Source organism: Chelonia mydas, chromosome 6 (genome assembly GCF_015237465.2).
Source record: "Chelonia mydas isolate rCheMyd1 chromosome 6, rCheMyd1.pri.v2, whole genome shotgun sequence".
Classification (NCBI taxonomy): Eukaryota; Metazoa; Chordata; order Testudines; family Cheloniidae; genus Chelonia; species Chelonia mydas.
In genome coordinates, this window is record NC_051246.2 from 50,483,173 (window position 1) to 50,555,261 (window position 72,089).

Consider the following 72,089-nt stretch of genomic DNA (forward strand, 5'->3'; position numbering starts at 1 on the left):
CTCACTACAGCTCACGAAAGCTTATGCTCAAATAAATTGGTTAGTCTCTAGGGTGCCACAAGTACTCCTTTTCTTTTTGCGAATACAGACTAACACGGCTGCTCCTCTGAAACCTGTCCCAATAGTGCAGTAGTGTTGCTCTGGCATGTTGAAGAGTTGCCACCTTCCATTCCAGTGTTTAGTGTAGTCTAGTGTAAAAGTCCCAAGCAATAGTCTTTTACCATAACCTTTGGGAGACTATTTCATAGCTTTGTAGGAAGTTTCAGGAAGTTTTCCATTATATTCTACTAAATTTTCTCTTTCTCAGTTTTGAACCATTACTCTAAGTTATTATTTCTGTTGTATACATCCGTCACATATTTGTAGGTTATCCTGTCACGTTAGTCATCAATCCATCATATACATACATGTAAGCCAGTGGTCTGAATGAGCTCTCCCCTGCCCATTGATGAACTGGGTGAAAAAACTTCAGGAGCAGACCATATTTACATAGACACATCTACTTTGTCTAGGTGACCAGCAGACAGACCTGCTATGCAAACATGATCAATTTTATTGTGTGTTAAAATTCACTTACGTCTTAGATCCAGGGGCAATGAAATGTTGTTATCCTTATTGTATGACTAAAAAGCAGACAAACTGTACTTAGTATGTACTAATAACACAGTCAGAGTAATCACACTCACTAAGCATAGGGCAGTGATGCGAAATCCAAGTGACAGAGAGAGAGGTGTTCTGAATTGGTGGTGTGGGTTTTGCTGAAAGGGTTTGAGATGCTATTTGATCCTTCTTCCTCAGAGTTTATAGACAGAGCTGAGTAGGTTCAACTGAGAGTCCTTGTATCTGCTCATTGATCGCTACAGTTGAAATAATTGATAAGCAAGGTTAGTGGGCTAACTTTTAGACCTGGAGTGGGGACAGTGTTTTGGTGAAAGACAACACAGAGGAGGCAACAGCAATGGGGTTCTCCACCACCCAATGAAATCACTTAGAATTGGGCTAGGTAGTGGGACCTTAGAACAGCTGACGGCGATGGTGAGCAGAGGTGGCAGCAATAGTGGCAAGTAGAAGCATCTGAGGTGACAGCAGGGTGCACAAGTGGCAGTGACACTGCCGAATAGTGTCAGCAGCAGAGGCATCATTCACCTGCCCCCTCCAGCGTGGGAGGTGAACCCACTTGAAATCTGGGGCGTCTCTGACTTCAGGCAACAAAACATGGGTAGGGTGCAATGGAGGGGAAAAGAGGAGTGGTTTGTTGAAGAGACATTTGTCTGTTGGGCTTTCACACGGAAAGATGGGAAACTGAGGCAAAGGACTTACTGCCCAAGATACTGTGGGCTGGATGTCGACTTATAATTTGCATACAAGCTTTCTTTTGTAGTTCACAGAGTCAGTGATTGTGAGTAGGGAAGTATTGTCTCTGAGAGGTGCTCAGGGGTGGTGGTTAGTTTTCCCAGATTTCTGAGTGGAGGGCTCAAACTGATTATGTTTATAATGCTAAGGGGAACCCCTAAGTATTGAATCTGGCCCTTGCTGCTGCTGGCTACATATATTTATATATTTATCTCCTTTTACTCTTTCCTCATAAATCAGTCCCCACACCCAGCTCTCTGATCATTTTTGCTCTTCATCTCTGAACTCCCTCCAATCTGTCAGTATCTTTCTGGTGATATGCCCAGAAATGAATGCAATATTCCAGGTGTTGTTGTACTAGAGCCATATAAAGAGGGTCTGTGGTATGACATGATGCCTGTGGAAATACATCCCAAAACAGCTGTGCCTTTTTTTGTATCCATATCACATTACAACATGAGAACATAAGAACTGCCATATTGGTTCAGAACCAATGGTCCATCTAACCCAGTATCTTGTCTGACAGTGGCCAGAGCTTTAGTGGGAGTGTACAGAACAGGGAAGATGGAGTGATCCATCCTTCCCCTCCTGGCAGTCAGAGGTTTAGGGTTGCATCCCTGACCATCTTGGCTAACAGGCATTGATGGACCTATCTTCCATGAACTCATCTAATTCTTTATTTAATCCAGTTATACTTTTGGACATCACAACATTCCGGGGCAATGAGTTCCATGGGTTAATTGTGCAGCGTGTGAAAAAATACTTCCTCTTGTTTGTATTAAACCTGCTGCCTATTAATTTCATTGGGTTTTTGTATTCTGTGGAAAGGTAAATAACACTTCTCTATTCACTTTTGCAACACCAGTTATGATTTTATAGACTTTTTGCCCCATCAGTTGTCCCTTTTTTAAAGCTGAACAGCCCCAATCTTTTTAGTCTCTCCTCATACAGAAGCCTTTGCATACCCTTGATCACCTTTGTTACCCTTCTCTGAACCTTTTCCAGTTCAGCTATATCCTTTTGAGATGGGGTGACCAGAACTGGACAAGATATGGGTGCACCATGAATTTATATAATGGTATTATGATTTTTTTGTCAAATGTCAATGTGTCTTCTTCTGTTCACGTCTAGCATATTTCAGAGGTTACCACAATATAAATAATACAAATAATATCTAATTTACTCTGTATACTATGATTTCTAGGTCTCTTTTAGCATTACTGTTTCCCATTGAATATATATGTTTCAGATATTTTTCTCCCGGATGCATTAGCTTGAATGTTTCCAGTTTGAATCTATTTTTTTTTAATTCTTAACATAAATATCATCAACATATATTTTTTTACAGACATTTCAGATAGGCCAAAGAACACTACCATTTGAATTTCTTAGGAAAACTTTGATCCATTTTATGTATTGCACAGGAATAATGTAATTCATACACTTTACTCTTTATCGGGATACAAACTACACAGACTCCGTTATTTCTTTATCGAAGCATCTGGTAGAAACTGCTATCGTTAATGTTGCCAAACAGTTTCTGACATCATGAAAGAACCAGATTTTGGGTTGAAATTTTCCAGGCTTGTTTTTTGTCCCAAGGTTACTTAATTCTGGATAAAACACTTTTAAAAAGCTGAAATGGGTTGAAAGTTGCAATTTGCAATGAAATTGCCCTTAATAGAGCAGTGCACAGCTTTTTGGAGGAAATTGTTTTGGTAACCAATTTGAATTTGCATCTGTGGCATTATGAATTCTGTTTGATATAAGGGACTCTGTATCTGTGTCAGACTGCAAGCTCCATTCTGAATGTGGGGCCTATCTGCCTTCTCTGTTATCTTTTTACCTGCATGTTTGACTAAATTCTTAGGGATGTTGTGCTAACATTGGAAGGTCATTAACCTTGATGGCCATCTATTCACACAGAAGCCCCCCTGTAGACGAAGAGTTGGCTACTGCTGAGGGCAACCCAGTTTTTCATGTCTGAACTCCAGGAGAGAAGGAAACTAACCAAAGGGTCACATGGTGGAGGGCTTTGATCACCTGATTAGGCTGATTAGGGGGTCACCTGACAAAGATGCTATGAAAGAAAGTGTCTCTGATTAGCTATTTTAAAGAGCAACCTAAAGCAGAAAGCAGGCTGCAGACGTGAGAAGAGACTCCACATTCCAGAGGAAAAGCCATGTGCAGAAGGGAAGGGACAGCAGAAGGCTCATATGCTGCTTAAAAGACTGACCCTAAGCCCAAAGAATACCTGAGACGTGAGGAAACTGGAGCAGGGAAATACATAGAGGTTTTTTTACTGTTTTGTCTAAATATGTATATTGCTTGGGCTATCTTTTTGCAAATGCTATGTGTTATGTGCTTCCAGCGTCCTGTGTTCCTGGAGAGGTAAATGGTAAACACCTGAAGAGTCTCAGGGGTTGCATGGAGGTCAGCACTGGTCCTGGAGGCCTAAGACAGCTGGACTGCGAGATCAGACAGTCTATACCAAAGAAGTATGCCACGGAGGCCAAAGAAAGAACCAGAGGCCAGAGTTTACTGTGACCCAGGGAAGCTTAAAAACATATAAACCCAGTGTGTGGGACCCAAACACAGGAACCTGGTAACTCCCAGCAGGGGGAACGTTACCAAGGCTCTGGCAAGCAGTGCTGAAGGAAATTGTTTTGACTACCGTTTTGCATTTTCTCCTAGGCCCACTTTTGTTCCCTGATAGCAGCCATCTTGTTTAGTTGTTGGACAATCAGAGGACCAGTGGTGCCAAATACAGATGCAACTGATTTTGAAATCCCAGCTGTCACTTTTCCGTACCTGAAGGTCCCCAAGAAAGAGGAGAGAGACAGAGGCTACCATATACTGCCCTCAAGCAGAACCACCACTGACAACTCCTTTGACATGAGTGGCTCTTGCCACTGCTGCTGCTGCCACCAGCTCTGCCACCATTGCCAAAGTCTCAGCACTGACAAGATTTTGTGGCTTTTTGTCTGATAGGGTAGCAAGCAGAGAACAAAAAAAGAAGACACATCACCCATCAGGTGCATGGGAGTAGCAGCTGCTTGGGCAGCAATTCAGAGACCCACCAAGACCAATAGTGCCCAATAGGACATCTGAGCATCACTGAGGAAGAGCTGAACCCAGAGAGGCATCCAAATCCCCCTGAGGATGAGTCAATCCTATGGGAGCCCAGTGGCCATCTGATTCCCACCAAAGGTGAGTAGATCAAGAGGAGGTTTAACAGCCAATCTGAACCCAATTTAGGAGGAGCACATTCCATGTGGGCATCTGAGTACAACTGAGAAGCTGAGCTCCACTAGTGAGGAGCCAAACATCGTGAAGCATGCAAGCCCCACGAAGGAGGTGCCAAGGTTAAGGATGTGTGGTGTTTAAGGGGGTGTGGTGGAAATTTGAGCTTCACTGAGAGCAAGTGGAAACCAGCAGACCTTGGATTCTGAGTGGAATTTAGGAAAATATCAGAATTCTCTTTCCCCTCGCCCCTCCCACTGCCCTGTATTCATTGCAATAATACCTGCCCTGAACCTTCATCTAAAACTTGAAGTGCTGTTTAGATTGGTTAACTTTTCCCCTCCTAATTTTGACTTTCATGCTTCTCTGTATTTCTTGATTTCAGCCAGGTATGGAAGTGAAAGTTGCCAAATGCTGCAACAGAGGTTATTTTTGTGGTATTTATAATTCTGAGGGAACCAGGAAGTACTGGAAATCTCACATGAAAGCCTGTTTCCAGCCAGATTTCCTAAGCAAAGCTGAGTCAGATAAATTCAGGTCAGCATACAAACTGAGCCAAGCCTCTCACACCTTTTGAGATATACTTGTCATTAAAGAAGAGTTTAACCATTTGTGACACTGAGATCTGGGGATCATACCGGCGGACATTTCGGTGACAATTGTCACAACTGGCTGTATTATAACAATGATGTTCAGCAATACATCATCTTTGTCTATGTTTTTGCACAACACGGTGCAGTTTTTACCTGGCAGGACTCCTCCAATGGAGAGGGATGGCATGGCATGCTTTTCCTGAATGTTTTTTTTGAACCACCCCTTACTGTATTCACACCTCCAACATAGCAATTGATTTCAGTGAGGGAAATGTAGATTTTTTTTTTCTTTTGAAGTTGGCAAGAAATATTTTTTGTTTATTGCTGAAAAGGTGAAATTGCTTCCAAGAGGTGAGAAGGGGTGTGTGTGTGTGTGGGTGTGTGTGTGTGGGTGTGTGGGTGTGGGTGTGGTGGTTTGGTTTGCACAGCTTTCACTGCTGAACTTTTTTTTTTCGAGTGGTCCCTTACTACACACCTTTCCACTCCATACAGAAAATTATTTCATTTGTTATAAAATGTGTTCAGAAGTCAGAGTCTTTTCTTCAACATTACAAATGAAAGTGCAATCCAACTGCTGATGGATCATAACCTCATTGTTTTGGCAGTGCTGCTTCATTTACTTTTTTTTCTTTTATACTAACTTGTTTGCTCAGGCACTAGAATTTAGAGTTTTTCCTTCTTTTTAGAAATTCACACCCTTCCTGGCAAGGTTTGAACTGTTTTTATTACTAATAATTATACCTACAGGTAAAAGAAATACTTTCCCACGGATGCGTTGGAATCTGGTATGGTTATACATTGATGTAGCTCTAGAGGCTGAGTTGTACAACTAGTATTTCTGCTGTTCTGTCTTTTCATTCTGGCAGATCTTAAACACACAGGGCATGAATCTTCACTCACTTTCCGTGGTGTAATCTGGAGCAATTCTAGTGAAAGCAATAGAGTTACATCAGTGTGAAACTGGTGTAGGAGAGAAGAGGATCAATTCCACAAAGTAAAGTAAAGAGCTCACAGGCCAATCTATTCTGAAGGAAGAAGAAAAGTGCTTTTTACCCACTTGGAACAAAAATCATGCAATGTATTTTGCACTTACCTGTTACAGGGTATAGCTATATTACACACATAAAAGAATATGATTAAGGTTTCAAACACTTAAAAATTAGGAAATGCCAGAATTGGGTTGCCGTGCTACACATTATGCACTGTGATACAGTCTTTAATTATATGATCACATACTAGTTTTTCCATAGGACATAGTAGTATGTGATCATATAATTAAGAACTGTATCGTAAGATAAATGCAAAATGGGCCCAAATTAAGGTTGCCTAGGCATCCTTAATTCTAACTTGCTAACTTTTGAGTGCTTTACTTTTCAACCTTAACATTCTTTTAATGCATTAGTTCATGTGTCATTTCCTAGCTTTTTAGCAAACTAAAATATCAAGAAATTCCATTACATTGTCGTTACATGACACCTACAGGGTTCTTCTACAGGGTTGAAACCTTACCCCCATAAACTTATGCCATTTGTGTTAGCAACAAAACTAACAGCAGTAATAGGTTGTCATCTTCTAAATACAAGGGGGAGGGGCGTGACACTTTGCCAGTGGGTTTCACAGATATTTGCTGCAGAAGAGAAATGGTGAGACTCAGGAATTTTGGGTTCCATTCCAGGCACTGAAGAAGAGTGTTCTTCTGTCTGTTTTCTCCAAGCATGACCTCTTCTACCTCAGTCCTTCAAACTGTACCTGTCCAAATGGTGTCTTTTTCCTACCCTTGCTTCTCCTCCAGTTCCATTGGCCTCATCTAGCCAGTCCCAGTATCCACTTCCCAGAGTTTTCAATCCAGAACAAGTCTCCCTGCCCAGCAAGTCCTAGTCTCACTCTTCTGGATTCCCTGTCCCATTTTCTCTTCCCTTGCTTTCAGTTGCATTCTTCTTACTCAGCCAGTCTCACTTACTTCCTCCAAGCTCATTATCCAGTCTGTGTCTCCCTACTCCCCGCCCCCACCAACTTCGGTGGTCCCTTCCCTACCTGCCCTTGTTTTCCATTCCCAATGGTTTCCAGTCCCAATTTCCCACACTGAGCTTCTCATCCAGTCTCAGTGTGTTCTCCTTCTCCCTGGTCCCTTGTCCCAGTCTCTCTGCCCAGCTTGTCCCAGTTCTTCCCCCACACTCTGGCTCCTCATGAGCTCTGTCTGTCATCCCCTCTCAGCTCCTTCCCCATTGGCTTCCAATCCCAGTCTCCCTTTCCAGCTAGACTCAGTTTTTCTTTCTGGCTCATCTGATCTCAGTCTCCTCAACCTTAACCACTGGCACCTGTCCCCCTCCTCTATTTCCTTCCTTGACTCCTAGCTTCAGTCTCTTTGCTCAGTCAGTCCCAGCCCCCCAGCTCCAGGCCCAATTTTATTGTCCTGCTAGTCCCAGTATCCTCCACACCCTTACTCCCAGTGCCAATTTCCTCCTTACCATGCCAGCCTGCAATTCCAGCCCCGCCCCTATCCCTCAGGTTCAACGCTTGCATTTGAATCCTGCAGCTTCCTTCTCCACATTGTCTAGGTGTGAGCGGCAGAGAGGGGTCATTGAGAGTACAGCACTTGGATCTTGCAGCACTTGGATCTTGCATGGTCCACTGCAGTTGCAGGGGAAAACCTGTTCAGATGCATGCGGGAGCATACCCACTGTGGATAAAGACATCGCCACAGCGCATTGGCTAACTATGATTTTTTTTTCCCAAAGGCCTATAGCTTGGCCAGTTTTAGGTGATTTTCACAGAGGTGACCGAAGGAGCATGCCTGACACATAGCCACCCTCCCCCCTCAACAAATTTCAAGTCCCTGCTCTGCAGCATGGGCATGCTAAAACTCAAAGAAAAGGTTGCTAGATTTTTTTAACATGGGCAAAACAACTTATTTTTTCCTTACTATGGTTCTCAGAAGTGGCTGAACCATTTTGCCTGAAAATTTCAAAATAATAATATTCAGCTGAAGGCAGACCCCTGGAATGGAAAATTTCAGCCCAAATGGCTAAGATTTGGAAGAATTATAAGCAACTAAAAACAGGGTCTTGTAATGGAAAGTGTCAGGCAATCTTAATAATAGATGATGCTACCAGGCCTGCCTATTATTTGAGCCTGTCACTGATTTCATTGGGGCAGAACTGAGCCCTTTTTTTGCATCTGTCTACTAAATCTGGGCCTCCAGGGAAATGCCAGCTCCACCCAAACACTGCTTGTACTTTGGAATGATTGAAATCTAAATCTGGAAGAAATTGGCTGATTCAGTGTCTTGCGGGGTGGATGAAATAATTCAGATAAACTGAGAACCTACCACCACCACGAGCCTTTTCTCCAAACTTGAACTGATATCAGGGATAGCCTAATTTTACATTCAGAGAAGTCTAATGAACCTTTTCCCCATTTATTTCCAGTTTCAGGTGATTACTCTCCTGGTTTCTAGCTGATACTGGATGCACATAGTACCAAAATGTTGCAAATAAAGGCTGGTCTTGCAGTATTTCTGGCCTAGCTAGAAGCTTATGTACAGAATATCTTATGAGACAGCCTGTCTTTTGGAGATTTCCAGCCAATATTTGCAGACAAAAGTGGTTTAGTAACTCTTTTTATCAGCATCCCTCCCCTTTCTTGAAGGAGAGAAGTTTAATATTTAGAGCAGGGGAATGTGATTCAAATCTATTCCCATATCTGACACTAATTTGCTGAGAGGTCTTGGGCAAATCATCATACCAGTCTGAGACTCAGTTTCCTTATCTGTAAATTGGTGATAATAATATATACTGATTACCTCACAGGTGTATTCTCAGGCTCCATCAATTAATGTCTAAAAAGTCGTTAGAGATCCCTGGATACAAGATGCTTTAGACGCACAATGTGCTACTAAACTGAATTTCTGAATCCTGTGATCATCTTGTGTCACTAGTGTCCCACTGACGGACCAGATTTGCAAGAGACAACTTGACAATTCATTTTGTATGCCAAAGTGGGCTTCTTATACAATGCAGAAACTGAGAGCCTGTAGAAGTTCAGCCATTGGCATCTTCCTACAATGAAGTATAAGTGACAGTCCCATACAATATTGTATTCCCATCTCAAACAATGTAAATCTAATCATGGGGTTAAGCTTCTTAATAGCTACAGTTATGCCTCAATGAACGAGGGTGAGACTTGGTGGCTGTTGTGCTGTTTCATTGTTTATCTCAGAAATAGCTTAGACTGATCGCTGTACTGTATACTTTAGATATGTTCCCCTTATTTCCCTGCAAGCCTAACCTATTTCCATGTTCAACACACCTTCAACTCGGCTATGTATTAGTTGCCATTAATGTGTATATAAACTTGAATTCAGAAGTAATCTGAATGGCACTTTAAGCTAGAGAGGTGTTGTGATGGTTTGGACTAGGCCCAGAGGCCCCCTGCTGGAGGCCTCAGGGTCATGCCACACTCATCCCAGGTAAGGAGCAGTGAGAGGTCCTCCAAGCAGGCTATAGTGGCTGTAGGGGAAGCAGCCAATCAGGGCCCAGGAGGGCCCAATAAAAAGGAGCTACAGAGCCAGAGACAGTGTAGTCCCTCACTAGAGTTGGAGGAGCATGGATGATGTGGCTGGCTGAGGGAGCTACAGCACAATGGACAGCCCAGTGCTAGTAGGGACTGGGGGAGCAAGGAAGAGCTCCTGGATGGCTACTGGGCCTGAGCTTAAAAGAGCCTTGAGCTAAAGGTAAGGCTTCGGTGAAGGCTGGGTCCTGGAGAAGTGGGTGGGCCCGGGTCTCCCCCGCTCCTCACATATGCCACTGTGGAAGGGCCTATAACTGGACATCAGTAAACCCCAGAAGGGGACTGAACTGGCAGGAGGCCCAGCTGAAGACTGCGGCCAAAACAGACTAAGAGGGCAAAACCGTTGTCTCTGATGGCAGGGCTGGGACTGGTTAAAGACTGTGGACACACCCAAACAGAGTGGGTGCTCATGAGAGGTGGGTTCCGACCCTGTTATAGGTGTTTTCTCAGTTATTAAATTATTGGGAATCTTCATTGTCCTGTTCCATAAGACACACACACATGGCCAAACAGACTTCAATTCACACCAGCAGTTACAGTAAGTCTTTTGAAAAGCAAACTTGATAGTCAGTTAATGGAACTTATTTCTGGAAGCAAAAATTGTTACCACAATAAAGGCCTGATGCTCCATAAAGATGCTGAGTCCCCTCAGTTCCAGCATCAGCTTAATCCACAATGGTATATTGTATGGGAAGGAAGCTTCGTAACTTTCACAGATGTGAACATTACATTGATGCATTTTAAAAATCTTTCATATACTGGTCTCCAGAAGGGTTGAACAGAGTAGGATCAAGGAAAATAATAAATAACCTACTGGAACTGCAAACAGAAAATAGGAAACTACAAACATATTATGGAGATGTCCAAGAATCCAAAACTTGTTGGGTAAAGTCCTATAAACAATTCATAGGATCGTTAAAGAAAAAGATTGCAGGTTTTTCAACTCTATGTATTCCAGCAGACCATTCAGTATTGTCAGGCATCCAAAGGCCAAATGGCTTTTTCTGACTTCAGTGGCATCAGAAATAAAAACTATCATCAGACTCATAGAGCAACAGAGAAGATCTTGGATTTTAGACCTAACATTTATAACAAATATATGGTATGGAGAATAAAATGATGAATTTCAGTGGGAATCATTTCTAAAGTATATTTAGAGAAACAGATAAATATAGAAGCAGCCTCTTAAGTATTTGGTGGTTTACTGACCATACTTGGGACATATGGAATGTTTTTTTGTAATGTAACTCATTGCCAAGGGTTGCATTGAGACATTGCTCTTAGCCTATAGCAAGGGGCTGCATGCTGCTATGTCATCCCAGGAGCATTCCAAGGATGGATCTATGATCCAGAGAGCTATAGTCCCCCCACGTGGTATCCCCTTCCACTAGCAGGGAAGTATTTTGCTCTTGGCCTATGGGAGTAGCAGAATACTTCCTCCTTTGCACCAGCTCAGCTCCACTGGTTAGTGCATTGTGGTGGCTCTCTGCTCATTTCCTCTTCTCACTCATCTCTCGACCTCCTAAATGGGGTGGAAATAGTGCTCCCACAGAGCCTGCTTCCCCCTGCCTACACTTAGACTGGTGATGCAGGTAGCATGTGGAGGGAAGCAAGGGGGCATCTGATACCCTCTTATTCCCCTGTACAGGTTCATATTATTTTATTATTTGTATTATTGTACTGCCTGGGAGCCCCAGTCATGGACCAGGACCCCATTGTGCTAGGAGCTGTACAAACAGAACAAAAAGACAGTTCCTGCCCCAAAGAGCTTACAAGCTAAATATAAGACAAAAGGCAACAGATAGCCACAGCTAGACCGACGGGGACTGCAAGGAAACAATGAAAAAATATTGGTCAGCATGATAGGCTCAGCACACCAGCAGCCTGACCATAGCCAAATTTTTTGTAGGCATCACGGTAGAGGAGAATTTTAAGGAGGGATTTGAAAGTGGATATGAAAAGTGACAGTCTTGTTCCAAATGATCTGATTCTGCACTATTTAACTCAATATAAGTTTCACCCTAATCTATCTGAGCTCAATTTTTGTCATCTTAGTCTGAAACCCATAGTACTCTGGGAATAAGTAAAATTTAGGCTCCAGTATCATCAGCATTGATCACATACTATGATGTTCTGTACAGAGTTGGATGAACCTTGAAAAATTCAGAGGCTTCTGTTCTGCCCAGAAGTTCAGCTGCTTTTCTGTCTATTAGTCAAACCAGCTGGACCTCTTCAGTCCGCATAACTGGGTTGGAATTACTAGGCCTGACTGGGCTCTCATTGAAGTCAATGGTAATATTTATGTTAGCTTTAATAGGATCAGAATGAGCCCTGCTGCCAGACCAGACTTTCTTGCTAGATTTCCATACTTCCTGCTTCTAGCTGGGCTGGAAATAGAACAAGAGTAGCCTTTCTCACAATATCTTGGCACTGCTCTTTCCAGGGGGAACCCAGAACAGATAGGAAACAAGGGGAAGTACCAAACTTTTATGAACTTCAAAAACCTCTGGTTTGCCTATGATTTGAGCTGTGGTGCAAAATTTTGGGTACTCCTCACTTTATCCAAACCACTTCACTCATCCCTAACTTTGGACTCTCACCCATTAATGAACATGTTCCTGGAACTCAAAAGTACTTGATACAATTTTGAATACATGATGTTCTGTCACTTAAAGGCTCCATGTCTTAGTATCTACTTTACTGGTACTACTAGTATTTTATTTGTCCTGGTACTTTACTTATATTCCTGCCCTTCTTTAGCATCTTTCAGCCAATGAAAATAAAAATGCTATAACAATTATTCCCGCAACGCTCTTGTGGGTTAGGTCAATATCACTAGCCCAATTTTACTAATGGGTAAACTGAAGCAAAGAGCGGTTTAATAACTTATGTAAATAGACATAAATAATAGGTGATAGAGCTAGGAATAGGTAACCAAGGAATTCTAAATGCTAATGTTCAAAGGGCCTGATCCAAAGCCGATTGTAATTAATGGGACTCTTTTTATTAACCTGACTAGGCTTTGCATAAGGCCCTACCTACCAGACATGGCTTTCCTCCCTGCAGAACATAACGGTACACTTTTGAAATACAAGCAGACAAAGAGAACTAATGTTCAACGACCTTCCCCTTTTTAAAACATGAGCTGAAAATCAATGACAAAAACCATAGGCAGCATTTGACTACAAAATAGAAAGCAAAGTGAATTAAAAATATTATTAGTTTAATTATCCAGAACTATTTCTTTATTGAAATTGTGTGTTCCGTTGTCACATGCATGTAATTAATGAAAAATAATAGTAACATGGGTTGATCAATATCAGCTAAGGCTAAACAATTCAAACCTATAATCAACTTCAAGTAAAAAGGTGCCCCACAATTCCCCTTTGGGCAGAAGCCTAGGTAAACAGCTAGGCTTTGCCCAGGAATAAATACAGATGTTCAAAAACTAATGTTTACATTCACACCCAAGAGCTCTGTGTTTCAACCTACAAATTGCCATTTTTGCCCTGACACTTGCTCTAAATCCCTTTGCTAATGTGACTTTGGCTGTTCCCCAGGTCATTTAAATGTAATCTAAGCGATAACACTCTTCTCCTTGCCAAGATTCTTCTAGCCTTAGGTCCATATCAGATGGACCAAAGCCCTTCTTCCCTTGCATCAGCTACTTATCCTGCCTATGACAGACAGCCGTACATGTATGTGTATTTTTCCTTACCACAGAGATTAAGTGATAACGATGACCTAAAGTTAGTAATAGACTCTTTTGGTTTTGGTTGACAAGAGTTCTTTCCTCTTCAGCTTTCTCAGCAGCAGCTATGCCTTTGCATGCATGCATACACTAATGACTAAAGAAGTAAGGGGACAACCATGCTTGTGATGCAGAAGTCAGCTGTGAAGAACAGAAGTGTAGGGCAGGAAGATTGCTGTGGCTTTAGGACTCAGTTGTATAGCTCTTGTGATTTGCATTATTAGGACCCTGACCATGGGTGGCAGGGGAACCACTGGCTTGGGGAGGCTAGTCCCTGGCTGACCGCACCTGAAGCCTAGCCCCTCCCATCCCTCTTCCCCAGCCAGAGCCCAGAGCTGACACCCCCAGTCCCGGAGCGCCAGGCGTGCAGTGTGCAACTCCCCCCCGCCACAACCCCGGAGCACCGGGCAGGCAGCCCCCCAACAACTCCCACTCACTGGGCTGCACAGTCCCAGTGTTGGGCAGCTCCAGCCACTGCAAGTCCTGGCCACAGGCCGCTGGCGGCTTCACCAGAAGAAGAGCAGACTGATTGGGCTGTGACCAATGGGGAAGGGCAAGTAGGAAGGGGCCTTGAGGCAGAGCATGGGCAAGGCCATGCTGGCCTGTTTGGGGAGGCACAGCCTTCCTCAGCCTATGATACATGCCGCCCATGACTTCAGGCGGGACTGTTCACATGAATAAGATCTGCATGCTCAGGTCCTTAGGCTGAAACATTCCCATCTGTCTCCAATATAAAACCTCCAGCATTATTTACCTGGCGGTTTTTTTTAGTGTTAAACCCTTCTAAATGCAAATCTATTAGTTGTCAGACCCTACTTCATTTTTTTTTAGTCTGGACCCCCCTGATATTCTTATGTAAGAGTATTTTGACTCTCTTCTGAAGGTCTTGCAGGTGGAGCTCCAAAGAAAACCTCTTTAAATAGTTTACTGGAACTGTTTTTTTCCAACTTAAATGAAATATTCAACAAAAATAAATGCAGTTCTAGATTTCTTTTCAAAATATACTTTTGCAAACAAATATTTGTCAAAAGAGCCTCTCTAGGCAATGCACTGTTACTCCATAATTAATTGCAGTAGTTGGTTGGCTGAAGGCACTTTGCCTTTGCCTCATGTCTCAGAGTGCACCCAAGGCATGTGAGTATGGCACAACAATGCATACTCTGTTGTGCCTTATTGCTTACTTGACATTGTTTTCTGTGTGAATCAACTGTTTCCTGTAGCTCTCCTTGTGAAAACATGTATACTGATTAGAGCATAACTAAGAACATGTCAGAAGCATTAATTATATGTATTTAGTAATAATAACTGGCTCTCCAATAGCACCTTCCATCCAAGGATCTCAAAGTACATTGTCACTGTTAATGGATTTTTCCTACAACATGATAGGTAAGTATTATTAATTCCCATTTTACAGATGTGGAAACTGAGACCCAGAGAGACCAAGACCTAGTTCTTTTCTCATTTACACAGGTGTTAAACATTAAAGGTGCACATCTAGTATGTGTGAGATCAGAACTAGTTATGCAAAGGACTTTTTTATGCCATTTTGGCAGTATAAAGGAGCTCTAAAGTGGACAGAAATGACCCCTGTGCAAAGGGTTTCTCTGGCAGGTGTATATCTGGTATAGAGACTCTCCACCAGCTTTGTTCCCAGCTCCTGGCAAAAAGGGTAGATCACAGATGTGGTTAGAGAACAATGCCCTTGTTATTCCCTGTTTCCCAAGCCCACGGATTACAGAGCATGGGTGAGAGCAGTCCTGAGTTTGCTCTAATTTCTACCAAGGACCTGGCTGGCACCTGCACTGCCCCAGAATACAGGAAGTACAAAAGTGGCTTAAAGCTACTTCTTGCCCATACCCCATGTGCTCTGGTCTCAAGTGCAGGAACAAAGTAACTGAAAATCAGGCTCAATAAACATATGGCAGCATTGGAATTATAATCCATCTCTCTTGATGCTTACCTCTGTGCTAGTGCTTGAATCACCACCACATCTTTATATACCAGCTGACCAATCAGTGTCTCCTGAGAGTTAGCCCTCAAGCTAATAGTAATTATTATTGTATATTCCTGCTCCCCAGCTCAATACACCATTCTGAAACTTTTGGGCTTCTTTCTGATGTCCATACATGCACTCGGTAAATGCATACAATTATTCATTTCTTTAGATAAGGAAATTTGTGTTTTTAATTGCTGTAGGAACCTGTCAGAACAAAACGGTTTGCTCTTTAGACATGAGAATCTAGGAACAAGGAACCAAAATGTTGTGAAATATGTACAGTGCCATTGTTATACTGATGCCATTGTGATTATGTAATATGTGTTAACTAAACGCATGAACATACAGAATCAACTTCTCTTTAAATACCGTTCTTTGGCAGCAGAATACACTTCATTTTTAAGGGAACCATCTACAACCAACTATTTCAATAGGGGTATTTGGATATAAAATTATTAGATTTTCTGAGCGAGAGTTCCACAGCCTCTTAGCCACTCTTCCCTCTTTTTTTCTGTCCATGACATTGCATTAATTTTCTGGTATTTATTTGCCAATAACAGGTTATTTTAGCAGAACTATTCCTGCAATAAGTGAACGTGTCAATGTAGTTTTATCTTTGGTATCTGAGAAAATAATTTGAAGGATACTAATAGAAATAATAATGATACTTTTCACCTCTAAAGCATCTTTCAATGTTGATATAACTAATTAATGTACAGTGATCATCTAATTCTGAAATGAATCTATCTTCGGGTAGGAATGCAGCAGTTGTGTAATAGATCAAAGTCTTACTAGTACAGGAGTTTATGATCTGAAATGCAGGTCACCATACCCAGTTGAAGTGCAGAATATATTAAAGTTAATTGAAGTTTGAGTCAGGATGCTGCTGCTAGCACCCTTCCTCTTCCAGAAAGTGTAACAGGATCTTTAATGATCTCAAGTGCTCAGGACCATTGTTCTACATCTTATAGGAAACATGGCAGCTCTAGGATACAGCGCCCCCTTATGTTATGCCATGCAGAAGCATTGTCTAATACTGATTTAAGGGAAAGAGTGACACCATTTACCAAGAGTGCCTAGGCTTTCCTTGTTTGGCATGGCAGTCTCCCATCTCAGTGCCCAGCCAAGGCTGTGGGGATCTTGCAGATTGTCATAGTGGTGGGCTTCACTGTCTCGGAAATAATCAGCATCTAACTCAGGAAAAAAAGCTGAGTTAATTTATATTTTGGTCAGCCAAGTCTTGCCACCACTCCCATCTCCCAATTTATGGACCTGATCCCAAACCATTTCTATTCTATTGTCATCTCTTCCATATAGGTTCTTATACCTCTCTCATCACCGAAATGTCCAAGTGCCTGCCAGTAGTCCATTAAGGAACATGACTAAACTGATCTGTGGTTTGTCCTCTCTCTCATCCTTTCTTGAGGGAGTCTTTGAGTCTGTCCATTGACTTCAATGGGCTTTAGATCAGGCCCCAAATTAGCATGACTTTGCGATGACTGGTATTTTTTAAAGTGTCTGCAAACTTTGCCAGCAACCAGCAAGTGGTAAAGAGAACTGGAAATAAAAAGGAGGAAATTGTTACTGGGATTAAGGTTATTAGATGGGAAGATTTTTTTTAATAACATCTTGCAGCTGCAATAGTTATTTCAGTTGCTGCAGTGTTGGCTTTTCCCCCCCCTTCTGCGCCATTCTGAGATGGTGGTGAAAGCAGCTTGTCTTTCTGCCTGATGAAACATCATCCCCACACCAATAATAGTAGCCATATATTTTTCATGGTGGGAAAGAATTTGTAGTTGTTAATCTCTATTTGTCCGCCTGTTTCTTTCCATTAGAGCACTGGATGGTATCTTCCTCCCAAGATAATTATTTTGTATGTAGAATTTCTGTCTCTTGAGTCTATTTAAGCCTCCCTTCTGGATATAACATCTAAAATCATTCTCTCACATGCACTCATCTGAGCAGTTTATAGGTGTTGTCTTGCAAAATTAATTCAGATGAGCACAAAGACTGCCATGGTGCTTCACTCTTCCTTTAGAATATTAGAGGGAGTAGAAGCTTCTTGGACCCTTCCACCCTTGCATAGCCATCATAAGATAACTAAAAACCAGTCCCAAACCCACTGATATCAATGGGGATCTTTCCCAGGTTCTAACTTACTACCATTCTGTAATTATCTTGCTAGTATGCATATGTGTGATTGATGGACTAAGAACTGTTTAAATGTGTTCCATAGGCCTTGTGTTGATAACTGCTAATGTCCTTTAAATGGAGGCTGGTGCATTGTGGGAAGGAGGGGCTGAGTTCTGATCTAGCCATCACTATGAACTTCCAGGGAGTGATGGTGTGCAGGGGAGTGCCCATGAGAACGGGTTGTAAATTTTCCAAAATTATCAAAGTTGGTTGAAAAACAAAAAACTTTTTTGTGAAAAACTTACCAGTTTTCCCCCACCAGCTCTAGTGACAGCTATAAACTCTCAGCTATAAACAGACAGCCACGCAATTCTTAAAATTGGATACCTGTGCATATTTATTTTTTCATGCTCTAGTAAAATGTGTAAGAATCATGAAACCGTATTTTTGCTGTTGACTCCTACAGCACAACACACTAAAATTATATTTATCATAATTTTATGTAATGAAATGTTTTATTCCAGAAAGATTCCGACAGCAGATTAGAACTCAAATACATTTTAATAAACAGATTATATATTGAATCTGTTTATTAAACAGAACACAAATACATATTAATAAACAGATTATACTCCAAACCCTGCATGGGTTGGCTTCTGAAACACAGTTTAATAAAACTAGCTTCAACATAGTATGTGGTTTGTGGCCCAAGTGAAAGATTGCTAAATTGTTGTCATCAATAGTGGTTATCCATGTAAATGCTCAAGGATGCATTATTTGCTCACCATAAATCAGTAAATCTATCCAAGAAAGACCTTCATTTCATCCTTTTCCAGGAAGGAAAATATATTTTTGAAAGTTTGGCTCGCTGTAGAAGTAAGATTAAAATATTTCAAAGGAACAAACAAAGCATAAGAAATATATGCCTTCTCTCATCGTTGAAAGACATAGAGTTCTGAAACATTCCTACTAGTTTTTTTCTCCTGCTGATAATAGCTCATCTTAATTAATTAGCCTCTTACTGTTTGTATGGCAACTTCCACCTTCTGTGTGTGTGTGTATGTGTATATATATCTTCTTACTATATGTTCCATTCTATGCATCTGATGAAGTGGACTGTAGCCCATGAAAGCTTATGCTCTAATAAATTTTTTTAGTCTCTAAGGTACCACAAGTACTCCTGTTCTTTTTGCGGATACAGACTAACACGGCTGCTACTCTGAAACCTGTCATTATGCAAGACACTGAATTTAGCCGTATGGAATGGAAATCCATCAACTTCATGAAAAAACTCATACAGTTACAGACAGACATCATCTTCCTTTCCAAATGCAAACAGATGGACGTCATACCAAAAGGACTAAAGGTAAAAAATCCATTACAATCTACGTATCACACAGACTATGCTGAGAGATTGTGCCACACACTCTCAAAAAAACTGCGAAACCACCTGATCAACATCCTATACAGCAAACAGGGAAAGATTAAGAATGAGCTCTCAAAACTGGATACTCTCATAAAAAACAACCTTCCACACAAACTTCCTCATGGATAGATTTTACAAAAACTAGACAAGCCATTTACAACACAAACTTTGCTTCTCTACAAAGGAAAAAGGACACTAAACTATCTAAACTGCTACATGCCACAAGGGGCCACAACAGTAGTTCCCTTAACCCACCCAACAATATTGTTAATCTTTCCAGCTATACTTTTAGCCCAGCAGAAGAGTCTCTCCTATCTCGGGGCCTCTCCTTTTGTCCCTCCAGACCCACGAACACGATACAGTTCTGTGGTGACCTAGAATCCTACTTTCGACGTCTCCGACTCAAGGAATATTTCCAACATGCCTCTGAACAACATACTAACTCACAGAATCCTTCCTACCAACACTACAAAAAGAAGGATTCTGTGTGGACTCCTCCTGAAGGTCGAAACAACAGACTGGACTTCTACATAGATTGCTTCCGTCGACGTGCACGGGCTGAAATTGTGGAAAAGCAGCATCACTTGCACCATAACCTCAGCTGTGCTGAACACAATGCCATCAACAGCCTCAGGAACAACTCTGATATCATAATCAAAAAGGCTGACAAAGGAGGTGCTGACGTCATCATGAATAGGTCGGAATATGAAGAAGAGGCTGCTAGACAGCTCTCTAACTCCACATTCTACAAGCCATTACCCTCTGATCCCACTGAGAGTTACCAAAAGAAACTACACCATCTGCTCAAGAAACTCCCTGAAAAAGCACAAGAGAAAATCCACACAGACACACCCCTAGAACCTCAAGCAAGGGTATTCTATCTGCTACCCAAGATCCATAAACCTGGAAATCCTGGATGCCCCATCATCTCAGGCATTGGCACCCTAACAGCAGGATTGTCTGGCTATGTGGACTCTCTCCTCAGGCCCTATGCTACCAGCACTCCCAGCTATCTTCGAGACACCACTGACTTCCTGAGGAAACTACAATCCATCGGTGATCTTCCTGAAAACACCATCCTAGCCACTATGGATGTAGAAGCCCTCTACACCAACATTCCACACAAAGATGGACTACAAGCTATTAGGAACAGTATCCTTGATAATGTCACAGCAAACCTGGTGGCTGACCTTTGTGACTTTGTCCTCACCCATAACTATTTCACATTTGGGGACAATATATACCTTCAAGTCAGTCGCACTGCTATGGATACCCGCATGGCCCCACAGTATGCCAATATTTTTATGGCTGACTTAGAACAACTCTTCCTTAGCTCTCGTCCCCTAACACCCCTACTCTACTTGCGCTACATTGATGACATCTTCATCATCTGGACAAATGGAAAAGAAGCCCTTGAGGAATTCCACTATGATTTCAACAATTTCCATCCCACCATCAACCTCAATCTAGATCAATCCACACAAGCAGTCCATTTCCTGGACACTACGGTGCTAATAAGCGATGGTCACATAAACATCACCCTGTACCAGAAACCTACTGACCACTATACTTATCTACATGCCTGCAGCTTCCATCCAGGACACACCACACAATCCATTGTCTACAGCCAAACTCTAAGATACAACCGCATTTGCTCCAACGCCTCAGACAGAGACAAACACCTACAAGATCTCTATCAAGCATTCTTACAACTACAATACTCACCTGCTGAAGTGAAGAAACAGATTGACAGAGCCAGAAGAGTACCCAGAAGTTACCTACTACAGGACAGGCCCAACAAAGAAGATAACAGAACACCACTAGCCATCACCTTCAGCCCCCAACTAAAACCTCTCCAACACATCATCAAAGATTTACAACCTATCCTGAAGGACAACCCATCACTCTCACAGATCTTGGGAGACAGGCCAGTCCTTGCTTACAGACAGCCCCCCAACCTGAAGAAATTACTCTCCAGGAACCACACAACAAAAACACTAACCCAGGAACCTATTCTTGCAACAAAGCCCGATGCCAACTCTGTCCACGTATTTATTCAAGTGACACCATCATAGGACCTAATCACATTAGCCACACAATCAGGGGCTAGTTCACCTGCACATCTACCAATGTGATATATGCCATCGTGTGCCAGCAATGCCCCTCGGCCAATGTACATTGGCCAAACTGACAGTCTCTACGCAAAAGAATAAATGGACACAAATCTGACATCGGGAATCATAACATTCAAAAGCTGGTAGGAGAACACTTCAACCTCTCTGGCCACTCAGTAAAAGACTTAAGGGTGGCAATTTTGCAACAGAAAAGCTTCAAAAACAAACTCCAATGAGAAACTACTCAGCTTGAATTAATATGCAAACTAGATACCATTAACCTGAGTTTGAATAGAGACTGGGAGTGGCTGGGTCATTACACATATTGAATCTATTTCCCCATGTTAAGTATCCTCACAACTTCTTGTCAACTGTCTGAATGGGCCATCTTGAGTATCACTAAAGTTTTTTTTTCTCCTGCTGATAATAGCTCATCTTAATTAATTAGCCTCTAACAGTTTGTATGGCAACTTCTATCTAATCTATCTATATCTATCTATCTATTCCATTCTATGCATCCAATGAAGTGGGCTGTAGCCCACGAAAGCTTATGCTCTAATAAATGTGTTAGTCTCTAAGGTGCCACAAGTACTCCTGTTCTTTATTCCTATTATAGTCACTTGCTAATCTCAGGTTATGGGTAATGCTTGCAAATTTTAGGGCCTACTTCTCCACTCACAACGGCATGAATTGGAAGTAACTCCACTGAAGTCTATGAAGCTGCACTTTGTAAGACCAGTGTGAATGTAGAAGCTAGACTTTAGAGAGAAGGTCACTGGATCCTACCACTCACTTATCAGACAGATTAGTAATGGAATGGATGAAAGGGTTCCCAGCTGTGGTTCAATTTGGAAAGGTTTGGATGCTTCTGTTTAATTGAATCTAACCTATTTATGGATTTACTTTGCCATCACCAGTGTGGTATTGGAGTTCCTCCGAAGATTTACTGATCCATCTGTGTGTGCAGTGCAGAGCTGAGATGGGAAACTCATAAGAAAGGGCTTTTGCTTGCAGTCCTAGCTAGAAAAGGCCTTCTCTGGCTCTAACCTGGAATTACAATAATAAATCAAAATGGAAAAGAAAAACCAAAGGTTATGTTCATATTTTGTACTATAAATAGACTAAAATTGTGGATAATTCTTCTTTGTTCTGAACTGGTTTTCATATCCAACCCTAAACAAAATGTGAATCAGTTTCAATCACAACTGGTATATCTTTTCACACAGTATTGATTTATGTGAAAATCCCAGTAGGCCAAATTTATCCCTGTTGTAGCTCTTGGGGAATCTTACCTGAAGGTATAGCAGGGATTAATTTAGCACAACTAGTTGTTTTAATGTTAAGTTTTTAGAGAGGCAGCCAAGTTTAGTGTTCTGAACATGAAGGGAAGGAGCCGGAATTTCTGAGTTTTAATCCTGTCTCTGCCAGTGAGTTGCTGTGCAACATGATAGAGTCATTCCACCTCTCTCTTGGTCTCAGTTTAGCTATCTTTAAAGAGGGATTGAAAACATTTCTAGAACCTATCCCATCGGGTTTGTGTGAGGACTAAATAGTTAATTTTTGTAAAATGTTTTGGAGATATGAAGTCCTTTAAATGCATGAATGTTATGGTTTTACTATTTATTGGAGATGGACTCAGATTGAGACACAAGATCTGAAAACATCTAAATTTTGTGAAAGATCAAGTCTGGAGAGACTGGCTCAAGTCGTGAGGCTCAGATCTGAATCTGAGCCTCATGACTTGAGCCAGTCTCTTCAAACACCAGAGTAGATCACCAAGTCAGAGTACAAACACACCTCTGAATGCAGAGAAAGTTTGCATCGAGAACTAAACCTAGATCCTAATTTCCTAATCCTGTTCCATTAACCTCCAGTAAGCCATGTTTTTGTATATTTGTAGCACTCCAGAAATGGTGGGTTTTTCATCTGCACAGAATATTCTCATCAATTCATTTTCACAAATAATTGGCAGATTTGGATCTTTGTTTTGTGTAAATCTGGAATAATTCCAGTACCTCTTGTCCCTGAGGTTAAAATCTGGTCCCCTGTATCTCTCTCATGCTGTCTTTTTGAATCTTCTGTTTTTAGTAAACAAGAAGAGAGGGAGGAGAAAAGGAAGGAACTCTTTAGAGACTTCATATGGTGCAAACAGTTTAATTAGGAAATAATGCTAGAAACTGTTTCCCTTCCTTTGCTGTTTTCCAGGCAGGATGCATCCTTCAGAAACGATAATAGAAACTGAGGGTTACAAAGGCTTTGTATACATCACTGTAAAGTGGCCGCACAGGAAAGTGAAATATGGGTGTGCTTTTATGTAACCTGGGTGGAAGTTATTCAACATTCTGTGAGGAAGCAGAAGAGAAACTCTTGTCATTGAGGCAAATATTCATGTCAGGATGAAAAAAGAGAATTACCATTTTATCTCATCTTTCTTTGCTAACTTTGCTGATTTTATTTTCCTCAACCCTGGCTTCACAATAATTACATGGACTAAAAATAACTACGTTTCGTTCTTAAATATGATTCCTGTCAGTCTCTGTGACACAAGGTCAAACAATAATGGGCATTTCCTACTCTTTTAACCTTTGTAGCGAGCAGAAGGAAAAGTGTTCAAAAGGGCCACTGTTATTAAGGGCAGCCTGAAACATTTGACCCTGAACTGTTTTGTTTCTTAAACTCTAAATGCAAGTAGAGGTATGTGGAAGCCCATGAGACAACAGTTTTTAACTTCTGGATCTCACATTTCTTTATTCACCATTTATAACTGTCACGATCTCTTGCTATATATTAGCAGTGCTTGCGAATGCTAGCACAATTCAACCTTTATTAACTGAACTCTGTGGGCCGGATCTCAAACCCACTGGAGCCAATGGAAAGACTCCCATTGACTTCACTGGCTTTTGGATCACTCCCTATAACAGGGAAGCAGTGTTACCTGGTGGTTAGAACTGGGCACTGGAAATCAGGACTCCTGTGTTCTATTCTAGCTCTTCCACTGATTTGCCTTTTAGATACCCACTTACAGAATATTTCTGAACCTCAGTTTATGTATTTGTAAAATAGTTATAATATTATTTACCTACTTGACAGTCTTGCTGTGATAGTTAATGATGGTAAAGTTGCTTTAAGGTGCTCAGAAGAAAGGACTAGAAATGTGCAAAGTGTTATTCCTCTTAACTCAACAAAACACTATTGCAAGTATTGCTTTTGCTTCCAGACTGCCAGAAAGTGTCCTCAGTAGAACAATATGAGGTTCAATTCCCTAAATATCATGACAGGGAAGCACTCTGCCTTTGCATTGTAACTAATCTAAGTCAATCTGGGAAGAGCAGTGGAACTGTACAGACAGAGATGATGCGTAACGGTTGACAGTGGGGGATGGGGGGGACTCAATTTAAAGGTTCGGGTGATATGCAGCAGGGTTCAGGGTTGGGTATATAAACCTTGGCAGAAATTGGCATGGGATGTGACCCTGCAATTGCAGTTGAGAAGTTTTGACTGTGTTTCAGATATTCTCCATAAAACATTCTCCATTTCTGGCAGCCATCAAGTATGATTTTCCCATTCTCCCCTAATAAAATATTGGCTGTTTTCTTGTTCCAGGAGCTGCAAAAAAGGAATATTCTTATACAACATCTCTAAAAGTTGTCCTTTCCCTTTCTGTTCACACAGCCCAAACTCTTATCCAAACCTAATTTTTCATATCTTGACTACTGCACACCTCCTACTTTCTTGATTTGACTACTGCAATTTTATTCTCCTCAAGTCTGTTCACAATGCTGCTGCTAAAATCATATTCTTAGCTCATCACTCTGACCACATCAACCACGCTGTGGGAACATCTACACTGCAGCTGCCTCCCCAAGACTTGTGCTAGCTCATCTCAAGCTAGTGTGCTAAAAATAGCCATGTGGATGTCATGGCTCAGGCAGCAGCTCAGATTCTCAAGCCCACCTGGCCCCCTGGGACTAAGCTCCAGTGGCTAGTCTGCAATTCATATAGTAATAATGTCCATGGCAATGTGTGAACTGCTGCTGCATGTCTGCTGGCTTACCTATGCAGGCACTCCACTAACCAGTATATAAATCATTGCACGGTAAAGCACTTTAGGGTACTTTAAGTGTAAAAGGATATATGTAAAACCAAACTTTTTCTGTTCCATGTAATGTGAATTGAAAAATGCTTTCACAAGAGACTCAAGTGACTTATTCAATACCAACCCTGATACCAGGTTCAGCAACGGGTATATAAGTAACAGATTCTCTCAGTCACAGGAGCAGTAAGAGAAAATGCATTTCTGAAGCTGTCAGCAGCTATGAATGAAAAAAGGATGAACTATTCTTCAGCTAAGTAAAGCTTCACCAGTCTTGAGGTAGGGAGGGGGGGAATGTCATTGAAACTAGAAGCCCCATGGAGCAATGAAGTGAGGAAGGGGTTCCTGCAGATGCAGGTACATGTGTCTCTGATTCATGGCACTAAGATTTATTTTTGCTTGGAGGCTCCAAAGATTCTAATGGCAGCTCTGCACAGGACTTCTAGTGATGATGCAGAGTGAAAGCGGCATTCCCTTCATCCTACAGAGTGAGACCATTTTTCATGGCATCTTGTACCCAATGCCAGTTTATGATGAAACATTTGACTCCTGTATTATTTATGGCATCCTTAAGCTCTAAGGAGACAATGGATGATTTGGTTTGAAATACTTCAGACTATTTCTGTTAGGGCTGAAACACCTTCAGTTGTAGAAACAGCTTTGTGATCTGTACAAAGAATTAGCCTAGGAGGAAATAATTATATACAAACTGGTGCACCTGCACAGGCATCCTGCCATTGGGAAAACATTGCAGTTTGTGTCCTTGTGATGTCACCTCTAAAAGTAGGAGAACTCAACATTCTGAATCTTCTGGGGAAGTTTTGATTCAAATGTGGTTCTAAACATCACAGCCTTGGCCGTCTCTATACATCCCCCTTCATTAAAGCACTGCCAGGTTAGCTGGAGGGAATTAGTCCATGGAACACTAGTTGCTTCCAAATGTCCTTATCTGGGTATGGTGGGGAAGAGATTTCTGAGGCTTCCTAATAAGGTAGTGGATATTTTCCAACCTCTTAATAGGTGGGCTTGGAAGACTGAGCATTCAGGGACCAACCTTCCAGCTCCAGCACCTTCCTTCAGCTGTAACATCTAGCAGTTTATCTGTAAAATGAGGTGGAGGGGTGGAGGAGAAACTCATTTGATCAGTCAAAAATGTGCAGAATTATTATTTAAAAGGTCAAATTATCTTTGGGAATGAGGGCAGGTGTCATGTTTAGTCAGATTTTCCAGCTGAGTCTTTCTGTTGAGTTCATCATCATATTGCCTGTTCTCTCTATTGGCCAAATCCTGTGAAGTACTGGTGTGCTCCAGAGTGCCCTGAATATCCATTTCAGTTCTTTGCAGGATCGAGCCCTCTGTTAGGGCTGTGGACTTCATTTCTCTAAAGAGACCATAAAACCTTTTCATGGCAATTTTGCATCCATTTGTTAAATTGTGTGTCCTATGTCTCAGTGGAAGCTTATCTTCTCATTCCGCTGTGAAATGCCAACCAGAAAAAATGATTGATGTTAATCTCACACATGGTGAAAATTGTCTAGCAAATACGTAGGTATATAAAATATATAAACACAAAACAAACAAACAAAAGCACAGAAAACCTCTAGCAAAATAAACCACTGCACTGCGCACACTTCTCCTTCTGAGGAGAAGATGAAATGACAAACAACATGTCACAGATGTTAGTTATGTTGCTTAATGCATTATTGGAAGGTGCTCAGATACTACTGTATAAGAACCTATTGTAACAGGGTCAGGCCAGATGGCTATAGGAGAGTAATAGAAGGCAGATATATTAGCCCCAGCCTAAGTAGGTCCCTTTTCCCTGGGTAAGGTAACAGGGAAGGTTCAGAACAATCAGGAACGTTCTGGAGACAATTAAGACAGGCTGATTAGAACACCTGCAGCCAATCAAGAAGCTGCTAGAATCAATTAAGGCAGGCTAATCAGGGCACCTGGGTTTTAAAAAGGAGCTCACTTCAGTTTGTGGTTTGCATGTGAGGAGCTGGGAGCAAGCGGCACTAGGAGCTGAGAGTGAGAACGCGGACTGTTGGAGGACTGAGGTGTACAAGCATTATCAGACACCAGGAGGAAGGTCCTATGGTTAGGATAAAGAAGGTGTTGGGAGGAGGCCATGGGGAAGTAGCCCAGAGAGTGTAGCTGTTGCACAGCTGTTCCAGGAGGCACTCTAGATAGCTGCATTCCACAGGGCCCTGGGCTGGAACCCGGAGTAGAGGGCGGGCCCGGGTTCCCCCCAAATCCTCCCAACTCCTGGTCAGACACAGGAGGAGATGACCTGGACCATGGGTTCAGAAAAACAGCCAAGGCTGAGGGCTGCCATGAAGCTCCAAGGTGAGCAAAATGCGCCAATAAGCGCAAGACCCACCAAGGTAGAGCAGGAACTTTGTCACAACTGGTGTCAGCAGTGGGATCTGTGTCCACAGCGCGGTGGAAGAAGGAGGGTGTTTGGAAGGAAGAGGAAAAAAAAAAAAAAAGGGAAGAGGGTCTATTTTTTTTCTTTTCACCACAATGGAGGAGGTAGTGCAGGCACTGATACAAGCCACGGCTGCCCAGCAGGAGGCTACTCATATCCAGGCAGCCGCCCAACAGTAGGCAGTGCAGCTGCAGCAAGAGACTAATCGCCTCCTGATGGACCAGGCTGCTCAAGACCGGGCGATGTTGCGGGAACTGGTAAACAAGGTAAAGGCCCTTACAGAGCTGAACCACAGCCATGATGGGACGCAGATCATGCGGGCCAGCAATTGGCTGCAGAAAATGACACGGGAGGATGATGTAGAGGCATACCTCCTGGCCTTTGAGAGGACAACCCTGTGGGAGGCTTGGCCCCGAGAACAGTGGTCTGGCATCCTTGCTCCATTCCTGTGTGGGGAGGCCCAGAAGGCGTACTATGATTTGCCTAAAGAGGCTGCGGCAGACTACCCCCAGCTGAAAGCAGAGATCCTGGCCAGATCTGGGGTAACGACCGCAGTGCGGGCCCAGCGATATCATGAGTGGAGGTACCAGGAAAGCAAAACCCCGCGGTCCCAATTATATGACCTCATCCATCTCGCACGAAAGTGGTTACAACCTGAGTCCCGGAGTCCGGAGTAGATACTAGAGGTTCCGGTCATCGACTGGTACATGAGAGGACTACCGCCAGACCTTCACGCCTGGGTAAGCCAGAACGAACCCTCCACCTACAACAAGGTTGTCGTGCTGGTAGAAAGGTGAAGGACAGTGAGGGAGATGACCTGACCAGTTAAGGAAGAAGCACCGGGGGTTAAACTAGCTGCACCAAGCCCTAGAGCTCGGGTGACAGGGCCACCAGGAGAACCCAGATGGAAAAAGAGAGGGGCTGAAGGCCCACCAGAAGCCACAAAGAGTCGGAGCACTGAGGGGGAAGAGGATCATGATGTTAGACTACCCAAACCAAGAGACCGGGGAATGCCTAGGGCTCCATACAGATATTACGCCTGCGGGGAGTGGGGACACATAGCTGCACAGTGTCCCAATGCCGAGGAGCCTATGCAGTGTAACCTGAGGAACTGGGCAGACCCATGCTCCCTAATCCCCTTGTGGGGGGGTCTCACTAACCCCACATATGTACACTAGACCAGTGAAGCTAAATGGGATAGAGACCACAGCAATGGTTGATTCGGGGAGTGCTATCACGCTTGTCTCGGGGAAGCGGGGATAACATGCGTCCATGGGACAGTTAGCTATTACCCCACCATCCCAGTAAAAATCGAGATTCAGGAGAACACTATGGAGGTAGCAGCAAGGGTAGTCCCTAAACTCCCATACCCAGTGCTCATAGGGAGGGACTTCCCAGGGTTTGGAGACTTACTCCCGGTATGGGAATTGGAGAAAGGGGGAAGCCCTGAAAGTAGTGAGGCATCCACAGTAGACTGTCAACCCCCAAACTTCTCTGAAATATCCCCAGATTTGTTCTCCACTCCCAGACAGTGTAGAAAGACAAAAAGGGAAAGAAGGGCAGCTAAGGCCTTGGGAACCCGAATACTGGCCCAAAGCCAGAGGGTCGCTCTCGTAGGTAGGCGGACCCGAGCAGCTGAAAAGGAGGCCACCCAGGAGGCAGAAGCACTCGAGTCTGACCCACATCCTAACGCCTCTGAACCAGTAGAGGCAACAGAGACTGGCCCCCTAGATCTCGGGCAGATTAGCCCCGGGAGAGGAAATTTTGGACGGGACCAGGCTGAAGACCCAAGGTACGACAACATTAGGCAGGAGGTGACTGAAATAGATGGGAAAACCCAGGACCCTACTTCATAATGAAGAAGAATCTCTTATACTGGGTTGCACCAGTACAGGGGCAGAAGATACAGCAGATCCTAGTACCTCAAAAACACCAGAATGCTGTATTAAGTCTGGCCCATAGTCATCTTTTTGGGGGGCATTTGGGGGTAGAGAAGACCCTGGCACGGGTCCTGCAATGATTCTTCTGGCCCGGAGTACATGAAGAAGTGCGGAGGCACTGTGCGTCCTGCCCGGAATGTCAGCTGCACAGTCCCCGTCCCCACTTGAGGGTACCTTTAGTACCCCTTCCCATCATAGAGGTCCCCTTTGAGTGAATAGCCATGGATCTAGTGGGACCCCTGGAGAAGACAGCCCGGGGCCACCAATATATACTTCTCATTCTGGATTATGCTACTTGCTACCCAGAAGCCGTGCCCCTGCGGAACACGGCCTCTAAAACGATAGCTAAAGAGTTGGTGGGGATCTTTGCCTGAGTGGGGCTACCAAAGGAGATATTAACAGACCAAGGAACCCCATTTATGTTGAAGCTAATGAAGGACCCCTGTACGCTGCTCCATATACATACCCTGAGAACTTCAGTCGACCATCCGCAGACCGATGGGCTGGTAGAAAGGTTTAACCGAACCGTCAAGGCAATGATAAGGAAAGTGGTAAGTCGAGATGGGAGGGATTGGGACACCCTACTACCCTACCTTTGTTTGCAATCCGGGAGGTACCTCAAGCCTCAACTGGGTTTTCCCCCTTTGAATTATTATATGGACGCCACCCCCGTGGCATACTAGATATTGCAAAAGAAATCTGGGAAGAGGAACCCAAGGAGGGGAGAAATATAATTGACAATGTGTTGCAGATGTGAGAACAGATAGCCCGGGTCACCCCTATTGTACGGAAACATTTGGAAAAGGCGCAGGAGCCCCAGCAAACCCATTACAATTGCCAGGCAAAAGTCTGACAGTTCCAACCAGGGGATCGGGTGATGGTGTTGATATCCACGGCAGAGAGCAAGCTTTTGGCCCAATGGCAGGGGCCCTATAAGGTGGTTGAACCCGTGTGGGAAGTAACCTACAAGGTGCGGCAGCCAGGACGCCAGAAACAAGAACAAATTTATCACATCAACCTCTTAAAGCCTTGGCACCAACGAGAAGTGTGTGTAGTGGCCCAAGAAACCCCGATCCAGGGAAATAATATGCAGGAGCAGATCAGGATATCCACTGATCTGACACCAAACCAGAAGAAGGAGGTAACTGAGATGATCAACCGATACCAGGACATGTTTTCAACCAAACCATGCCGGACCATCAAAGCATATCACCACATTATCACAGACCCTGGGGCAAAGGTAACTTTAAGGCCCTATCGGGTCCCAGCGGCAAAAAGGGAGGAGATCAAGGCAGAGGTAAAAAGGATGTTGGAACTGGGAGTCATCGAAGAGTCCCACAGTCAGTGGTCAAGCCCGATTGTGTTGGTGCCCAAACCCGAAGGCACCGCTAGGTTTTGTAGTGACTTTCGCCGGCTGAATGAGATATCCAAATTCGATGCATACCCCGTATCGATGAGTTAGTTGACCGCCTGGGCAATGCCCGATTTTTGACCACTAGTGATTTAACAAAGGGATACTGGCAGATTCCCCTTGCCAAAGATGCGAAAGAAAAGACGGTATTCTCTACACCAGAGGGTCTGTTTCAATATACTGTTCTTCCTTTTGGACTGCATGGGGCACATGCCACCTTCCAGCGTCTTATGGACAAGCTCCTACGGCCCCATACCAGTTATGCATGATGTGATTATTCAAACCCGCGACTGGGAAACCCACTTAGGAAAGGTGGAAGCGGTTCTGGACACGCTAAGACAGGCTGGCCTCACAGCCAACCCAGCCAAGTGTGCTTAGGGCTAGCCGAGGCTAAATACCTTGGCTACATTGTAGGAAGGGGCATGGTCAAGCCCCAACTAAACAAACTAGAGGCTATCCAAAATTGGCCCCGGCCGAATCAGAAAAAGCAAGTCCAGGCATTCCTGGATTCCTGGGTGTGGTGGGGTACTACCGACGATTTATTCCCGATTTTGCTACCAGAGCGAGTCCCCTGACAGACCTGATAAAAGCGCGGGGTCCAGACATGGTGAAGTGGACAGATGCCGCAGAGAAAGCATTCATGGATCTACAGACAGCCCTCTGCAGTAACCCTGTGCTTATAGCCTCAGACTTCAACAAAATTCATTTTACAAACAGATGCATCTGAAGTAGGATTGGGAGCTGTCCTATTGCAGATGGTCGGAGATCAAGAACACCCAATCCCCTACCTCAGCAGGAAACTCCTCCTGAGAGAGCAGAAGTATGCTGTGGTTGAAAGAGAGTGCCTAGCTGTGAAATGGGCCATGGAAACACTATGTTATTACCTTCTGGGATGACGGTTTACCCTTGTGACTGACCATGCACCCCTCCAGTGGATGCAGTGAAATAAAGAGAAGAACGCAAGGGTGACCAGATGGTTCCTGTCCCTACAACCTTTCCAATTCACCATACAACACTGGGCTGGAAGCCACCATGGCAATGCAGATGGCTTGTCACAAGTACACTGCCTGATGTCCCAAGTTGCCCAACCCCATAGTGTTGAGCGGAGGTGGGGGGGGGGGGAGGGGGATATGTGACAGGGTCAGGCCAGATGGCGATAGGAGAGTAATAGAAGGCAGATATATTAGCCCCAGCCTAAGTAGGTCCCTTTTCCTTGGGTAAGATAACAGGGAAGGTTTCAGAACAATCAGGAACCTTCTGGAGACAATTAAGACAGGCTGATTAGAACACCTGCAGCCAATCAAGAAGCTGCTAGAATCAATTAAGGCAGGCTAATCAGGGCACCTGGGTTTTAAAAAGGAGCTCACTTCAGTTTGTGGTGTGCGTGTGAGGAGCTGGGAGCAAGAGGCACTAGGAGCTGAGAGTGAGAACGCGGACTGTTGGAGGACTGAGGTGTACAAGCATTATCAGACACCAGGAGGAAGGTCCTATGGTTAGGATAAAGAAGGTGTTTGGAGGATGCCATGGGGAAGTAGCCCAGGGAGTTGTAGCTGTTGCACAGCTGTTCCAGGAGGCACTCTAGACAGCTGCATTCCACAGGGCCCTGGGCTGGAATCCGGAGTAGAGGGTGGGCCTGGGTTTCCCCCAAATCCTCCCAACTCCTGGTCAGACACAGGAGGAGTTGACCTGGACCGTGGTTTCAGAAAAACGGCCAAGCTGAGGGCTGCCGTGAAGCTCCAAGGTGAGCAAATGCGCCAATAAGCGCAAGACCCACCAAGGTAGAGCAGGAACTTTGTCACACTGTATAGAATAGAATATGGTGACTTTGATCTGGAGTTTGATTTGAGCTAATCTCTAGGTAAAAAAACCAATAACTTTTGCAGAAAATAAGAGTTAAAGACATCACAGTGCACTTTATTAACAATTTATAAATTGGGACCTTATAATCTATTAATAAAGCATTAATGAATGTTATAAGTATGATACAAACACGAGTATTGAGTTATAGATGGTTATAAGCGCATGAGAAGAAAGTATTATAGATTATTATATGCTATGGTTATAAGCAAACTATTGACCTACTGGACTTTATAATTTATTAACTATTTCAAAAAAATAAATTATTCACGTATTAACTATTTATAAATAGAAACTTAATATAAAGTGTGATCAGCCTCACAAGTACCAAACCTGGAAGCACTGAGTGATAGCATGGTTGTTGCACAGTAGTTTCAAACCAGATCCTACATTATGTGGAAATGCGTAGAGAAATGATGAGGTTTGTCAGTTGGTTCGCAATAAGCACTGAGATCAGTATGCCTTTAGAGAAGAGCATCACTAAGTTCACACTGGCTGGACCCCGAAATAATATTGTGTTTGGAGATGACTTCCTTTTTAGAAGACTGCCATCTATTGATCATTTCAGTTTCAAAGAGCCTGAGTCTCGTCCGATTTATACCTGTATAAATGACAAGTAACTCCAGTGAAGTCAGGGAAGTTACTCTACTGTGGAATTGTTGTAAGTGAGAGGAGAATGAAGTCCATAAATGTACCAAACAAGGGAAGTGCAGGAGGTGTGCTACTCTTCAAAGGCAACTCTCTGAAAGTTGTGAACACTTTAATTAGGATTTTTTTCTTTATTAAGTCACTATATTTTCGTTATATAAAATGAAGATATTTGGAGTTATGGGTCTCACACTCCAATTCTATGCAATGGGATGCCAAATTAGAAAGCCTTGTACAAATACACTGGGGATTGGGTTAACTTCTGCCAAATATAGACATTATTTTACATATTGAAGATCTTGAAAATTGACTTGGGGTTCATACCAGGTACTTTCAATGGGGGAACGTCTTATTAATTAATTAAATTTAACATAGTCCATCGTGAATATTATATCCATTTTTTGTTTGTATTGGTGGAAGCCAAACAAACTTGAACTTGATATTCACCTCCAGTCAATGAGAGTTGTTCCTAAAATCCTGCACTGGATTTTGAAAATATGTTTACACAAGTAGGGAGACAGGAAACAATCCAACATTTGGCCCTTAATCCTCACATTACATTATAGATTTTCATCTCACATTTCTATGATTCTATGAAACATAAAGGTAAAAAAATAAGGAACAATTATTCATCTGCCACAGCTGACCAGCAGCCCACACCTCATCCTTTGCCTTGGATGAAGTGGGAGCAAACAGAGGCTGCACAACAAAATTGAGAAACATAATTTCTCACTGCTTTCATTTTATCTCCTTCCCTGCTCACATCTCTGTGTGTGGTTGGTGGGGGATGGGAGGTGAGGGGGAGGGGGAGGATAAGGATGGAAGTTTCCTTTATGCTTCAGCAGTGGTGCTGAATGTGAATGAAACAATAGTTTGACTCCAGGCATTCAGTTTGGCAAAAGCTGTTTGAGTAACTGAGCACAGGCTAGTAATTTTTTTCAGGTACCCACTAGCAGTGGCTGGGTTACCTGTAGACTATTTGGGAGTATATGCAAGCAGTGGGTATTTGGACCTCTGATTTTAAGAAAATATTTTTTCTCTCTAGCCTTAATGGGCTTTATTTTCAGAATAATGCCTTGGAGGTCAGCTCAGGAGACCTCATCTTCTTCTGTGAAATGCTACACTTGGTTTGATCTGTAGCAAAGAAAATGAAAGTTGCTTTCATGTGCTCAGGAGGGATGTGGAAAAAAAGTCATTGCTTGGATGTTGTCACCACGAAGAGAACTATATCGCCACAATGGAAATACATGAAATCAACATGCTAGTAGTTCTCTCAGAAAACAACCAAATAGCATGCTGTGATTGCCGGTATTGACTGTGATTAGCAGGACTGAATTAAAAATAGCTGCCTTGTAAAATAATGTCTGGGCAAGCAGTCACTGAGAAATGCAAGCAAAAGCAATCAACGGTGTTTTGTTCACCAAAAGTAATCACTGCCCACCTGGGCCAGATGGAACCCAAATTGTTGACTCAGAGGACTCATCTATTTTCTGTGCTTTTTCTGAGAGGGAAAGGCTGATTGCCTAGATGTGGAAGGTAATTTTGTGATATACCTTTTTAAAGGAGCACATTTCTATTACATGAGCTGGGATTGGTTTGGATTAGGAAGTTCTCTTTTGGATTTTTCTACACAGTTCTATGTACTTTGATACTTGTACAAGTTCTAGAATCTGGGGATGGGAGCTCTTTAAGGCATCTGACTGTATGAATAAACAAACAAAACTCTTGTGATCTGAAATTTTTATACAAAACTGCCAAAAATGGACCAAAATTGGTTAGAAGCTTAGCTATGGAAATGCATGAGAACTGGCCTCCCTAAGTGGCATTTCATACAGAAGGTATTTTATGACTGGGTCCCAATCACAGTGTGTTGAGAATTTCAAGGTGAGAATGAAGGCATTTAGTTTAAGTCAAGGATAATCTTTGGCTCAGAAAGTACCTTTCTAATGTCATGTACTCCCTGCCCTACCCTCCATAACTTTTTAATATGGATGAAAGCCATTGCAATTTATGTCTTCCTGAATCTAGTGATGGAAGGATTCCCAAAAGGCTAGGTTTTATGGTGATGGGTGTCTTAGAAATGCCAGAGATAGACAGGGAGTGATATGCTTTGTCTTAGTTAAGCAGCCAAAAGTCTAGATACTTGTCAAATCTTATTTAGATTATTTAACCTGTTTGGTCTGCAGGCCTCACCTAGATATCTTATGGTAGGCTTTCTCTTGAGATTCCACGAATTTCTCATTTCTGTATTTTGCCACCTCTGTCCCCAGTGAGAATCATGATATACCGAAAATGTGAACAAAATATTAACTGAACTGTCTTTGAACTTCTCATAAGTTTTTTTTATTTAGCTACAATCATGGGTAAGATATAAAAATTTCAAGCTTTATTTAGGCCTTGATTGTGCCATTTAGACACAACCATAATAAGGTCTGGTGAGGAGCTCTACCACTTCATGGGATGGCCCCTGGGGAAGGAGCATACTGCCTAGAGATCCTGTGTATGTAGAGACATTGTGCCCAAAATTACACTCCTTCATGCCTCCCTAAGTGTTGTCCAGCTCTGCTAATCAGCCTGCCCCTTCTGAGGATGTAGCACCTCTTTGTGAGTGAGGTCAGGTTTTATGCTACTCAGAGTACTGCCTGGACCTGATGCAGGCTGCACAAAGGTGCTGAGGTGGGGAAGAAGGCTACTTATGTCCTTCCTCCGTACCACTTCCCATCCACACTGTGCATCTGCATAAGGGATACACTATCAGTACTTTTTATTTTTACATTAAAAATATTAAAGGATCTCTCTCTCTCTCTCTCTGTGTTTGTGTGTGTGTGTGAATGAATGAATTGCTCTCCCAAAATCCAGAGTTCCAACTATCTATCTCTTTGGCCAGGACTTCCAAAGAAAAAGGAGAAAAAGCATGAAAAATTATTTATTTTTTTTAACAATTTGAGGCTTCTGAGCATATTGGCTCCATCCAAGCTGAATAGCATTTGTTTATGTTCAAAGCGTACACACAGCAAGTTACATAACACAGCAGTGACTGTACCCTAGCACACTATTTCCTCTGTGCACTGGGCAGGGGATTTTTCACTTCATACATCATTCTCAGGTCAGTCAGATCATATCCTTTAGATCAGTGGTTCTCAAAGTTGGTCCTCCGCTTGTTCAGGGAAAGCCCCTGGCGCGCTGGACCGGTTTGTTTACCTGCCGCATCTGCAGGTTTCGCCGATCGCGGCTCCCACTGGCCACGGTTCGCCGCTCCAGGCCAATGGGGGCTGCGGGAAGCGGTGCGGGCCAAGGGATGTGCTGGCCGCCCTTCCCACAGCCCCCATTGGCCTGGAGCAGTGAACTGCGGCCACTGGGAGCCGCGATCGGCCGAACCTGCGGACGTGGCAGGTAAACAAACTGGTCTGGCGCACGAGGGGCTTTCCCTGAACAAGCAGCGGATCGGCTTTGAGAACCATTGGCTTAGATAGAGGAATACATATTGTGTTGCTGTTTTGATTTCTGGCATAGTGGCCATGGATTTCAGTTTTGTTTGACTGTAACAGGACAAGCTGCAATAAAAGCCAAGCTACAGAACACAGAGGAAAGAAGGAAAATACATAAATTTTATAAGACATGGCTGTGGAGGCGAGTCTGCTGCTGTGAACTTGGGTTTATCAAACTTTTAAGAACTCCTGGAGTGAAATCATGACCCCACTGGAGTTAATGGGAGTTTTGCCATTGACTTCACTAGGGTCAGGATTTTACTCCTCAATCAGAGGAACTTAACCAGTGAAAAATGTGCATTGACAGCATCATCACATCCATTTCTCAAGGGAAGAATTGACACCATACTTCCCCAATGCCTGCGTACAAACATTCAACTCTGTAAAGACACGGTCATGAAGCCTGAAGACCATGTCTTTTGTTCTTCTTTTTCCAGCTTCCAGGTCAGGTCTTGGGTCAGGTCATAGGTGTTACCACAGGGGAGTAGGAAGGAAACATGTTCTACCCACACTGATCCATGCAAGCCTCTTCTTTTTTTATTTTTTTTTAAGCATATGTATATGAGTTATGTCCTGCCTGCCCCTTCAAAAAAACACACACTTAAAAACAGAATTTCCTTCAGTTATTCCTGCACAAGATTCTCACAATCTCTTCACAAAAAAGTACAGCCCAAAGTATTTAAAATGAGTGAATGGAATGCATTTTCTACTTTGAAACTTCTCTGAGTTATTCCTTCCTTAAATCTAGCTGATTGTTGGTGACTGGAGATGGGCCCATGCCATGCTCATTTTAAACTGCCCTTAATTTCAGTCACTTTGCTCTTGATGTTCCACTTTAGACCCTTCTCTGATGATGATGATGGGTTAGCAAATGCCAGCAGAAAAGGCCTTTATGATTTTTCCTGCTGTTATTGTAGCTGCAGAGCATGTTTCATGCCAGTTACTTGACTTTGGGTGGGTTCTGTTTGCACAGTTAAGCTATTTTTTCTCCTTTTTTTTCATTACTTTTGATGTATCTCCTCCCTCTCCTCCTGTTTCTGTGTTTACTTTCTGACTTCATGCTCGGCAGTGGTGCTGAATAGAGATGAGACAATACTTGTTTCTGGACCAAGAAGCCATATTTGGGAGAGATATCAGGAGGTGAGGACACTTGTTCAAGTTACAGCTCTTTTAACCTGTCATTTTCAGGTTTCAGAAACGACTGGTTCCCTGCTTCTTTTGTATAGTAACTGCAGGTACTCAGGCAGATTGTGTATTTCATTCCTAGACCTTCTCTAATTTTGATCACTTTTTTTTAAATCACCCCTGTGATCAAAGTGCAACAACCTGGGAAATCGAAATATTGATCCCCAATTTTCCAATTAAATGCCACATGGAAGACTTTCAGGTCTTTCATATTGCATGAAAACCTTATTTTTCCACTATCTGATTTGACACATAGTTTATAAAATTCAACACCTGTATATGAAAATGGCATGCTGTTGAAATTATGCAGCCAATTGCACGTGCATTTTTTTTTTAATGTGGCTTTGGCTTCACAGGTTTTGAAAATCAGGGCCTTAAATATTTGGGCCAGATCGTAAGCTGGTGTGTATTGGCATGGCTCATTGAAGTCAATATGCTGATTTTTCACTCTCTGGGAAATCTCTTAACTTTGTATTTAATTTAAACATAAAATGCAATAATAAAACATTGTAGGAAGCATTCAAATTATTTTATTTAAACTCAGCACTATTCCTTTACATTCTTGCATTTTTAGTCCTTCTGTAACGAGCTTGTAAAAGTGACAGGGGAGACTCAGATCTTTGCCCGGCAAACAATATATATTATTTGCTACATGAAAGTAATGCACAACTCTCTTAAATGTTCCCTAGCAGACTCCTATTGCATTCCACAATGTGCCTGCACTTGAACCACTTCCATTCATATCAGAATCTTTTTATCCCAGCACACATTGAGCAAGCTGCTCTGAAGCTTAATTCTCCTGACCCTTCAGTGCAGTCGGATATTGTCACCTAATCCCTTTTTTTCCCCTTCTGTCCCATGTGTGGTTTTGACTTCTTTCTCTTCTCAATTCCTTTTTCCTCTTCCCTTTTTCTTTCTTTCTTATTCTATAAGCCTCTCTCCAGGCTCCACATTCCAGAATTCATCCTTGCATTAGTGCTGCAACACAATGCTTTCCCAGTGTTAGAGGATTAGACATTAAGGAGACTGTGGCAACTCCAGCGTTACTATATGCACAGGGGGAACACAAGGGGATGGAGGAGTGCTTATGAAAGAGTGAGGGGACTGGGGAACATAGGGAGAAAATGGCAACTTTTAGCAAACCCAGCATGGATGACAGTGAAGTTTCCATGAGGAATGGTAGCTGCTTGTATTCAGTTTAGAATCTATATTGTACATGAATGCTTTTGGTAAGATGGCAAAGCAGTTTGGAAAGCAAAACATTGTAAGATACCACAGTGTGTTTAGGATCATCATATGCAATAATTATTTTAAAAACCGGATAAGCAGACTCTGAGAGATTGGCAGTTTGAAGTGTGTGGGTGGTAATAGCCCATTTTGAAAGGCAAGTTAAATTAACCTACGGTATAGTGGGCGTACTAAAGTGCAAACTCTAAAATATTAGTCCTACCTGGATAACTTTTTCTCAAATCATGTTACCTTTTGTCCCATGGATTCCCAAAGTTTTGCTACCTTCAGGTACAGACCCTAGCATCTTTCAGCTTCTATAATATCTCTTGCAGGTTGGTTTCCATTGCTTCCTTGAGTTGGCAGTCTTTATTTAAGAAGTCATCTTTATATTTATTATGTTGCAAGCATATACACACGCACTATGCCCATCACCATAGTATTAGAGTCACTAACAAACTCTAAACAATTATATTGTGAAAGAGTTTGGTTTCAATACCTCTCCTTCACACCACTTCCTTTATGCAAAAATCCTATAGAAATGAATAAGGGGGTAGCCATATTAGTCTGTATCCACAAAAACAACAAGGAGTCCGGTGGCACCTTAAAGACTAACAGATTTATTTGAGCATAAGCTTTCGTGGGTAAAAACCTCACCTCTTTGTGGGTAAAAACTCACTTCTTCTTCTTCTTCTTCTTCTTTAATAGGATTCTATAGAAATGTGATAGGTTCTACATACATCTATTAAAAACTGATAGAATGTAATAGAGAATGAGATCCTTTCCACAGGGTGATTTATTTAATTATTTATTTATTTTAATTAAACTGCAAGACTTTTCTACTAAGGTTTCTTTTGCTTGTTTGTTGATATTGTGGGAAAGCTAAATTGAAGAAGTACATTTTGCATTTTGCACTGGAAGTTCATGGTCACCCTAATCTATTACGGAAGTGAGTTCTACAGTTGTCAGCCAGCTGCCGAAAAAGTTCTGTCACCCATACTCATGAGTCTCAACCTTGTGGCTGACAGTTTCATTGTTCCTGAGGAACGTAAGTGTCATGGTAGGTCATGGTTTCATTATTATTATTCAGCTACATTTGAATAAATGTACTTGGCTCTGTAAAGAAGCAATACAGGCCTACTTAGCCTGCTGTACCCCACAGGCATGTTGTGAGGCTTAAATGATTGTAAAGTGCTTTGAATTCCTTGCAGAAAAGGCACTACAGGCAACAGATTCTCACTGATTCCTATAATACCTATCCTGCACCATTAGTCTCAGCAGGATCATATCCATAGTGCAATAGGTGTGCCTGATTATTTGTACACATATAGGAAAATGAGGTTTGTGCTCAAGGAGCTTAGAATTTAAGGGACTGACCCTGCAATGTACTTGACACCTCCTGCAAGGTGCCAAATGCCTTAATTGTTCATCGACTTGCAGCCCTGAGTTAGAGAGATACAATGCAATTAAGGATCAGGCATTAGAGTAGGAGCAGACTGCATTGGGGCACAGATGAGAGTGGAAAGGTGAACAAAATACAGGTGGTCTGAGGGGAGGGATTTGAAGGTGGAAAGTAAGATTGCTTTTTGCACTGTTGTCTCTTGTCACGCGCACACTCACACACACACATTATAGTTTCTCGTGGAAGTTTAGGCTGAAATTTTTCAAAGCTTCCTAATGAAATCGGGCCCGATTTCCATTAAAATTACTGGGTGTCCAGATCTCCTAGATGGTTTTGAAAGTCTCAGCCTTGATATCTAACAGATAAAGAGATCTTGGAAAATGCAATGGGGGGGGGGGGGGGGAGGGACATTGAGCCCCAGTAAAAACACTATTAGAATTCTATTTTGAACAAAAAGCAATTTAATAGCAGTAGGAAAGAGTACCATCTTAGCAATAAACAGATATTAAGCCAGATGAACCAGGCTCCTAGGCCATATCCTCAGCTAGTGTAAATTGACTTCATTGACATCAGTGATTCTATGCTGAATTACACTATTTGAGAATCTGGCCCTGTGAATATCAAATACACTGACAACTTCAGAAGATGTATTTTTATAAATAGTAAGCAGTAGCCAAACACAAGGAAGAGGCATACACCATGTATATGGTGAAACCGTATATCAGCAGGGTGTGATCTATTGCCTAAGCTCAATGACATCACACCATAGCAACACTCATTCTCTAACAAGTCTCCAAGGTTATCCAGGTCCGAAGCTCCTGAGGACCAGGCTAAATAACAAACAGGATAAAGCATGAAAACTGATGATCAGACAATATATTCTTCATTATAAACAGCTGTGGCCTGCTATCTGTAAGTTAAATCTATGTTCTTTGTAGTTAATGAAAGAAAGAAGTAATCATTAAAACTACAAGAACATAACACATAATAATCTTCCCTAAGGAAAAAGCTCAAAACTGCACTATGAATATGTTTTCTTTTCACCTGTTCTCAGAACTGTAAAATGGAAACATTTCTTTCATTTCATAGTGAATATGTGTGTGATTTGGAAGATATTGGCTTATTGTTCTTGCTGTAGAAACAGCTAGTTATTATGAAATGAAATGAAGCCTAGATGAAAAAATCTGTATACCAAGTTGTTTTTAAAGGTATTTGATTTCAGTAAGAAATCTGTGCCTAATGTGTTATGGATATTTACTATTTTGACTGGAAAGATCATCGTTTGCTTTAATTATCAAGCTGCTTTTAAATTGAAAATGTCAAAGAGGCTAAACAGGATCCAGAAAGTGAAAGCTACAAAAAATGGATGGAGAAATAGAAGGATGAGTGTGAATAAGGGTTACAAAAATAAGGTGATGTGGTTACTTAGGCGCTATGTACACGTTATAAAATATTATACACGGTATGTACTAAACTTTCTGTTTGTGGATGTTATTTTCAGGGCTAAATGCCCATTACCTAACCTCTGTTCCCATTCCTTTTCACTATCCAGCACTCCATAGCCATCTCTCACCATGCAAAATTCTTCCACTTGTTCCATCCTCCCTCACCTCCCCCTCATCTTGTGTTCTCAGTCCACATGACATACCATCCTAAAAGCATTCCACATCTTCCCTGACCCCCACCAGACTGTCAAGCTGTCTGTGGCAATATCTCTCAGGCACAGCCAACCTGCTGGGGATGGCAGAGGACATGTCCCACATGGTGCCAGGAAGGGGTTGTTGGGGGTCCAATGATTTGGTATATTTTTAGGTCATCTGTTATCTGTGAGTTTGAGGGCACCCTGCCAGGAGATCAGTAATACCATAAAAAGGTTTCCTTCTGGTATTTTCCATTTCTTGTACTTCCACTTTTGTCTGAAACCAAAAAGTGCAGAGGTATGGGAAAATGAAAGTGGGAAAACAGCTAGTTAACAAAAGTAACAAAAAATGACACTTGATTTTCGTTAAGTTCAAGTCTTCCTATAGACTCTTTCTTGAGTTTCCTACTAGAACAGGAAAGTTATAATTATGTCAGGTTTTAGAAAAAAAATTAACAAGATTCATAGCACAGAACTGAGCTAGTAGAGTAAAAGTTTTGTAGGCTTTGCTCTCCTAGAGGTGAATTCTAATCTTACTTGGAAACTCTGACCCTTTATTAAGAAAACCTTAATCGTAACCCAAACTCATGATTTGGCCTCTTCTTTATCACCTCCTGAAAACAGAAGCAAAAAAGGAGATTGAGAACTCCCAGATGATAGTAAAATGACTCAAAAAGCTGAGAACAAGCTGGAGCAGCCCCCAGACAGATGGAAGTCTTTATTACTTACACTTAAGAGACGCTGGTAAATCATTCGGCATTATTAAAGATAACAACCACAAACAGGATTTGTAAAAATATACATTTCCAATTTTTCATCATCTGGAATTCCGCTATTAGTGGTCAGTGAGTCACTGCTAATATTTAAATGTAATACATTTACATGGATAGGTGCACAACAGCGCAGTCTTCAAAAGTGAAACAGTTACCAACAGGGATTAAAACTATGGGTGTTTTGTATGCTGATACAAGTAATCAAAATAGCTCTTCCTATTGGAGAAGACCCAGTGCTTTTTAAGTTTTAATGAATGATATGAAGTACAGTAGACAAAAGCCATCAAATCCTTAAAAAATAGGAAAGCTCCTGGTAAGGATAACTTGAATGCAGACTTGTTCAAGGTAAATCCTAAATTAGCAGCATCTGTCCTGGCCCCTCTAATTACATTAGTCTGGGAAAGGGGGAAAAGTGCCAGATGAGTGCACCAATGGGGTTATAGTGAAGATACCAAAGAAAGGAACTCTCCGTGATTGTAATAACTGGCATGGTATCACACTTTTATCTGTGCCAAGCAAAGTATTGTGTAAGATCATTGTCCAGCTTTTATCAGAGGCAGCTGATAGTGTTCTCAGAAAAGAGCAAGCTGGTTTTCAGACAGGGCGTGGATGCACAGACCAGATCTTCACTCTACGAAACATAATAGAACAGTGCTTAGAATGGCAATGGCAACTCTACATAAATTTCATAGACTTTAAGAAGGCTTTTGATAGCATTCACAGGACCAACTTATGGCGCATTCTGCGGGCATATGGAATTCCTTTCCTTATAATCAACGTCATCAAAAGCTTCTATTTCAACTTTACATGCAGTGTTGATCACAGTGAGCTCAGTTTTGAAGTCAAAACAGAAGTATGTTGGGGTGTGTCATGTCTGCAATCCTCTTCAACATTGCCATCGACTGGGTAATGCGGCGTACAACAGAAAGACATGCCAAAAGGGATTAAATGGACACTCTTCTTCTCCCTTGAAGACCTGGACTTTGCAGATGTCACTCTCCTATCACATACCCAACACCATATACAAGAAAAAACAACTCGACTCAATGCATTCAGCCATCAAATTGTACTGAAAATCAACTGCAATAAGACAGATATCATGACCTTTAATATTGCCTCACCATCACAAATACGGATAAAGGATTATGTTCTCACCAATGTAGAAACATTCACATACTTGGGCAGCACCATCAGCCAGGATGGTGGAACAAGCCAGGACATCCGGGAAAAAATCAGTAAAGCCAGGAACACCTTCAGGAGCTTAAATATAGTCTGAAAATCATCAAAATACAACACGAGAACCAACCTCAAGATTTATCAGAGCTGTGTACTTTCAACACTACTTATAGTGCAGAATGAGAAAGTACGACATGTCCAAACTGTCTTCATTCCATACAACCCACCTCAGAAAAATTCTCCATATCTCTTGGCCCACGACAATCTCAAACCAAGATCTATTGGCACAGTGCAGCGAAGAGGATATGAGCACCATCATTGCCAGGAGGTGTTGGAGATGGATCGGTCACATGCTTCGGATGGAAACTGATTCCATCACCAGAGTAGCAATAAGATGGACACCTGAAGGCAAGCGAAAACAAGGCCACCCGAAAACAACATGGTGAAGAGCTGTGGAAGCCGAGCTGAAAAACCTGGGGCACAGCTGGGGAACCATTGAAAGACTTTGCCAGAAACAGACAGGAGTGGAGGAGCTTCGTCACTGCCCTAAACCACAGAGGCGTAATAGGAACATGATGACAGTAGACACTCTGTGCCTGCTTCAGCACTGTGTTAATCCAGATTTATGCTGGTGTAACTTGACTGAAATCAATGGAGTTACACTGGCAAAAAAATAGAGTAACACAGCAGTGAGTCAGACCTACTGACACAGCTCTTTACTGCCTTGTGCCTCATGTAGCCATTTACACAGTACAAAGTGGCTGTACAAAACTACTGATCTGACCTGGATAGTGTTTTATTCTTACTTTACACATGTAATGACTACACAAGGTGTAAGGCAGTAGAGAATCTCCTCCATTATATTTGTGGAATAATTTAACTCATGGAATGTAATTTATCATTGAAAAATGATAAATCATTACTAATTGTGATGGGAGGGATTTCTTAATGCAACTTGGGTACTTCCCCAAATTCCACCCTATTTGGGTCAGCATGCGGAATAGCCATCAGATTTTTAAGACAGCCGCAGAAGCAGAGGTTCATCACACATTAGAAAATGTTATATTGTTATGCCTTGATTTGCTGCTTTGGAATTGGGTATATTCTAGGATGATAAATAAATATACAGATGTAATTCAAAACAGAAATTCAGGTCCAAGATATAATGGGTGGTCAAAATAGATAATATACCCCTGGTAATTTGAAAAGTAGTCAGTTTATCTGAATCTTTGCAACTATCTGCATTCCATATGCATCCCATATGGAATGCAGATAGATGCAAAGATTCAGATAAACTGACTACTTTTCAAATCATATGCATCCCATATGTACCTTTTCCACTCTACAATAGTACCCCCAAGTAATTATGCAGAATTATATTTTAGTTGGCTTTCTTACTGCAAACGTTAGAAGTCAGTCTAAGTAAATTATCAAAACCTCAAAAGAAGAATTGAGGGGGGAAAACTGATTGAGAAACAACATGAGCTGAGCTGCCTAGAAAGTGCCATTCAAAGGTTGATTCAACATTTCCCATTTATGGACATACAAAAATGACAGCTTATTATACTTTTTCCCCAAAGAGGGAAGAGTTCAGTGTGTAGTATCCCCCTAACCACTTAGTACTCTACAAGCATAAACTCAGTCAGGCTTATATAAACTAACTGCAGAACTTCACAGCTGCTGCAAAACTACGCCAAAGTGAGCTCTGGCTTAAGTGGATTTAACAGCACAAGAGTCAAAATGGGGCTCAGTTTGGCCCATAGTTTCTAGTTTGTGTATTGAATCTTTCTATTTACTAATTAATATAATTTATTTTATGTATTTCTAACTGATGCAAATGCAGTCCATATTCATACCTGTTATAACAAATTGAAGTATGTGCTGTTTTAGCACCGAAGTGAAAATATATGGGTGAACAAATCTGTTTTTAGTTTTTTCTAGGCTGTGTGATCCCTGCCTGCCTCTTTTTGGTCTGAGCTGTAGCTGTCAGCAAGTGGTCTCATTGTTCCTTCTACCATGTAACTTGAGGGCCTTCATCAAATAAAGTACTGTGCCAATGTGTATGCATAAACTAAACAAACAGACCAATTATCGACCAGATGATGATAAAATGCATATGAGAATGAAATATAAGATTACTCTGACACTTCTGTGCATGCGTGTGCACACACACACACACACACACACACAAACACAAAGAAAAGGAGTACTTGTGGCACCTTCATGAAGTGAGCTGTAGCTCAGGAAAGCTTATGCTCAAATAAATTGGTTAGTCTCTAAGGTGCCACAAGTACTCCTTTTCTTTTTGCGAATACAGACTAAGTTTAGCTGAGAAATCCAACATCTTCTCCTCATCCAAAATTAGATACACATCAACAAAACATTTGTTGGCATTACTGTGTGCTGTTTCGGATAGATAATGTACTGGTGAATGTGGTCTTTTATTTTGGGTCTTTCATGGCTTCCTCTTCATAACAACAATAGATCTGATCTTCAGTGGCACCCAGGCCCAACTCCTCAAAGATATTTAGGATGATTTCAATGGGAGTTGGGCTCCTAAATACCTTTTGAGGGTCTGGGCCTCAGAAGAGGTGCTGAGAGCAGTCAGTTTATTTCATTGGGAGCTCAGTGCTTTGTGGGATCACACCTTGAGAATTGGGGAAGCATGTTCCTACAGAAGATGTTTCTAAAAGAAAGCAAGTTCCCTGGAGAACATGTTGTCTTCTGCTTCAAATGTCACTTTTCACTAAGTTCTAATGGGCCTTGATGTTAAGTCTTCTGACATTGCAAGTGCTCTCATTTCCCAGTAAAGTCGATGAGAACTGAGAGCATTCATCTCCTTTGCAGCGTTTATTTGGCATGCTTTGGTAGGATTGGTCCCTGTGTGCAACTTATTAAGATTTAGCTGCCACTGGGGTGCAGCCAGTTTGTGTCGCCATACCACACAAGAGCTTCAGTTATTGTGATCCAGTTTTCTTATTAAACACAACACATTTCCATAAAAATATTTATTTATAATTAGGATTCATAAACATGAGCCTAAGGTCAGATATAAAGGAGTATGAGGCGTCTAAGTATAACTAAGCTATGTGAGTTTTTTTTCCTTCTTCTGAGAATACAAGACCAGGAGCAATAACATTTTCATTGGTCAGTCCTGAATGTCAATGATAACTTTCGTAGGTGTTTCTTGAATGAACACATATGAAGGAGAAAACACAACTAGAAGATTAACTGAGTCAGAAGAGAACTGTACATTATTGTAGCTTGACTCTTATTCAAAGATTCAACAATATCATTTTGAAATAAAAAAGGAAAAAACAGAAAAGTTGTAGTTTTCCTCTATTTTCAATTAAATCTATTTTTTTTAGATTATGCAAAAAAAAAAACAACTCCTAATCACTATTAGCAACTTATTTAAAACATTACAGCACCTAGCATTTGTTATGAGGAATGAAAAAGAATGATTAGTTTAGCTGTAATAAAGATATCTGAAATGAGGGTAATGGGACTTTTGCTTTTTGTATGTTAGTTATCGGTTCTTTAGCTACAAAATTTCCTTCAGCTATTATATCTTCGTAACTAAAGGAAAGAATGGTTTTTTTGTTAACTAATTGTTGTTCCATGAGTAGAGGGAAACAAATTTAAATTCAATATTAAAATTAGCAGCACAAGCGTTACAGTGCTGTATACTGATTCTATTACCATTAGTGGATCAAGTCCTCCCTGGGTGTAAGCTGGTATAGCTCAAATGACTTCAATGGAGGTATGCCAATTTACACCAGCTGAGGATCTGGCCCATCATATTTGATTCAGTAGAAAACCCCTCATTTTGAATTTCTTGAAGCTGAAGCAAAATTTCCAGTTTGTCAGAGAGTTCAGCACTAGAATTCTGCAGAAAACAGGGGCTCACCACAGAATTTATTTTCATCTTGCCACAGAGTACCTGGGGTCTTGACTAGAAAAGATAAAAGGGGATCCTGCATTGGCATGCAGTGTGCAAGAGGTATGATAAAATAAAAATAGAAAATAAAGTTAGCAGTGAAGTTTCCACCCTGACATCTGCTGGAAAAAATATATACATAAATGAAAAGGACTATTTAGGTAGGTGAAGCTGGTAATTGAATTTCATGAAAAGTCATCAGTGTTTTTTACCGGTATTAGGTGTTACCACGCTTTATGCAAAGAATTTGTATGAGAAGGCATGCAAGGACTTCCAAGACCTAATACTAAGAACAAGATGCAGCTGGGGGAAATACCTTGTGAATTAAGGGAATGGATGCATAGAACTCCAAGAAATGAAGCTCTGTAGGAATATTTTCACTTTCTGCATATATCTCACTTATGATCATGCAGACAGATGCGGCTTCCAGGAATAATTCTTGATGTCATTGAGGAACATCTCCAGAACTTTACTGCCCACACTGGTCAGGCATCTGCCTCAAAGTGTTGAGCAATAGTTATGCTGTGGGGCTTTTTGTTTTTCATATCACCACCAGTAAAACAACATACAGATAAAAGTGAACTCAATTTCCAGGCAGATTCCATCAGAATGTTCCATGATTCCTAAGGTTTCCTTGAAATGACCATTTAAATTTGTTTAAATTTGGCTGAGGGGAAAAAAGCAAGACTGTGAAGGTTGTTGATTCGCAGATAAGGTGGCTGCCACTAAGAGTTAAGATTACCATTCTACCAAGCCTGGACATGAGTAGAACAGATGAAGGGTATAAGAATTAAGAGCCCTTTATACCATTGAGAGGTTGTGACTTTCTATAACTGGCTTCAAGAAGACCCTTGTTGCTGTAGCTAGGAGTATTTGGGATAAGTTGCTTGGATTTTGCTTGGAGAGTGAGACAGCTCCTGTTTCATTTATCTGCTTCATTAAGTTTAGACTATATTTGTCTCTGTTTGCTTTTCTACTTGTGCTTGGAGTGTGTCTATCTGTGCTCTGTTTCACAGAGTCTAGAGTTTATTTGCCTGAGTTTGCTTTCCACTGCCTGCGGACTATGTTTGCTCTGTGTGCTGTTTCATTGAGTCTGGACTTTATGGGCCTGAGTTTGTTCCACAGCATTTGGACTGTTTGTTTTGCTTTCCAGAGCTTGAGAATGCGGCTATATATGGCCTGCCACTGCCTAGAAGAGGGTCTGTCTGTATCTGTATTGTGGTTAGCATGAGCATACGCCTATGCTTGCTTTCTATTTGCCTAGCTGTCTCTTAGCATCTGACTTGCCTTTTGCCTAGTTTCTGTGCTATCACTCCGGATTCAGTCAACAGAGGGAATCTAGAATAGACTGGGCATGGCATAGACCGTAAGTATTACATGATATAAAAGGCAAATTTGCTCAGATGGCCAGATCATGGTGACCTATTTTCTATTAAGTATGAATATGGAAATACTACAAAAATGTAAGGTACCCTTGTAGGTGTATAGAAATAACTGCTGCTTCAGCATATTTGTTAGATTTCCATCAGACAACAGCATTGGCTGAAGTTAGTGCTGAATTGCTTCCTACCCAAGCCTATTGAAGTAAATGAGGTTGCTTGCCCTGGGATCGTAAATTGCCACATAATAGGGTAAAGTTCAGCAAGGGTACAGACAAATCCAGCTCACTTGGAGTCAGTGGATTTGTGCCTGCTAACATGATGGCTGAACTTGGCTCTATGTATCAATTTCTAGCTTTGAGACATGAAATGAGAAAAATGAATCAATTGTGAAAGTGATTGTAACTTGTTTAATGTTGACTATCTGGAAATTAAGAGTTTTTCTTACCTAACAATATCATAGTTCATCCCTCAATACCATAGATTAGTAATTCTCCTATATCTCCTATACCTTTAATTTCCAGGAATGAGTATTGGTGGGATTTCTTGTATTCATCATGAGCAGATTAGATCACTGATTATTAGTTCCCAGACTAAACAGTTTGCCTCCTGAAGGCCATCTTCACTTTTAGAATCTCACTCATCTCGCTTTATAGGGGCTTATTAATGTAGCTGATAGAGATTAAAGCCCAGTTTCCTCTATTTCCTCAATTACACAACCAAAACCTTAAACATCATTCAGCCACATCTTGGAAATACATGCCAATGTTATATCCAGATAGAACTCATGGTTATATCATAGAGAATGTCAGCTTCTATCTATGTATTTAAACTCTCTTGGTGGATGCAGAAATAGACCAATACTGAGCACTTCTGAATCCCCCTTGCCCCATTCCCTCATAATACATATTATATATACAATTGAAAATAATAATTAAAAAGAAATACATAGCTAAAAAGCAAAGTTTCTCTTCTTGCCTTCTCCTCTCCCAACACAGGCCACCAACCATCCAAAGAGAAACACAACTTAAAAGGAGATGGGCGTGGGGCATGAGCTATGGATGTGGGTTAGTGGGACTGACACATCAATGGAAAGGAGGGGAAGAGTCAAGGATGGAGAAAGAGAATAGAGCTGAGGGAGGCATCTATGGAATCAATGGGATTAAGGGAGAAGAGTTGGAGAGGAAGTGGCCCAGAAATGCACAGAAGCTAGGGATGTCAATACATCACAGGAGGGTGGTGTGACTACAATGTAGATTTAATGATAACCCCCTGCTGGCAAAAGAACTGGTGGTTGCAATGGTAAGGATCATCATTAAAACATCCCATGTTCCCTAATCAGGTAGGGAATCTGGAAGGGCCCAGCATAAAGATGGCCTGAGTCAGCATTTGCTAGTCTTCCTAACCCTTAAATCCACCCCTGTTGATTAGGTCTAATTTTAAATGTTGGCACATTGAACACAAGGGAGGCAGAGGCTCTAGGGTCAGAATTTGATACATTAATTCTGAATAGTATCTTACTTTATAAATAGATAAATAGTCCCACTGAAGTCAAGGGACTCGTCTTGGGGTAAATTCCTACCAATGTGAGGGAAGGTGTCAGATTCTGATCCTTAATAGAACTATTGTTGTTGTTTTAATCTTCCTGGATTAAAGGAAAGAAAATTAACCTAGTTGAAAGCAGGACTGAGTAATATACAGTTAACATACATTTTCATATATGTATATACCCGAAACATAAATACCACTTGATCAATATGAACAACTCTCTAAACTGATCTATAAGAAAGGAGTTGGAAAACCATTTTAAATGATGTGAGTCCTACAAGAAGGCAGAAAATAGGGCAGGTATATACTGCATCCAAAAAATAAAATAAAATAAACTGTTATTCCATATTAAAAGCATATTTTAAATTAATGTAAAGATCTTAAAGAAAGCTTGAAAAGTTTCCTCAGTGAAGATGAATTCTGAACATCTCAGGCTGGAAAATGTGAAATAAATCTATCACAGGAGAAAGAAAAATTTAGATTCTGTGGTGCTAATTTAGGCTGAAATTTAAATGTCCTCTGCTGCTGAGAGGGAATGGGAATTCCACTTGGCTTCAGGTTTCAACAGGAAATACTTGCACAGTTTAGCTGATTACAAACAAAAAACAAAAAAAAATCACTACGCTCACCTGCAGATTACCTATTGTTTCATCAACTCTGAAAATTATACAAGAGAAAGCACAAAGAAGGGAACTTGGAGCAGGAAAGATAAACTGTGAGAAGATTTTAAAAAAATATCGCTCCTCTGTTGTGTTGTGGAATTCTGTGCCATCGCCACCAACTGACTGAAATCAAACCGGCAAGTGGCACAACTACAGCTAGCTGCATGTATCTGGCACACAGGTGTTTGCTTCTGTTCTTGCCGGCTCAATAACTGACAGCCAGAGCAGGGGGAGTGGGGGTAGGGGATTTCCTTCAGTAGTTTGAGAGGGAGGGAGGGAGAGAAAGAGAGAGAGAACTAACTTCACCCCAGGCTGTTCCTGCTCCTGACTCAGACCCTGCTTCAGAAGAATACTTAAGCACATTCCTAACTTTAAGCATGTGAGTAGTTCTATTGACTTTGTAGTTCTATTTATATGCTTAAAGTTAGGAATGTGCTTAAGTATCTTCCTGAATCAAGGCCTCAGTTGGAACAGGAGCAGGCCCCGGGTACCAAAATGGTTGAAAGTTGCCATAACATTTCTGAAATGTTGCCATTGGTGCTTGAGTCACAACTTGCAACCCTCTCCCAGCTGAGACTTGAAGCACTATCAGATTATTTGACCTTCTCCGTAACTGGCCAGGGGATTGTGCTGGCAGCCATACTATTCAGTATCTCCAGACATAACAATACATCCAGTACAGTTTCAAAAATTACGTCTTATTTTGGGTTCCCTGAAATCTGTCTCTAGTCCTCTGTCGACCAGATTACACTGCTTTCTCTAACGCAGATTCACCATCATCACAGCAATCTTCTTACTCAGTCAGGCAAAACTTCCACTGACTTCAAGCCAATTAATATAAATTTAGTAAGGATTCCTCGGTTAGGTCCTGTGGGCATAGAACTCTTATTACTGAGTTTTCTTTTGTGATTTTCCCCTTCGGTATGAAGGTTAACTCAGACTCCTCTTCCCCCCCCCCCCCCCCCCCCCCCCCCAAGCCTGTAGAAAACTAAGGGAGATGAGACTTCACCAAGAAATGGCCAAACTAAGAAGTGTGACTAATTTCTATGATTGCATTGGGAGAGATTTGCTATGACAGAGATCGGCAACCTTTGGCATGCGGCCTGCCAGGGTAAGCCCCTGGAGGGCCGGGCCCATTTGTTTACCTGCAGCGTCTGCAGGTTCGGCCGATCGCAGCTCCCACTGGCCGTGGTTCGCCGTCCCAGGCCAATGGGGGCTGTGAGAAGCGGCGCGCCACAAAGGATGTGCTGGCTGCCGCGTCCCGCAGCCCCCATTGGCCTGAAATGGCGAACCGCGATCAGCTGCAGGTAAACAGACCGGCCCGGCCCACCAGGGGCTTTCACTGGTGGGCTGCATGCCAAAGGTTGCTGATCCCTGTGCTATGACATTTGTAGAGCCCATATTGAGATGCAAGTGTTGTAACAAATGGCCAGGGACTGACATTCTATATTGATGACTTCCAGATAAACTGATAATATGTATGTAGACCTGGGGTTGTACTATAAGGATATGAGTGACATAAATTCTTATGAATTTTTTACAGCATGTGCTTTGAAATAAAATCCACTATCACTATAACCAGTGCCCATAATATACAGATAGTACCAGTGCACCCTTGCTATTGTTGAGCTGATAGAAACATGACCTGGAAAGTATATCCAGTTGTATATATTTATATAGTGGTCTAGCTGTATATCAAAATTGCAGATAGGGCACTGTTACACTGCAGTTAAGGTGGAATGGCTCTGCTGTATCTGCAGTCTATGTAGGAAGATTGCTTACCTAACAGAGATTGGTAGAACTCAATCCAATTACTTGGGCTGATTAGGCCCTTAGTGATAAGTATTGAAAAGTAACATTACTCGGGCAAATAAAGAAGAATGCTTATATGAATACAAAAAGAAAAGGAGTACTTGTGGCACCTTAGAGACTAATCAATTTATTTGAGCATAAGCTTTCGTGAGCTACAGCTCACTTCATCGGATGCATACTGTGGAAAGTGTAGAAGATCTTTTTTATACACACAAAGCATGAAAAAATCCCCCCCCCCACTCTCCTGTTGGTAATAGCTTATCTAAAGTGACCACTCTCCTTACAATGTGTATGATAATCAAGGTGGGCCATTTCCAGCACAAATCCAGGGTTTAACAACAACGTCGGGGCGGGGGGGCGGGGGGGTAGGAAAAAACAAGGGGAAATAGGTTACCTTGCATAATGACTTAGCCACTCCCAGTCTCTATTCAAGCCTAAGTTAATTGTATCCAATTTGCAAATGAATTCCAATTCAGCAGTCTCTCGCTGGAGTCTGGATTTGAAGTTTTTCTGTTGTAATATCGCAACTTTCATGTCTGTAATCGCGTGACCAGAGAGATTGAAGTGTTCTCCGACTGGTTTATGAATGTTATAATTCTTGACATCTGATTTGTGTCCATTTATTCTTTTACGTAGAGACTGTCCAGTTTGACCAATATACATGGCAGAGGGGCATTGCTGGCACATGATGGCATATATCACATTGGTGGATGTGCAGGTGAACGAGCCTCTGATAGTGTGGCTGATGTTATTAGGCCCTGTGATGGTGTCCCCTGAATAGATATGTGGGCACAGTTGGCAACGGGCTTTGTTGCAAGGATAGGTTCCTGGGTTAGTGGTTCTGTTGTGTGGTATGTGGTTGCTGGTGAGTATTTGCTTCAGGTGTGGGGAGTGGCTAAGTCATTATGCAAGGTAACCTATTTCCCCTTGTTTTTTCCTACCCCCCCCCCCCAACGTTCTTGTTAAACCCTGGATTTGTGCTGGAAATGGCCCACCTTGATTATCATACACATTGTAAGGAGAGTGGTCACTTTAGATAAGCTATTACCAACAGGAGAGTGGGTTTGTGGCGGCGGGGGGGGGAGAGAAAACCTAGATTTGTGCTGGAAATGGCCCAACTTGATTATCATACACATTGTAAGGAGAGTGGTCACTTTAGATAAGCTATTACCAGCAGGAGAGTGGGGTGGGGGGAGGTATTTTTTCATGCTTTGTGTGTATAAAAAGATCTTCTACACTTTCCACAGTATGCATCCGATGAAGTGAGCTGTAGCTCAAGAAAGCTTATGCTCAAATAAATTGGTTAGTCTCTAAGGTGCCACAAGTACTCCTTTTCTTTTTGCGAATACAGACTAACACGGCTGTTACTCTGAAACCTATATGAATACATTAGTATTTGTATTGTAGTAGCACCTAGACGCCTCAAATAAGATCAGATCACGTGTGCTAAGTGCCGTGACACATTTAGTAAAATACAATCCTTACTTTGAACAGACAAGGCACTATTATTATATTGCCTTTAGAGAGCAAACTGAGGCCCAGAGCGATTAAATGAATTACTAAAGGTCACACAGGGAGTCCATGGCAGCACTGAAAACTGAGCCCAGGTCTCCTGAGTCCCAGCCTGATGCATTAAACCCAGGAATATCCTTCTCTAGCAGTATTTCTTCTGTTTCACCAGTGGCCATATCATATACAAGTGAATGCAGATTTTCCCAGTTTGTTTTCTAATCAGGCTCAGAAATCCATTCATGAGTCTTAAAACCCAAGCGAAGTCTCATTGTGGGTGTTTGTTTTCCAGCTGAAAATCATCCCTATTTCTGATTTTGGACAGAGAGCAAGCGCTGACTAATGGTTTATGTATTAGGATATTCTTGTTTTCCACTTACTGGCTGGCTCTGGTTACTGTTATGAGCTGTTTAGAGAATGTTGTTTGGAATTTTAAAAAGGGGGGAAAAGGGACATACCTGATGACAAGTTAGACCCACTGTGATGTTTGCCTCTGTGTTTTCAGTGGCACAGAAACAGCAAGTTACATGAAAGTCAGTCTGATGGACCTTTGGCCAAGAGGCTGAGAGCTACAGTTTCACCTCCCTGGGAAACCAGCCTGGGAGTAACATGCAAGAGCAGCCCCTGTAGGCTAGCCAAGGAATCCATGTGTGACTTCTGTGCTCTCCAAATAACCTTGCTTTCTGCAGATTCACATGATTGTTAGGAATCAGGATTTGAGACTTAGGTATGCAAAATCCCTTGGCAGAAGTAGAAAATAGTGAATGAAAATGAAATGGAGTAAGCAGCTGGATTAACACTGAGCACACAGCACATTATTTTTAAAAAATAAGTCAATAATTGCCCATATACCCTTAGGTGTGCACCCACGCAATTCTTATTGTAGTTTAATCTTATTTTTTCTTGGCAAGATTAAGCAGGTTCTTTGGCCATGTAGATACAATGGAATATTTGGTAGGTAGTGGATTACACAAGGAAAAACCCTGAAACATTTAATTTTTTCCAAGAAATTTACCTATTCACAACCTTACTTATTTTGGATCTGATTCTTAAAATGGGACTTGTTAGCTGGGTTAGGCTGGGTGAGAGATCAGTAGTAAAATTCTGATGTACTAGTAGGATAGGCCGTCCTTAAATTGTTTTCCTTTCTCTCCCTTCAGGATTCTTTCAAAAGGAAATCTAAAAGAGAGATATTTTTAAATATCAGAGGGCTGTTCTCACAAGCTAATGAGGGCCTGCTCTCATTGAAATCAATGACAAAATATTAAAAAACTTGGCAAAAAATTAAACATTTAAATGTTTTACTTATGAATTCCAGTATCTACTATGTATTCATTTATTTCCATTGACTTCATGAGGTGTGAGATTGGACCCTTAATTAAGGCAAATACATCCTTTATCACACTTGAAAAAGTCAGCCTAGTTTAGGATGGGATATTCAAAAGTGCTTAGCATCAACCATATTCTAATCCCATTCAATCCGAAGTAAAATTCCCATTGTCCATAGTGGAGGAGACTTAGCCTAACATGAAGGCTCAGATCTTCAAAGGTATTTAGGCACCTAACTCCCACTGGATCCAAGTGATTTTGAAAATCCCACCCTTAACATTTAGGGAAGAATTTCCCAAACTGTGGTCCCTGTACTACGGGGAGGGTCAATCCATGGAGAGCAGGCTGAGTCTCATGGGATTGTCTTATCCTCATTTTCACTTGCTAAATCACATTAAAAGAAAGCTAAAATAATATCAGATATGTTTCTAATATTGCTTTACAATTGCTGTAGCTGCCACAGAGATGTTATGAGATTGTTAAGGGCAAGAGTGGCCTTTGCAGTCATCAGTGAGAGGGGAGATGGCCCACAACACAGCATAATATGGGGGCCACCTAATGACAACATTTGAGAATGCCTGATTTAGGAATGTTCATCTTTGATAAAAACACCTTCTAGTGTCCTCTTCCCAATTAGTTAAAACGCCAAAGCCCAACATAGTCAGCAAACACTGAGACATCAGAGAACATTAATAGCGGGGTCCTCACTACGTGGATATAACATTTCTTCAGGAAAAGAGTGCAGTAGTTTAATTGCAGTTGGACGCCTCTGTGGCCATTTTTAAAATTTATAAAATCAAAGTTGTCTTGATATTTTCCCATGAGTTTATTTAATTGCTTAAAGTTTCGGTTGCCAATCAATAAAAATAGAAAATGAGTTAGGCTTATGTGCTATAACCAATCATTTACTGGAAAATTCTTAAATACAAGGGAAGCCACAGAAATGCACTGAGGCCACAGACCTAAGTAGCTTTTTAATATATGTCTAACAATTATTAATGCAATCCATCAGAAAAAAATGGTTAAGTTGTAACTCTAAAATCTACCCTGATTTAGGGTTGGTACATAGCTATCCTGCCCAGGAACATCCATAATTCTTCCTTGATTTCCTCCCTCCCTGCCCCCTACTCTGGGGGGAATGTAAATTACTTCATCCCTTTTAATGGTGCAGCTTACTCCCCTCCTGTGTGCCCAGAGCTACTCTAGCCAGTGAGTAAATGGGGGGAGCGGCAGGGGGGGGAAAGCCAGGGCTCCTCCTTCTCCCCACCTCTGTCATCCCACTTGCTGGCAGTAGAGAGTATCTGCTGAGTAGCCTTTTCTCTCCCCCTGGCTGAATTCAAAATCTGAGCTGAACAGGGCAATAAAGAGAGCCTTCCTCTCCTAGCTGAAAAACGCTGTGACAATCTGGCTCATAGAGAAGAGGAAAGGAAAAAATATGTTCCCTAACTGGGAAAATACTGAAAATTCATATACAGAGAAGTGACGGGGGGGATTTCCAGAGCTTTCCCCACTATAAATAATAAACAACATCGCTTGAAATAAATCAGTCAGTTAGAGTAACCATCAACCAAATAATATGATCTTTTTTTTTTTAATTGATCTCATGCCTAGAAAATAAGCCCAAACATGACTAGACACCATGATTTAAACTTTTTTAAAGCTTTTAAGAGGACAACAGCCAAAATCTGCATTGAAGTGGAAAGGATTTTGAAGAAGATGGGGGCAGAGTGGAAATGGTTTCTTCTAATACATTGTTCTGTTGCCTTGAAGAATTCTGCTTAAATTAAGCATGAGGGAAACGAGGATTTCCTATATTGTAGACTGATCATGTCAATTCACTGTCAGGGGTTTTCACCATTTCTGATTTTGCATAAAATGTTAATAATAACATATAATGTTTGTGCCATTTTTTACTTTTTACAATAGGAAAAAAATATGAATTGAGCATTGGTGCTTTACAGATAAATTGTTTTGCATTATCCTTTTGAACATTTTGAACTTTCTCCATACTTGCTCCACAGTGAAAACCACGTTATATATCCCACTGGCTGATTACACCGAGCATAGTTGAGGGTTAGGTCATTTGCATGCCACTGAAATACTTTTGTATATTGCATTATAGTGATTTCCTTTTAAACACTGCCTTGTGTAATAGTAACATTTAGAACTCCTGTTTCTCTGAGACCAGTGCTGTTGGGTTTGCAATATAATTGGACTCGTACACAGGAGGATTAGAGCCGAGCCAAGATCAGATCTAGGATGGCAGTAAATGAGGGTTGGTTTCTCAGGTATATATTTATAATCTCTTAATTATGTGCATGTGAAGTAAATAATGATAAAAATGCATTTGGAAAGAAAGTGTGCCTTAAATATTTTGCTTATTAGATTTTGTAACTAGTTTACCAATTATGAACAAAAAGGGAAAATATTATTTCTTTTGCTCGAGTGTTTAGTATAACAATATAAGCATTGACCGTTGTGTACTTTGGTATTATTTTCCTTTCCTGCTTATAGTCCCTTCTCATGTTTCTTCATCATTTTAGGCCCCTAATAGGGATAGGATGAGCCCATTGATGTCGGCACATGGAGGCCTGCTAGTAGCATGCCTTTGGGTTTAGTCTCCTAGCAGCAGCCATTCACATTATGTGGGCTTTCTTTTTTGGGCATTGCCCACCCCTGAAACTGACTTCAGGCATTTTTCATTGCCTGTTCTGCATGAATAGCCACAGGCCTCTTGCCAATTGTCCCCCCTTCTTGAAAGCCAGCCTCAGCCAAAGGCCTTTTCAAGTGTGATCCCAGAGTGCCACACAGGCTTTCAGAGTATTGTTGTTGAGATGAGGGCCCTGCACTGGAAAGTGGGGTCAGAAGAGAAAGCACAATAAGGGGTGATGGAGGCTTCATGCAGTCCTCAGATGCTGGCCTGTTTATTAATTTACAAAACTAATGTCGCTGTCTTTAGAGAAGAGATTGAGTGAAAAAGATGCCCTTTGAAGAGAAGAGCTGCTTTTGATGCATTATCAAAACGAAGGTCCACTTATTATATTGATTAAATTGGGAATTTTTGGAGGCAGATACAGAGAATATAAATTCAGAAACATTAATAAAATATTGAAGGTCAGGATATGCACCATTCTTTTCTGTCAATTCAGGTACAATTTATATTAATCAATATTAAGTCTTTCATATTAATTCTGATTAATGAATTAATATTAAGTCTTTAGTCTGAAAACCCTCTAACTACTCAGGGTGCAAATACCTAGCTTACCTCATACATACCACACAAGTTATTAGCCAAGCAAGCATAACAGTGAGATGTCTTTAGCAGAGATGGCTTTTTCTCACAAATGGAGTAGCCAAGTGTTCAAACAGAATCTGTTTTTTCTGTGGGTGTGTTGGCTGGAACCGAGGGTGACTGTGCACTCTGGCCAAATCTAATACACACACGTGTGTCAGAAGAAAATATTTGAAGGTTGAACTGTGAAAAGGCCTCAAAACTAGCCTCTAATTTGGCTCTTGCAATCAGTTGCGGGTGTAGTAAATTGTGGGTGTGAATTATAGGATTTAGGCAAAGAGTTGTCTAATTTACCAGTTCAGACAGGGCTAGACTGAGATCTAATTTATAGCCTTGTTTAAGGTGCAGTGTACAAAAATCACTCTAAGAGTAGCCCCAGGAAGGAATTGTGCTTTCATGGTTCCCCATTGCTCCAGGAGAAAAGCAAGTTATGTAGCCTTTTATGGGGCACTGTTTACATCTCCACTCATGCTGGTTTGGTTTTGCTGACCAGCCAAGGTTTCAACACAGCCCACCCCCTACACTCATTGCTTGCATCCTTGCTCACGGGAAGGAGTGGAGACTCTGCAGAATCTACTTTCCCCACAGCACCAGATCAATGATGCAGGCAAGTTGTACATGGAGGTGGCTTATCCTCCCTTATGGCCCTAAGCAAGGAAATGAGGACAAGTGTTCTTACCCACAGACAATTAGATGCCTACATCCGTCATTTACAGAGTCATAGACTCACAGACTTTAAGGTCAAAAGGTACCATTGTGATCATCTAGTCTGACCTCCTGCACATTGCAGGCCACAGAACTTCACCCCCTCCTGAAGTAGACCCCCAACCTCTTGCCGAGTTACTGAAGTCCTCAAATCATGGTTTAAAGACTTCAAGTTACAGAGAATTCACCATTTACACTAGTTTAAACCTGCAAGTGACCCAGAGGAAGGTGGAAAACCCCCCAGTGTTTCTGCCAGTCTGACCCAGGGGGAAAATTCCTTCCCGAACTCATATATGGTGATCAGTTAGACCTTGAGCATGTGGGCAAAACCTGCCAGGAAGATACCTGGGAAAGAATTCTTCTTAGTAGCTCAGAGCTCTCCCCATCTAGTTTCCCGTCTCCAGCAGTTGGGGATTTTTGCTACAAGCTGTTGCCTATGTAGGCTGCATGCCATTGTAGGCAGTCCCATCATCCCCTCCATAAACTTAGCAAGCTCAGTCTTGAAGCCAGTTAGGTTTTTTGCCCCCATTGCTCCCGTTGGAGGCTGTTCCAAAACTTCACTCCTCTGATGGTGTCCATAACTGAATGAAGATGTGTGAGGGCTGACATTTTGGCCAACACCCAAGATTGAGCTATGGATCTCCTGAGCTAAAAACATGAGCCTCTACAGCTTGAGCTGAAGAGAACTGTACCAGAGGCATATCCCTTGTGGATTGGGCAAAAAGGGGGACATGTAACACATGACCAGTGGGTTACAGATGTAAAATTAGGAGCCAGTTTTAGAAATGTGACCCTACATCCACAAGCAGATTTTAAGTGCTTCTAGGTATTTACATCAAAGAGTAACTTTCATAATAAGACAAATTTTCAAAACTACCAGATTGAAAACATAAATCTGTCCAGTCTTCCCTTGTTTTTCGTAATCTGTCCTACCATGTTTGTTAATTATGGAAGGTATTTAGAACTTGCCCTTTGTTTTTCCCTTCATCGGTTCTCCAGTAGGGAAGTTAGTGGGCCTTATGCTCCGCTGCCTTGAACCTTGTGTAGTCATTTATACCTAGCAATATGAATGCCAAGTGGGTGTAGAACACTAATAACAGAACCTACACGGAAGAGATAGCAAATGATGACACAAGGCAATGGACAATCAGGCCCATGAAGCGAAAGTCCTTATAACCCATTCATTTTAATAGCAGCATCAAACGATATGGCAAACACAGGATTATTATCCTTTCATAGCATGATGCAGCAGGAGAAGCATCTTGTGATGGGGAAAGCTTTTATCTGAAAACAAATATTGGAAGTAATTTCAAACAGAGGTAGTCTAATACTATAAAAATTAACAAACACCATATAAAAACAACAACTCTAAACAACCCAGTAGTATTTTGCCAGTACTCAGGGAATTGGTTTAATTGGCTTTACAGTTCACAAATTGTCAAAGCTTCAAAATCAGTCCCTATGAGTCAATCAAATAAACATATTCAATATCCAATACATATATCTGATCATGAATATAAATATTTGACATCAAATATGTGTATTCTAGCTATTAGAATACATCGGTTACCAATTTTGAAGTATGATTACTGAATACCAGTGTTCAGTTCTTTGCAAATGATATTGTTTAAGATACTCTTGGGATATTTTCTAATACAGAACTCACTTACAAATAACTGGACTGATTTTCAAATGCTTTTGTGTAGCAACATTAAGAAAAAAACAACAACCCTCACCAAATGTTGTATTTAAATACTATTTGACCATCTGAAATTTCAAAGGAAGTGGGGAAAGACTTTTGCTATAAACATTCCCCTTTTTCAAGTTTGCTCTGATTTGAAAATGCACCCTTAAGTTACATGTAATAGGTCTGATTCTCGAGCCTCTTATACTAGTTTTTATGCCCCTATAACTCCCCAGAAGTCAGTGTAAAATTGGTTTAGTGGAATGGCAAATCAGGCCCTGTAACTTTCCACTACAGTAAGCTATGTCTTCCTCCTCCCATTGACAGTTAGATGTAAAATATTCATCCATTGATTATTTCCTGAGGTTACACTGCTGAGATTGTCAATCAGAGATGAGAGTACCTCAGAGCATTAGAGGTTTTCCATCCCTCAAACTATATTTGGGGTTCATATGAAGTACAGCAGCCTTGCAGAATGTTGCAACCTGTAGATTGCACTAGCAGCCATGGCACAGCTCTGCAGCCTGTGGTGAGAAATCTGTCCAACTTCTGTGGAACTTGCCTGAACAAGGCCTGTTTACTTTTGCTTTGCATGGAGGAGAGGATTGGTCCCCTACATAAGCAACCACAGGGAATGGGATGCAAATAGACATGCACATATATTTACAGCTTTTTAACATTAATAAAAATAACCACAATAAAAATACTGTACTGTAAACATGACAAGTGCTGGTCTCATGAATTATGGTTCTCTCCATGTCTTATGAACTATAATAAGTGGTACGAATACACAGAAAAAGTGTTCAAGCAAACATAGCATGTTCCCTACAGTAATATTGAGACATAGTAATGGGGATATATTCACACAAATGTGCGGGACTAGATGTTGTGGGAACCTAAAGGTAGCAAGGACTAAGAAAAGACCTCTTATTAAAATATTAGTTATGGGGAAATTGTAAAAGGTTCAGCATTTGAGTCTGGAAAACCACCCAATATTCAGATGCTATTCTAAGCCTGTGTGATCTCATTTACTGTATTTGAGAGGTGAGAATTGAGCTTGATATCACATGAGAACAAGGCTTCTCCTAGTATTTTAGACTTCTGCTTCTGGTCCCATTTAAAAAACAAAACAGGAAGTGCTAAACTGTCCTAGAATGAAATGCTATTTAAAAAAAAACGGAAATTTTGTGACTATAAAGATGGTTCAGTTAGAATTTAAGGCCACAGTTAAGGCCATTTTCATTGTATCTTAAGCAGTTTGCCTTTCCCTGTATGACTACTTAAGTAGCAACAAGGTCAGATCCCAATGAAAAGGGGATTTTCATGTGTTGGAATTAGATCCCCACATAAAGTAATAGACTTTCCAATGCATTTTTCTTTTTTCTCAGTAGTGTTATGCTGATCTCTATTCCTGCATCAGGAACTAAACATCATTTGTAATGAAAAGGGAAGAGGGGAATGAACAAGTCAAAATAAATTTCTGAAAAAAAAATAAACAAACCTGTCTTCCTTAATTAGAAGGAGAATTTTCTCTTCTCTCACACAAAATAAACAAACTGCATGAGAATATTACATCAAAGGGAGAGCAGAGATATTGTGGTTTCTGTGGACAAGAGAGACAGACTGAGGTGGCCAACATTTGAAGGCTACATTGTGGTATTCCAGGGGTAGGAGAGGGAGATTTTGGAGTGCTGATGAATTTAGTCAGGGATGAGATACTGTTTGAATTTATTCTACAAAACCATATCTGGATTATAATTTTTTTACGCTATCTTATATCAGTGCTAAAAATCTTGTATGATGACTGTAAAATCTTCCCTGAAAGGGGACTTCTAGGTTATATTGCAGTATGGTGCTTCCTGACTGATAGCAGGCGTTGTTGCTCTTCCACTTGCATATAGTCTGCCACATCAGATGCACGATCTCTCTCTCTCTTTCTTTTACTCTATATTCTAGCATATATATTTTCTATTATAATTTTCAGAAGGGATCAGCACCATAACTAGTGTAAGATTTTCTAAATGTCAAACCTAAATATGTAGCTAGATTTCCAGAAGAACGTCTGGCCATAAGCGTTACAGTGGGAACTCCTGGCTGTGAAGCACTTTTGAAAATGTGGCCCTCAATTAGATACATAAATGAGAACTAAGCTCTTTCAAAAATCTTTTCTCTTGTGGTTCCTGAGTGCCTGAAAATTTGGCCTCATTAGTGTATTCTTTAGTGCCATAAATGTGTGTTCCTAAGGTATGGCTCTACCTATCAGTTGGCTGATGTCTTCTCCCTGCAACATATTTTGGATTCAATCAGTCCCTAAACTCATATCTGCAGATTCACATCAGTATGCCTTGTTAGTTCAAAGAGCCCCATGATGGTTTACAAACACAAAATGGTCTCTCTAGTAATTTCAAATGACTATTTCAAGTAGTCTTTATTATTAGCTATTGGTTTTGTGAATTAGTGTGAAATGAAACCAGAAGCATATAAGAAGAGCAATGGGAATGGAGAGCCCAGAGAGAGAGAGAGAAATCCAAAACAAAACTTTTTTGGATCCAAAAATGGATATTTCAACACTTTTCCATCTTGCGAAAACGTCTGAAAGATTTTCTTGTTTCCGTGTGGAATGAACACAAATTTCAAAACCTCAAAATTTGTTGTGAAACAGAACTGTTGTCCTCCAGCCAGCTCTGGTGATATGTGAATACAGAAACCAAAGATTCTGTAATATTACAGTGATAACATTTATTGCAGCCTTCTCCTCCCTCTGATTTGTAGGCATGAATATTTCATAAAAGTTTCAAAGATTAATAAAGTTTTTGATATTGAGCTTTCCGAAGAAGTCCCCATCCTAACATCGGAGGAAAGATCCAGTTCTGTTAATCTGCTCAAATGCACACATGGGTGTGCATATCCAATTCCCATTAACTTTCAAGAGGAGTTTGGTGCCTGACTCCTCCTTGTGCCTTTGAAAATATCCCACTACTTTCATTGCATTTCGTCAGGAAACCAGACCTAATGAGGCAGTGTAGAAAATGCCGTTGCTGTTCCAACAGGTTTCCACAAGACATTTGACAACCCCTCCCCCATCCCCCACCCCTCTTTTTGTTACTCTCTGGAATGCAGATATTTTGGTTAATTTTCTCCAGCTGTCACAAAGTCTTACAGGAAAATGACCTCGTGGAGTGACCACTTCCCTTGTCTTGACTTAAATAGGGGTTTTTTTCAGTGCTTTCACCACATCATCCACATCACTGTCTGAAGCCTGTAATAAGTCAGGAAAAAAGAAAAACTAAACCATCCATTCCATTTAAAAAAAATTATGAACCAAACCTGGATGCTTGAAACAGTTTTATCAGTATATATTGCCATTTCAGATCAGTTCACTTAGCCGAAGATTAATGTTATTAGAGTCCCACATCTGTAGGGAGATACAGCATTGGGAAATCGTCACTGAATGTGTACTTCCTTTGGGGATATTATTTAACATGCAATTTTATTTGACTCTGAGAAATACGACATTTAAGAGTCTCAGCAAATTTGGGAAGCAAAATGTTCTTTTGTTGGCTTTAAGCATGAACAATTCAGAGGGAAAAAACCCTCATTTGGACAAACCTATAATTCCAGTTTAGTTTACTGAAGTAGCACTATCAATAAGAAAATCAACTAAATTCCATGTGATGAATACTCTGACTTATACAGATTGTGAGGCCAGATGCATAGATCTTGAATGATGATGGTATGGCACGGAAGAAGAAAGGAGATATATAATAAAAACAAAGTGCAATGCTTTTGAACTGGCTTAAATCTGTTGTCTTGAGCCCGGATCCTGCAAAGACTTGAGATCAGTGGGCCTACTTCTGGACATAAAGTTAAGCACGTGCATAAATCTTTGCAGTATGAGGGCCTTAAGCCCCAGTTTTCCATAGAAAATCTAATGGGAAGACCCCTGCAGCCTCACAGATCTGTTGAAGTCAGGCTTGCATGGTTCTCAATGCAAGATTGAAATCTTAGTTTGTAACAGGTCTCTTTCCTATTCTTGGGTAGACTCTTTTGTATTTCCTCATCAGGTAGTTCCTCTTCTTCTGACTATCTTACTTAACTAGCATGAGTACCAGGTTAGCTGGGCTTTTATAGCCCTGAGGACTTCCACTTTGCTACTCTTCCCCTCTCCTTCTGCATTTTGCTTTGTATTTTGAGACTACCCCCCTTTTCTCCCTAATTTGAATGTAGCTAGGTATGAGAGTATCTGTCTTGCAGAGTTAACAAATGTCTCATTTCACCTGCAGACCAGAACTCACAGACAGGTGATTAGAAAACTGTTACAGCACCAGAACATCTGAGATAGAAGAAGGAAAGAAAGATGGAAGCTGCAAATTGATTGACTAAATTTTTTCTATATACTGATTGATTGTTATTCTAAAGAATTCCACATGGGATTTCTAAGATGTGTCTAGATGAGATATACATCTGAACAGCTAGATGAAAGTATTTCAGCCAGAACACAACTGCAAGTCAACCCAGATATATTTTTTTTATGTAATGGCATTTCAGAGGGTAGGGGTTCCTTTTTTATTTGCAAGGAGGTATAAATCATTTCCACATTTTAATAACATTTGAAACTCCCTGTCTTATGTTTTTAATCTGTGCCCTATTTCCTAGATCAGTGGTTTTGAACCTGTGGTCTGTGGACCCCTGGTGGTCCGCAGATTATGTCTAAGATTTCCAATGGGGCCCACACCTCCATTTAAAATGTTTAGGGGTCTGCAAATAAAAAAGGTTGAAAACCACTGTCCTAGATATTGTCTATTGCCTCTTGAGCAATTTTCCTGAACAGTGATTTCTTCAGATACTTTGACCTTGTGATATATGTGTGCTATATTGAGAGAGTATGTTGCTTGTTGTATTTGTGGTTTATTTCTGTAACCTCCACAACTGTTGTGAGTTGGGCTTTTAAATGGACTAAGCCATTATTTTCAGATTAATTGCATAGTTACACAAAGTTTTATGTATAATTTCCAGCAGTTTAGCTGTGCTGTACAGAAGTTTAAACAAAGATTTTGAGTGATTATTGAGGAAACTGATAAAAGACGGATTCATAAAAGGGCAGGTGTTGTATTATAATGACAAATCAAGATATACTTAGGGTTCTGCGGCCACATGATGTCTATATAAGAAGGGTAAGGAGCTGGAGGGACGGTGAGGTGGAAGACAAGGCGCTGGGATGGAAGGGAAGACTTGGACAAGGTTCTGAGTTGGGGGATAATGGGACCTGGAGCTGGGGGCAGATTGGGGGGTGGGTCCTCTGGGGGAAAAATAGAAATGAACATGTAATTAAAGACTGTATCATAGTGCATAAGCACAAGGGGCCAAATTAAAGTTGCAAAAACAACCATAACTCTGGCATTTCTTAATTTCTGAGTGCTTGACTTTGAAACCTTAATGTTCTTTTAATGTAGTTTTCGTATGTATATAAAACTATATCAAAATATGCCTTATAAGTCTTTAATTACATGATCACATACTAGAGGGAGAGAGAGTGCATCTATCTCGCTGTAATTTATTATCTAGCTGTCTCTCTATCCATGTAGCTACAGCCACTTAGATGCCTCAGTGATGAGCTTGTACCTCACTCGTCATCATAGATATATACCACAGTGGTGGGTGAAGTAAAAGAACGTAGATTATATCTAACTGAAACAGATAAATTTATAACTGCCTGTGGTGTTCAGTAATCACGGGGCCCAAGGTACTTGACATAGATCCTCTTTATTCAGTGACCCATTCCAACTGCCTCTGCATAACAGAACGGGGGCTTCTGCAGCCCCTTCCCAGACTTCCTGTCTCTAAAGCAAAGCTACTGAAAGGTACAGTTCCCCAAACCACACTAGCTAGTGTGTAAGTGCCACAGCTTCACTGCTGTTGTTATTTGAATAACTAGATCAAAGCCACCTTGGGTATGTCTGCATGTGATGCAGTTAAGCCTCAAATTGCTGTGTTGACAAACCCTGAGAAGTGTTCAGCTGTGTACTCTAAGCCCTATGCTGATAACTTATAGAAGAGATTAGCCTTTAGCTCTAGTGGTTAGGAGATGTGCTTTTTAGAACAACAGTATATAAGTTCTGTCCCTGCTGTTCCTGTGAGGGGAAAGTGGCCATCATTTGAAGATTAACAACATCCATGAAGTCCTTCTTAATCACAGATTTGTTATAATATATGATAGTTTTGGGACAACAGTTCAAGAAAATGATTTAAGATTAAAAGCCAAATTCTTCCACCTTCACTCACATTGAATACTTTACTATACAAACAATCCCATTTGTTCCAGAAGGACTGCTTGTGCAATAAGGTACTGAGTGTGAGTAAGCGGGACAGGATCTGTCCCTTTACGATTACCTGTTTGAATGCGCTGGAAAATTCATCTTCCTTTGCAACTGAGATCTGTGAAGTGCCACTACCCACACATCTAAAGCATGAGGATTGCTGAGTCCATTTAGACTTAATAATAGTAATAATGTTACATAATGGACCTGTATGCACAACCCTGACAGTCAGATCCAAGCACATGCCTGCTGTATGATGGATGGAAAATACTAGTTATTAATAACAATATTAATATTAATAACAGGTATGAAAGAGATAATAGCTGGTCCCTTGGAATGTATACCCACCAAATATTATCATTAAGAATTCTTTTGCTTCCCCTTTTAAAGAGAGGAGCATAATGTCCAACCTGCCAGGTTTCTAAATCACCTGACAATGTGAAAGGAGGTTTCCAAGTCATTTCTCCAAGCAAGAAGGTTTGTTATTTGAGCTAGCTAGATTAGTACATTATTTCAAAGCCTTCATAGGTTCTGTCTGCACATAACTGTATAAACATCTTCCTGCTAGCTTAAATAGATTGTTTTGTACTCTATAGTTCAACCTTCACTGTATGTTTGAATCTGGAATGGGGTAAGTGGAAAAGGAGTAGATTATGACTCCCATATTCCTAATGGTGAGCAATTACTCACATAGGCCCTGATTCAGGAAAGCACTTAAGTATGTGCTTAACTTTAAGTATGTGCTTAACTTTAAGTATGTTCTTAAATCCAATTGGATTTAAGCATGTCCTTCAGTAACCTTCCTGAATAAGGATGCTTTCCTGAACTGAAGTCATATGTAGTCCTATTGAAATCAACTGGATCCACAATTGCTCAGACCCCTGTGCCATTGATTTCACTGGCCATCATATGGCCTTAAGTCTAAAGGCCAGCTACTGCTCCTATTGAAGTGCAATGGCAAAATTGTCTTGAATTGACATTGACTTCCAGGGTACAGAATGTGAGCTTTTCACGGCAAGGGCTCTCTCTTACCACGTATATCAACAATGCTTGGCATAGTGGGGCTCCAATCTTTTTTTAGTAATTTCCAAGACAAATAATAAATAATTTAAGATGATTATTTTTGTTCTATCTCACCCTCCCTGGTCCATCTCAATTTGCTATGTATTGTCTAGGAAAGTTTTGTTTCATAAATAAAATGTAATTTGTTTGGTTGTTAAGTAGAGGAAGAATAAAAGGTGTTGAAAGTGACTAGGTCTTATTCCTGTAGGTCTTGTGTGTTTTGAATCCTTTCAGCTTAGTTTTAGGTGACAAACTGCACAGCTGTAATGCCTTACATTTACCAGCCTGCATATATGAAAGATGTGTAATGTTAACCAAGCCCCTTCCCGTCCCTCATGGAGGACCACCCTGCCTGCAAAATCTCCAGGGGAAAACACGGCGTGTCCTGATCAGAAACTGCCTTTGTTGGCAGAAATACAGTATGTTGCATTAACCAAAACAGCATATTTTTTTTAAAAATTGATGGCTGTTTTTTATTTAAATATTCATTTTACTTGTGTAAACGGATCTCATTTGGTCTTTACATCCCAACATCACAGGACTATCTGAAATCCTTGTTTACATTTAGCAATGGAAATTGTTTCAAGCTTTGCACAGAACCTTCAAAAACTGATACACACTGAGCAGAAAATGTGCTGGATCTCCATCAGTAGTCCCCTAAATGGTAATTTTCCTTTGCATGGCCTTTCATGTGATAGAATTTATGTAATCCTTAATCCCTGCTGATAGTGAGCTTTTTATACTATGTAGAAACTGTTATGCTCTCTGTATAGACCCCACATTACGTGCACAGTCTGGCAGCATCTATGTTTTCAGTACCTGTCTCTTATAGGTTAGATCGTCCCCTATCTGCCATTACTGGTTAGGCAGATAAACACTCGTGCCTACTGAGATCTCTGTTGCAGACCAGTCTCCACTATAATCTTTTCCCTCTACCTCTTCTTTTGTTTGTATTCACCCATCACTTTTTGTCTAAATCTTAGATTGTGAGCTATTTGGGACAAGGACTCTCTTTGTGTTATTGGCTTGTACAGTGTTTATACAATAGGTTAGATCCCTGGTTAGATGCAACCTCAATATAAATAATAACACTACTTTTCTGAACACAGCCACTTTCTACTTATATACATATGATAGGCAGCGGTGGTAGAAAAGGTTAGTTTCTAATCTCCGTTATAAAGAGAAAGCCTGGAATAATTGACTCCAATGGAGCTATCCTGGATCCAGAATAATTCCAGACCTGAATTCAGAATTTGGCTCCTGGAAACCAATACTTACACCACCAATACAGTCTGAGGAATGTAAACCTTAATAACAAACATACCTTAACACTGCCTCTCTTGTTCCTTCTTGAATCATGGATATGTTTCAAAAGTAGCTTCCTGCTTCAGCCATTACTCTATGTACATGTTAGCACAGAATAAAATAAACTACACTAGACTGTCTAGTTCAGCTGGTAGAGCACAAAACTTGTAGAGCCAGATATTTCTCTCCTTTAATGTCAGCGTAACTTTATTCAAGTTTATTATTGGTATTTATTATTTGTATTATTGTAGTGTCCAAGAATCCCTGTCATGGAGCAGGACCGACAGTGCTAGGTATTGTCCAAACACAGAATAAAAAGGCAGTCTCTGCCCCCATAGAGTTTGCAATCTAAGTATAAAACAAGAGACAACAGATAGATACATACAGACAGTACTTAATGGAGCTAATCCTTATATACACCAATGTAGATGAGAACAGAATCAGGTCCTTAATCTCAGGGTGATGGGCTTGAGTACCACATATAGTACATGTGGATTTTTACTATCATGAGTTGATATTTAGAGAGGTGGTTGGCCAGTGATTTAAGCATTGGACTAACAGACAGGAAGTGCGGAGTTTTAATCTCAGGTGTCACACAGGTTTCAAAGTAGCAGCCGTGTTAGTCTGTATCCGCAAAAAGAAAAGGAGGACTTGTGGCACCTTAGAGACTAACAAATTTATTTGAGCATAAGCTTGTGTGAGCTACAGCTCACTTCATCGGATGCATTCAGTGGAAAATACCGTGGGGAGATTTATATACACAGAGAACATGAAATAATGGGTGTTACCATACACACTGTAACGAGAATGATTAGGTAAGGTGAGCTATTACCAGCCGGAGAGCCGGGCGGAGGGCGGGGGGGCAGAACCTTTTGTAGTGAGAATCAAGGTGGGCCATTTCCAGCAGTTGAAAAGAATGTCTGAGGAACGGGGGGGAGGGGAGGAGTAAACATGGGGAAATAGTTTTACTTTGTGTAATGACCCATCCACTCCCAGTCTTTAATCAAGTCTAAGTTAAATTGTATTCAGTTTGCAAATTAATTCCAATTCAGCAGTCTTTCATTGGAGTCTGTTTTTGAAGATTTTTTGTTGAAGAA